This window comes from Physella acuta, unplaced genomic scaffold (assembly GCF_028476545.2).
Source record: "Physella acuta isolate Inbredline_101_S28 unplaced genomic scaffold, ASM2847654v3 ptg000648l, whole genome shotgun sequence".
NCBI lineage: Eukaryota > Metazoa > Mollusca > Gastropoda > Physidae > Physella > Physella acuta.
In genome coordinates, this window is record NW_026732167.1 from 458669 (window position 1) to 530757 (window position 72089).

The 72089-nt window shown below is 40.1% G+C and overlaps 3 protein-coding genes across 3 annotated transcripts; 2 read left to right on the forward strand and 1 right to left on the reverse strand.

Annotated features, from left to right (window-relative positions):
* Window positions 1-2253: 2253 nt before the first annotated feature.
* LOC131948571 (fibrinogen C domain-containing protein 1-like) lies at window positions 2254-3678 on the forward strand. The gene is made up of 2 exons (XM_059310163.1): window positions 2254-2342; window positions 2956-3678. Exons 1-2 carry the CDS (start codon window positions 2291-2293, stop codon window positions 3633-3635), a joined length of 732 nt encoding a protein of 243 aa, XP_059166146.1. The 5' UTR covers window positions 2254-2290; the 3' UTR covers window positions 3636-3678.
* A 20173-nt stretch (window positions 3679-23851) lies between these two features.
* LOC131948565 (ficolin-2) lies at window positions 23852-25485 on the reverse strand. The gene is made up of 2 exons (XM_059310158.1): window positions 25413-25485; window positions 23852-24573 (listed from the first exon to the last, which is right to left on the reverse strand). The coding sequence occupies exons 1-2, from the start codon at window positions 25462-25464 to the stop codon at window positions 23894-23896; spliced, it is 732 nt and encodes a 243-aa protein (XP_059166141.1). The 5' UTR covers window positions 25465-25485; the 3' UTR covers window positions 23852-23893.
* Window positions 25486-52179: 26694 nt separating this feature from the next.
* LOC131948524 (transcription factor ATOH8-like) lies at window positions 52180-54577 on the forward strand. Its single transcript, XM_059310085.1, has one exon. It carries the CDS (start codon window positions 52537-52539, stop codon window positions 53881-53883), a length of 1347 nt encoding a protein of 448 aa, XP_059166068.1. The 5' UTR covers window positions 52180-52536; the 3' UTR covers window positions 53884-54577.
* Window positions 54578-72089: the final 17512 nt, after the last annotated feature.

The following is a 72089-nucleotide window of genomic DNA, read 5'->3' on the forward strand; positions in this document are numbered from 1 at the left end:
ATATATCAATAAACTAATTAACGTCTTTAAAAGAATTTGTGATTCACAGTTTGGTAAAAAGGACCATTATTCTCTACCTAAATACGTATTTTACAGCTCTACACATAGAGCAGATTTTCTCATGTAACCAAACAGACAAACAAATAAATATAAAAACTAGTAAACAACTTGAGTTTTTAGTAGTGAAATGGACTACCCGACAACCTTTGGATAACTGTGGGTTTTGGGGGTCATCCGTCTGTCACTTATCGTCACAAAAGAACCAGACCCCACATTCAAAATAACGTCACACCTCAGAAGGTTTTGTCTTTTAAAAACACCTATTTCGGGTCTGACCACACTATCCCTTCATATGCTGAGGTAAAAAAAAAAAGGTCAACTCTACTTCACCTGCCCAGTTTCTCGCCAAGTCTCAGGCAACATGTTTTTATCGTTTTAAAACACTGATTTCGGCCGAGCATGGGTCTGACCACATTATCCCTTCATTTGTTTAGGACACAGAAACAAGTGAACTCTACTTCACCTGCCCTGTGTCCCGCGTGGTCCCGATAGGCAACTTTATCCTTCACGTATTCTTTTAAAAATGAAAAAAGAATTGTCATTTTTGTGTTGTATCTCGAAATCGTATCACCCGCATGGTAACTATTACACTATCATCTTAATACGATAATGTACTGCACAGTAAGAAACCAGTTACGCGAATAGGCCCTAGATTAGCCGATTACATAGCTAAACAAACAAAGATTTATTTAAAATAATTAAGGTCTGAAATAGTTAAGTATAGATTCAAGCTCTAGATAGAGCTAGATCTAGGTGTAGATTCTATTAGTCTCAACACAACGACCCTAATGTGACCACAAAAACGTCCTATTTCTCAACCAGCTGGATTATGTCCACATGTACAATATTATCCACCCTGATTCAACATCTGTTACACCACATATATTGTGATATAAATCCTATTATTAAGGTTAGATAGATGAGGGAGACAGTTAATCCAATGACACTAAACAAATATGCTTGGTGTAATGTTGCTTAATGCGTTAAACAAAATACAGCCCGTATCGTGCCGTGGTACACTTAAGCTATTTTGTGTTTGTTTATATGAAGATACTGGCGTCGCTAAGTCGTGTTTCACCCTATGCAGTTCACCACCCTACTGCTCTTCTATTGTGTCGCTATTGTATCAATATAACATGATTTAGTGATGATCTCATGCGATTTATGGATTAACAATATACTCGTCTATTACCAGGATACCCGTATCCACAGATCCAATACTCTCTATCTTAGAGAATAGCTTACAGCTAATACGGTCCCGTGAGGTGATTAGGCATAGGCTAAAGAAATGTCACAGGGGCGTAGTAATATTTCTGTTCCATGACCAAATGTCGGACAGTCTCCAAAGGTAGACTGTCATCAGATTTTAGCATTTACTTACTTGTTACGGTAACGGGGTATTTGAGAAATGCAGACTCAGATGTACTACAGTTTTAGACATTTAAAGCAAAACAAGGGTTGCTGTAGTGTAACCAGCGGCTCCCGAAAGTGGCCGGCGATGCCCCTGAGATCTGGGCGGTCACCGAGGGTAGCTGTACCTCAATATTATAAAATAGGATTAATGTACACTCAAGGCTTTCATGCAGCACGCTGTTGGCGTCTGGGAGGTTGCAAGTACAACTATACGCCACAACAACTAAAAATTCAAGAATAATATTTCCGGCTTTGTTTGCATTTAAATAACTCACTTTAAGAAAACAACGCCAGGCGTCTGAATTTACAAGATTTTTAACACGATGATATAACCTTTATCAAATGATTAGTTACTCCATCGTGTTGTACTAGATCGCAGCAACGCGCGCGACGAGCACGCCAGTAAATAAAAAAAAATGCCAAAAAGGTCTACTGTGCAGGCGACTGCGGTTACTAAGTTCTACTAGTCATGCACGCATCTATAAAGTTATGGTTAAATCTTACTGTTACGGAGTCAATGTATGATAATCTAAAGGGCGCAGTTAGATTGTGGTGATCTTGAAGGGAATCCAGATATGGGGAGAGAGAAGGCAAAGACACAGTGGTACAAATTGAAGGGACAGAGTCACGATATGGCTTTATATTATGAGGGGTTGGTAGGTAAGTAAAAATGTCATATAACACTATCTGTGTTTATCGCGCGACCATCTTCGCCCCTGGTTGTGAAATGCAGCTAGGTCTTATGTATAAATACAACGAGTTAGCCCCATCAACAATCTCCTAGCTTTGTCTCTGACCGACGCGAGTCAACTTTTAAATGATCCTGCAACTTTGTGTCCTGTGTTGCCTTGTCTCTGGTGTCAGTGCAGGTGAGTGCGACGTAAGGATTGAATGAGTAGTTTTCACTCTAGATGATAAGGCTGCACATAATGACATGTGTGTCCTTTTTCTAGTCCTTGTTTCTACTCAGGCTAATGGTATCTTCCCTGCCCAAGCCTGGGGTCCCTTCGCTATCCCGGCCAATGGTCACTTCACTACCCACGCCAGTGGTCATTTACCTACATAGAACAGTGATAACTTTCCTACCCAGGCTAGTGGTCACTACTACGTTCTTCTGTAACACGTTTTTGATTAAAAGATATTTTTGACGATATCTGAAAAGTCGATATTTTAAACACTAAATCTTTATACTTTTAATTATTATAATGCTTGTAAATTTTATTTCTTTTAATTTTTATATAAAGCCACACTTTCTTTTGTAGGCAATGACAGCACAGAATATTCCCTACCCTGGTCAGTGGTTACTTTTATGCCCAGCCCCATTAGTCAATTTCCTACTCAGGCCTGCTCAGTTGTCACCTAATCAAGATGACATATTCTTTACATCCTTACTTTAAAAAAAAAATTCTACAATTTTTGTAAGTAGACGCTGTATATTTGTTTCTCTAAGTATTATGTATTGAAGAAACTTTCTTTTTGCAGACAATGGCAAGACATACAATGACAACAGCACCAGATCAAAACGTAGCAGTGTGGAGGAATTTTTCACCCCCAACACTTGCTTGAATTGTGCCAGCTCCCAACCCCGACAAGTGGTCATCCTGTCAAACGGATTTCAAGTGATGTGTGACACGCTGACAGACGGGGGAGGATGGACGGTGATACAGAGAAGATTCAACGGACAAACAGATTTCTATCGGGGGTGGGAGGAGTACAAGTATGGGTTCGGAAATATGACTGACGGAGACTTTTGGCTAGGCAACGAAAAGATTCATCGTCTGACGACAGAAAGGCAATACGAGCTGAGGGTCGATTTTACATTTAATGGTCAAAACTTCTACGCAAGATATTCAAGCTTTTGCGTGTATGGACTTGCGGAGTTTTATAAGTTGAAGGTCAGCGGCTACTCAGGGAACGCTGGTGATTCTTTAACTCAGAAACACAACAACATGAGATTTAGCACATTCGACGTAGACAACGACCCGGTAAGCGATAACTGCGCCCTCGCTGGTCGCGGAGGCTGGTGGTACAATAACTGTCATACTGCAAACCTGAACGGAAAATGGGGGAGCACTGTATTTGGTGTGGGTGTGAACTGGTTCGACACAACAACGTACACTGCTTCGGCTACGTTCACTGAGATGAAAATAAGACCGGTTTAATGAGACAATGTAGCCTCTTTCTTCTTAAAGAAATAAAATTGCTTGAATCTACCTTTGTAATTGGTTTTTGATCTTACAATAATATCATTTAGCTATTTAAAGGCTTTGTGTGTGTGTGTGTGTTTGTGTGTGTGTGTGTGTGTGATATTAATTTAAAACACTTCCCTTTATCCAATTGAGCTGAAATTGGGCACAGTGGTAGATCTAGAATTGCAATGCAAGAACATCAAACTTTATAATGATTAGACAGGCAATTAGTAATTTAGATGGAATTTAAATTTATTTTAATCAATAATAAAACGGCGAGGTAACAAGATAAAATACTAGCGATCGCTTGATAAAGGGCCACCAATGGTTAACTCTTTTGGCCGATTTTGTGACTTGCGAGCTTAATATTATTTTATGGTTTAGGCGAAATAAGCATATTGTTAATTTTTTTCTAACCTACCAAAAATGCCTTAAATAGAAATAAAGAACGCCAATGTCACCATGTGATGGTATAGGCATTTCCAGAGAGAAAATCTCAAGAATGTAGACATATTTTCTGTCGAAATAATTCACCCGAATTCGAAAAAAGAAAATATCAATATTTTTTTATTTATTTTAAGTGCATTTATATATATAAAGCAAAGTGTTCGGGTGCCGGATAGGGCACATCCCGGCGATGATGGCCTCTATAGTTGAATAGGCCTTATGGAAAAACTGTTGGTCAGACTCAAAGCCCTCGACGAGTGAAATTCTTCTTATACGATATATATATATATATATATATATATATATATATATATATATATATATATATATATATATATATATATATATATATATATATATATATATATATATATATATATATATATCCATCCTGATGGCACACCGCCTTGAAGTGGTGGGATGGCTTGTGTGCCCCAGCGACCCCCAGAGCTATGCCGGCGGGAGCCTAGTGCTCCTGGCAGGTCTAACCAAGTCGGACAGATCTGCGTGGGTAGGGGCCAGACCAAACGTTGTGCCCTGGTCCTGTGGGTAGGGGCCAGACTTGTGTCCTGGTCCTGTGGGTAGGGGCCAGACCAAACGATGTGCCCTGGTCCTCCAGGTTGGGGGTTGTGCGATGGTCTAACTACTCGTCCACATAAAACAAAAGACAGTTACAGAAACCAAAGCCAAATCCGAAACAAATCCAGTCCTCGGGAGAATCAGGGCTCCACTTAGGAGAAGTATGACGCAATGCAGCCAAATCCGTAAGGAAGCTACAGAGCCGACCCCCCTTCTTCAACCGAGGAAAACTAAATCCACAGCCCCAAAACTACTGTCGCAAAAGAAACCTATCCTCATAGGAACATGGATCATCAGAACACTATGGGAAGCAGGGAAGTGTGCACAGGCAGTGAAAGAAATGCAACAGTATCATCTTACAGTGCTTGGCCTGTGCGAAACAAGATGGAACACCTTTGGAGAGACAAAATTCCAGACGGGAGAACCACTGTTATACTCGGGAAAAGAAAATGAGGACGACCCACGAGAGGCAGGCGTAGCCTTGCTATTGACAAAGGAGGCAACAAAAAGCTTGATGGAATGGGAACCTGTATCTGATCGAATAATTAAAGCTAGATTTGAATCCAGGTTTCAAAAGACCTCCATTATCATGTGCTACGCTCCTACGAACAACGCAGACGAGGAAGAAAAAGACCGTTTCTACGAAGAGCTTCAGTCGGTGGTTGATAAGGTACCCAAGCGCGACATGCTGATCCTCATGGGTGATTTAAATGCCAAAGTAGGCAAAGATAACAGAGGCAGGGAAATGGAGATGGGAACCAATGGCCTAGGGGAAATGAATGAAAATGGTGAACTCTTCGCAGACTTTTGTGCCTCAAATGAGCTTACTACCGGCGGTACACTTTTCACCCACCGAAGGTGTCATAAAGCCACCTGGATATCACCAGATCATCATACCGAAAACCAGATTGATCATGTCGCGGTAAGGCGTCGTTGGAGGGCCTCACTGCAGGATGTGAGAGCAAAGCGAGGAGCAGACATAGGATCCGACCACCACCTGGTTGTTGCTAAACTGAAGATGAAGCTAAAGGCAAAGAAGAGGCAACATGAAGTTAATCCACGAAGAAGATTTGATGTAAGTAAACTTAAGACGCAAGACAACAGGACAAATTTTCAGGTCACCCTAAAGAATCGGTTTGAAGCTCTACAGACAGAAGAGAAAGATCTTGATTCAGTTGAACACACCTGGGAAGTATTTAAGCAAGCCACTATTGAAGCTTGCGAAGAGGCTCTAGGAGGTAGAGCGCCCAACAGGAAGCCCTGGATCACAGATGATACATGGCAGAAGGTGGAAGAAAGAAAAAGCCTAAAGAGCGAACTAAAGCAAGCAAAAACACGGCAGCAAAAACAAGCAGCAGCCGCTCGATATAACGAAAAGGCTAAAGAGGTGAAAAGGAAACTAAGAAATGACAAGAGATTGTTTATAAATGAAATGGCAGAGCAGGCCGAAACAGCTGCCAGTAAGGGAGATCTCAAGACGCTCCATGCAACAACCAGAGCTCTGAGTGGGAGGAAAACCAATACCAACAGGCCAGTGAGGAGCAAAAATGGTAAACTTCTAACGTCAATTGAGGAACAATTGGCACGATGGAGAGAGCACTTCCAGGAAGTACTAAACGGTCCAGCACCTCAAGATCCACCAGACCTGGAGCCAGGGGAACCCCTTAACATCAATACCGAGGAAATCACCAGACAGGAAATTCTCAACGCCTTAAATAGTTTGAAGAGTGGCAAGGCAGCAGGACCAGATAATATCCCAGCAGAGGCATTAAAACAAGGTGGGGAAGAAGTAGTAAATCGACTTCATAAATTACTTAACTTAGTCTGGAACACAGGACAGATCCCAACCGATTGGAAAAGGGGCCTCCTTGTGAAGTTGCCTAAGAACGGTGACTTATCTCAGTGTGGAAAATGGAGGGGTATTACCTTGTTGTCCATACCAAGTAAAGTCCTTACCAGAGTTATTTTGGACAGAATGAAAGAGGCGGTTGACCTTAAGCTAAGAGAGGAACAAGCAGGATTCAGGAAGGAAAGGTCTTGTACAAATCAGATAGCCACTCTTAGAATTATTGTAGAACAGACGATAGAATGGCAAGCCCCGCTTTACATCTGCTTTGTTGACTTTGAGAAGGCCTTTGATAGTGTGGATAGGCAAACAATATGAAATCTGTTGAGACACTATGGTGTATCTGCTAAGTTAGTGGAAATAATCCAGCAACTTTACAATGGATTTTCATGCCAAGTTAGCCATGCAGGGAAACTGTCTAAAGAGTTCCAGGTCAACACAGGTGTGAGACAAGGATGTCTGCTGTCGCCCCTCCTCTTCTTGGTAGTTCTCGACTGGGTGACACGCACAGCCTATGCCAGTTCTGGAAAAGGTATTCAGTGGACACTCACGGGGAAACTAGAAGATCTGGAGTTTGCAGATGATCTTGCCTTACTCTCGCACAGGCTACAGGACATGCAAGAAAAAGTTGATGCATTAGGAGCCATCTCGCAGCGCGTAGGTCTGAAGATCAACAAAGAAAAGACGGAAATGATGAGAATTAACAATAAACAGGAGGCTCCAGTGTCAATAGACGGAAGACAGGTAAATGATGTGCAAGAATTTGTCTACCTTGGCAGCAAGATCAGCAAAACGGGAGGCACAGAGGAGGACATACGCGCTAGAGTTAATAAAGCCCGCTGCGCTTTCACAGTCCTGCGACCCATATGGAAAAGTTCGGCCATCTCCATTACCACAAAAATTAGGATATTTAACTCTAATGTCAAGGCAGTTCTGCTGTATGGAGCAGAGACATGGAGAGTCTCCAAGGCAAGCATAGCAAAGATACAGACCTTCATGAATAGATGCCTTAGACAGATACTGAAACTGAGATGGCAGGACAAAGTGCCGAACTTGGAACTATGGAGGAAAGCTAGGCAGGAGCCTATAGGTGTGCAAATAAGAAGGAGGAAGTGGCGCTGGGTGGGTCACACACTGCGAAAGGCTCACACAAATGTTACACGCCAAGCGCTTGAGTGGAACCCCCAGGGAAAGCGGAAGAGAGGGCGCCCAAGACAGACCTGGAGGCGGAGTCTTCTTGAAGAACTGAAGCCAATAGGGATGTCTTGGGAGATGTCAAAATTAATATCCGAGGATAGGAAGAAATGGAAGGAAATGGTGGAGGCCCTATGCTCCATAAGGAGCAAAGAGGACTAAGTGAAGTGATATATATATATATATATATATATATATATATATATATATATATATATATATATATATATATATATATATATATATATATATATATTAAAATTGACGAACCATCCTTCTAATATTTTGTGAAATAGTAGACCAGCCCTGAAGAGTAGCTAAAAGAACTTTAATCCCGTCGGAAAAAAACCTAAGGGTCGTTAGATTTGTCCAGATGCCGTGTTATCTTAAATTAACAATTGTTTGTGAAAAAAGTAAACAAAGACTACGTCATTTGGTCTATGTACAGTGGAAGTAACTTTTTAAAGTAATAATTTAAATAATTTTTATACTATTTTAAAGAAAAAACAAAAAACAAAAATCACAAAGTATAGCATTCGTTTAAATAGATATTTCGTTATAAGTTATGTATTGTACTGAAATTGTAAACATTAATTGCTAAAGTCACAAGGTTGACAAAACATTGTATACGGGTTTGATCAACGCGTTACCAATTGAATATTTTTAGAAGTTTGACATTTTTGTTCTAAAACTGGGATAGTTGCAATGTAAACGACACCGGTGCTATATTTCCCGGATATTTGATGCTGGGCGTGGGTTGGTCCACACTACAGTTTACACACCATAGGGCGTGCTGTATGAAAGCCTTGGGTGTATGTTATTAAGTAGAGTACCATAGGTAATCGTGTGCAATCCCTAGTTCGGATTATTCATCGAATTGTAGATGTCCGCCGTGCCCATGGTGTAGGGTGCTCTGGTCAGGAGCCACCCATTGAATCAAGTAGATGAATCAAGTAGTACCCCTTGCTCTGCAGGACGTCAAATCAACTTCTATCATATGCTCATGTAGCCACAATGTAACTCGAGGCACCGAGGACACACCTTATTCGATTTAGTAATCGATTTTAGTAGTTCTCCGTTTTCCTAGTGTATGGCGATCCGCTTTCATTCAAATTCATTAAAACGTATATATGCGCCGTAGTGCTCATGGGGGAGCCCTAGGTGCAGCGTGTCACACAACCCCCGGGGCGCCGGGTAATGCGCATGTGCAGTTCGACCTTTGAATCAAGTAGTAACACTGATCGCTGTGCAGGACGCCAAATCAACGGACCCCAGGACAAGCAGACAAACACACATTTTATAGTGTCAGTAGATCAGAACACAAAATGTCATAGGTTAAAACTAGCTGAAAAACGTAGACAAAATTTAGCTTGTTGTAAAAACACTGCCGTGGTTATTTAAAAAATGTCACAATTGTAATCATTGATGTAGTAGGATGAAATTTCGGAGAGAGCAGACAGAAGGAAGAGGCGGGTCTCTGGGTTCGGGGTAGGGAGTTTCCAAGTCCGTTGCGGTTTTTAACGATTCAAGTATTTCTTACGAGTGCCAAATGTCGTATCTCTAAAAACAGACAAAGTAGGTTTATTTATAAGCTAATTCTCTAAACGGCTTGCCCGTACTACCTGTACATTATAAAAGGGCTGGGGGTCTTTTTGAAATTACTAATTATTTGTACAATAGAAAAAAAAGAATTTCTATTTTCTTTCGTAAATTATTTAAATAAAAGATAGATTTTAAAAGATTTTAAGAGGAAAAATGGTCCCTCTTTGCCTCGGGTCCCTATGCCTTCCTTAAGCTAGCTTTACGGTAGCTACGCCACTAGTTCGGAGCCGCGTACTTCCCAATATCACCACCAGGTTTGGCAGTAATTCTTGTTCCCTGTGATTAGACCATTCAGGTTGAATCACTCGAGCTGCCTAGGGGAACCCTACAAATTCAAAATCAATTTAACTGTGAGTCCCGTAATGTGTTTTGTGTCAACCAATGTAGGCAATGCAACACTTTTTATATTGGGCAAGCGGGAATACGGTTGTCTGTCAAAGTCAACCAAAACCTACGATCGATAAAATAAAAAAAAAACGAAGACAGTCTTCATGGGATTTAACACTTTCATAGGAGTGATCATTACACAAAAACTGACTTTTGAGTGACCGCTGTTCGGTTTTGCCATAATTTTAAAGACCGCCTGAACACGGAAACGCGGCTCATACTTAGATTGGGTACATGGGCACCGGATGGTTTTAATAAACAGGTATCTTTCATCTAACCCATGAGTTCCCAAACTGTGGGAAGGGGAGGGATTTTCTGGGAATCGCCAACTGGTAGACTATACCCTAGCATTGAAAAAAAAAACAAATATTTAGAATAATATATGAAGTTCGGCTTTACTAACATAACTGGAAATTGAATAGAGAATAAACAAAGCGTACTGTGCAAAGTTGTTCTCATTCATTAGTCTATGTGTCACACCCCATTTTGTCTATACGTGTGACTTACTTGATAACTCAAGATTTCTGTTATACTTTTATTTACACAATATTCATATCGCCCCCCTCACACGGGGCATCATATTCACAAATATCCAACATCATGAAATAGAAATAAGAGTATCCATAAAATATTACATTAGTTATTGAAAAACTTCCAGACACAAAATTACGTCTTTTCTCACCAAGTCTCAGAATTACACTCTATCCAATATGGCTACCCGATCGCACTACTTTTTTCTTTCGCGCCTGCCCGTGCGTCCACAATATTTTGAGTTTTATCTTCATACATAGCCTTCCCACACCCCCACTCGTAACATTCATTCACCCCACACAAATACTCCTACATTTGACTGTTACACTATGAAACCTTCAGAACTAAAAAGTCATTTTGAGTAGAGTCAATCGGAACACATCTAAAAAGATAAGTAGTTATTTCGTCGGCATGAAGCTAGTTGCGAACGTTATAGACTTAGACGAACAGAAAGTTTTCACCAAGAAACACAACCTAAGTGCAATCATCATATGAAGTCGTATTAGAAATTACCAAGCAGAAAAAAAAACTCACACAATCTTCTCCTATAAAAACAAAACAAAGAAGTAAATTAACTGTTGAGAATGACATGATGTTGGCTTTAACAAAAACTCAACCGCGAATGTTGAGGCTTGTTAATAGCATGTAATTTCACTGATCGTATACAAAAAGTTATCGATAATAATTCATACTGAAAATCTACGAGAATATATTATTGTAGTGCTTTTCAATTTCCTTACAAATTATGAATTTTCAATTCAGATGTAACTAGCACTATGTGTTGTATTACTAAATAACAATGTATTTACAACTGGAGCTGGTCAAACTTGAAGCTGGAGTCTGTAGAAATGGATCTACAACTGGAGTAAGGTGAATATATCTGCAGCTAGAGAAATAAATCCAGGGCTGGTTAGTAAAATATTTCTTTAGCTGGATATATTAAAATATAGCTGGAGATGGTAACATATATCTACATCTCGTGTTGGTAAAAATATATCTACCGCTGTAGTTGTATCTAGGTTAATATGTTCTGCGAGTGAAGATGTTAATATGTTCAGCTGGTAAAAATGTTTATGAAGCTGATTTCAGGACAAAAAAAAGTTTACTGCTCCAAAAAGTCTTGCTGTGGTCAAAGGGAGATTAACGGATACAATTTCAATTTTGGGTGGATAGCTTCCCTTACATTATAGAATATTGTGTTGTATTACAGGTCGAGGATGAAGGGGGTCTCTTAAGGAAAGTTATATATGTGCATGCTCTGTTAAAAAAACAAAACAATTCTTCAAATTATCAGACACATTTTAGTTTTTTTTTGTCGTCAATGTATCATCTATCTCGTAACGATATACGTTGATGAATGAATTTGTCATAAAACTAGACACGGTTGAATTTATTTTCGTATCAGCCTTTCTTTCCTTCAAGCGTCTCTTCGGGGCAAGGGGGGAGGGAGGAGAAGGCCACCGTCTACCCCCTCCCCCCGTTCCTTCCCACCTCCCCACCTTCCCACCAATCCCCCACCCGGATAAAAATACATCTGAAAAACTGTTTGCTATTCGTAACTTAAAAAAAACAATTGTATAAACAAAAAGAATATAAACCTATTGAGTTTACTGTATTAGTAAATCTTGTGTTGGGGAGATAATCATTTTTATAAACAAATAACTTAGTTTGCTTTCTTTTAATTAATTCTAATCTCTTTTAAACAATTTTTACATTGCAAAATCAACAAGTTTGAAAAAAAAATGAATGTTTAATATAATCAATAATATTATAAAACTATAATTCGATTCTTTTAAACATTTGATGTACATTGTTGAACAGACTTTCAAAATATGCTTTCTGAAGGAATAATGTATGATTGTATGTATGATCCGTGTGACAATATTAAAATTTTTCTACATCTCCACAGTACATAAAATACTTAAAAAAAACTTTTTAAAAAACCACGTTTTTCTTGTGGACTAAAAAGTAGAAAATAACTATTTACATACATTTGATGACAAAAAACGTGGGTACGTTCACCATCAAATTTCCCGACCCATCTGCCCGACCCACGTTTTTTGTCATCAAATGTATGTAAATAGTTATTTTCTACTTTTTAGTCCACAAGAAAAACGTGGTTTTTTAAAAAGTTTTTTTTAAGTATTTTATTTTCTCCTTTTTAGTCCGTTGCTACACATGAAAAACGTGGTTTTTAAAAAGTTTTTTATATAGTTTATTTTCTACTTTATCTAATCACTTGATTAAGTATGACTTGACTAAGTGTTTTTAAATACACGGACTAAACAAATCTTGAGCGACCGATACGCTTTAAACAGAGAAAGGGTGTAATTTACGTTGCTGGCGTGGAGATCTACTCACGAATCACGTGATCAAATCTCCCATAAACAAACAAATAAACGCGAAGCTGAGTTAAGGAAAAACGTGTTTATGTGTATTTTAGCATGCCCAGCGTACCAACCGTGTCACCGTTAACAATGTGTTACCGTGTCCGTTCTCCTTTTTAGTCCGTTGCTACACATAAAAAACGTGTTTTTTTTTAAGTTTTTTTTAAGTATTTTATTTTCTCCTTTTTAGTCCGTTGCTACACATGAAAAACGTGGTTTTTAAAAAAGTGTTTATAAATACACGGACTAAAAATCTTGAGCGACCAGGATTCGGACCTGGGTTGTCGCGGCCACAACGCGAAGTACTAACCACTATACGATCACGGCCAGCGCGCTCACATCGATTGGGGCCGAAGTAACTGTGTCAATAGGCCTCCAGTCTTGTCGGTATCTTTAGAAATCATGTCCTCAATGTTATGGTCCTTGGGGCGTAATTAAATTAAGCTAATTACGGTCACTAATTGCTAGTTTTTATGATTGCATCTGAAATTGTTAGGCGAAAGTAGCATGCATGCCAAATTTCAGGTCTCTAGAGCAATCAGAAGTGGGCTAATTTTCGATGTCAATTTTAACAACAAACATCCAAACAACCAAACAAACAAACAAACGCGAAGCTGAGTTAAGAAAAACGTTTTAAAAAGCAAGCTTTAGTCGCATGTGTTTCTTAAGTCGGTAGAACGTGCCTGGGTCCACCTAGCTCTGATGGATACCTGACTCTCTTTAAGGAGAGTAAAGGCGATTTGGCATAGTGATGACAACACTACTACTTCATATGCCGATGTCATACTTCACCGAGAGGTTCGAAAGCGAACTTTTCTTTTTTAAACATAATGTCTAGAGAACTTTACTTTTTTAAACATAGTGGCTAGAGAACTTTACTTTTTAAAACATAGTGTCTAGAGAACTTTACTTTCTTAAACATAGTGTCTAGAGAACTTTACTTTTTTAAACATAGTGTCTAGAGAACTTTACTTTTTTAAACATAGTGTCTAGAGAACTTTACTTTCTTAAACATAGTGTCTAGAGAACTTTACTTTTTTAAACATAGTGTCTAGAGAACTTTGCATAACTATGTGGGGGTGGGGTGGGGGTGGTAGTGATAGTGATAGAGAGGAAGAGAGGGGACTGCAAAGGCGCGCTTGCAGCTTGTTTTTTAACTGATCCCAGAAGAGAATTATATATATAGATGGTGTCTCGTGTTGTTATTTTTATGTTTTTTTTTAAAGTTATATTATTTATTTTAAGTACATTTCCCTTTTAAACACTGTCATTCTTTAGTAAGTACTTTTTAATTAAAAAAATGAAAATTAATACATATTTTTTTTACGCAACAGCTTGTGTTAGCTGCTGTAGTAGTTCTGTTTATTATTTACAAAACGACTATCAAGGTGCCAGTGGCGAAACTATAAAATAGAAATAAAAAATATATAGGTCTATATAAAAGTCCATCCCTCCCTCCCCCTCTTCCTCCGGCGAAGGTCCCTAATGCAGCAAGACAGATGATTCTTCAAGAAGTACACCTATCCCCATGCGCAGGACACCCAATAAGCGGACCCCGAATGCTAAGACAGCCCCTGGGGATCTCGGGACGCTCAACTACACATTCCCATAGGAAACCGTCACTCCAATAAATTTTTGTTTTAAAATTAGCCCTTAAAACAAAGGGAAAAATAATATACAAGAGCGTGGGATGGTGTCTATAGAATAAAGATAATCCAACCGCAGCTTCAGTCATCTTTTTACAAAACAACCATACAGTCAAAATTGCGGGGTCTGGCGGCACTGTAGTTCCGCCCCTGAAGGTGAATATATCTCCCACTGGAACTGGTGAAAGAAATCTACAGGTGGTTGGTAAAATATTTCTATAGCTGGAGATATTGAAATATAGATAGAGAGGGTAAAATATAGCTGGAGATAGTAAAATATATGTACATCTCGTGTTAGTAAAAATATATCTGCAGCTAGAGAAATAAATCCAGGGCTGGTTAGTAAAATATTTCTATAGCTGGAGATGGTAAAATATGTCTACATCTCGTGTTAGTAAAAATATATCTACAGCTGCAGTTAGTAAAGTTGTATCTATGTAAATATGTTCAGCGAATAAAGATGCAGGTGGTAAAAATGTTCAGGAAGCTGAATTTAGGACAAAAAGTTTACTGCTCCAAAATGTCTCGTTGTGGTCGAGGAGAGATAATCGGATATAATTTCAATTTTGTTGGATTGCGTCCTTTATCATTACTATCAATAAAAGACCGTAACAACTAATCTAACAACAGCTATACTGTGCGAACCCGAGGGTCGTGTGGATGGGACATTAGGGTTGTGTGGATGGGATATTTTAGGGTTGTATGGATGGGATATTTTATGGTTGTATGGATGAGACATATTAAGGTCGTGTGCATGGGACATATTAGGGTCGTGTGGGTGGGACATACTAAGGTCGTGTATTTATATATACGTATATATATATATATATATATATATATATATATATATATATATATATATATATATATATATATATATATATATACATACATATATATATATATATACATATATATATATGCATATATATATATTTATATATATATGCATATATATATATACATATATATATATATATATATATATATATATATATATATATATATATATATATATATATATATATATATATATGCATATATATATACATATATATATATATACATATATATATATATATATATATATATATATATATATATATATATATGTATATATATATATACATATATATATATGCATATATATATATATGTATATATATATGCATATATATATACATATATATATATATATATATATATATATATATATATATATATATATATATATATATATATGCATATATATATACATATATATATATATATATATATATATATATATATATATATATATATATATATATATATATATATATATATATATATATATATATATATATATATATATATATATATATATATATATATATATATATATGGTCTAAACAATTCGATTTCGTTCGAGGAGCGAGGGATCGCGGTAGACGGTGCCCTCCCCCCCCCCCCCCCACAAAGAAATGCCTGAAAGAAACACTGATACCAACCAAAACAATTTCAACTGTATGTAGTTTTATGACAAATTCACTCATCAACGTACATCGTTACCAGATGGGTGCAAAGCGTTAGGGGGTGGCAAACGGGGCGGTCGCCCCAGGCCCCGCGCTTGAATTAAGGGGCCCCAAGCTTCAGCACCGCCACTGTTGTCTGAAATAGTTTGTAAACTTAAATAATCTTTGCTGAATTAAATTAGATAAAACTAAATAGTCGAATTACGACAATGATTGTTTTAACTGAGGCAACGGTTGATGTTAGTGACTTATCGCCTACATGAACTGGGACAGAACGTCATTTGATACTAAGACATTAGTGTCATACCTAGCTGTATGCAGGGTACTGTCGGTCGACTCACCTTTGACCTGAGGGATACGGCGGCCGCGAATTAGCCTGCGACCTGACATGGGAGGTAAAATCTGGAAAACACGTAATGAGATAGCCTATTGTTTTTAGTGAGCAGGCGGGGGTGCCTGTAGTAGACAGTAAGTAACCTGTAAACTTAAATAATCTTTGATGAATTAAATTAGTTAAAGCTAAATGGTCGAAATACGTAGTAGTGCCTGTAGTAGACAGTTAGTAACCTGATTGTGGCTTGCAGAGGAGGGGTAAGAGGATGAGGACATGCTAAGGGCATATAGAGTGTTTATCCCTATAATCTTAATTTATATATTGTAGGGGCATCTTTTATGTAATTATGCTTATTCACTACGACACGTTTGAAAGGCATCTATTCAGTAATTATGTTCATATTCATTTTATATATTGTCAGGTCATCTTTAAATACATTATACTTGTATACATTTTTAAATTTTTGAAGGGCATTTATACAGTAACTAGCCATCGGTACCCGTTAGACGGGCAATTCTGGTGTCTTTTAGCTCTTTGCTCTTTTAGATATTTATCTCTGGGGAGCGGCATTTAAAATTGTCCGGAGGAGGGTGTGGGGATCGTGCATGCGTGTGGGGGGGGGGGAGGGTCTATATTTTTGTATGAACTACTTTTTTTTTTACTTCGTTCGGAGATGAAAGGAGAAGAAACGGTAGAAATGCCTGAAGAAAATGTACATACCTACGGAAAGTGAGTAATGAATTGAATTGTAATTCAGCTTTTTTAAAAAAGTCATTATCGAAAACCTAGGTAAAGAAACATTTTATTAATCAAGAGCATTGGAATGAAACATTGTTAAGATTATGAAAAAGGGGGGTTTTGTTTTATGAACTGTCTATTTTTATACTTGTTTAAAATTAATTAGACTATCAATACCTATTAGAAAAATTAAAACCAAATTATATACAGTATTAGTCAACAGAATACTATATTCAATGCACTCGCTGATTACGAGACTTAAAATTAAGAGACTTAAAAGATTTCGTTAAAAACCCGGCTGTTTTATATATTAGGATTATGTCCATATTCATTTTGGTGATTAAGCATACGTCTCTTTTAATTAGTTGTTGGGATATCCACATAATAGTTAAGACCATAGTGATTTTGTGTGCTTTAAAATAGTCTAGGGGTACCAAACAAATTATACAGTCTATACTGTTTGATGTATCGGGCCGAGATCGTTTTATAGTAAACTTCTCCTAATTTCTCAAACGTCTAAATTACCGGCAGTCAGAGCATGCCATCGCGAAACTCATAAATAAGGTGAAGCTGACTGTCACATGGTTCACTTTCTAATTATAAACACGAACCTTCTCTTGTGAGACCGCGGTCTTCACCGGTAATGTCATACATGGACGCTCTATAAACGCGCACCTTTTCTTGAATGGCTGCGGTCAGAGATCCAGTAACTTAGTATTCAAACTGGGAGATTTTTTCTTAGGGTTTGGCATCCCATAGATTTAAATGTACAGTTATCCTTTACCTCACACCACCAACTGACAACCATCCCAGTGTTCTACCCTACTGAGCACCCGTGATTACATTTGAGAGTCATTTCATTTGGATATCCATAGCTGTAAACAGTGTTTTTTCACGATTCGAGCTTAGTCCTAAAATCTATCAGTTATTCTATTTATCCCCGGCATCCACACACTCTGCACGCCACTGTTAATACTCGATAAATTGAGAAAATATCGATACTATCCCCCGCCACTGTTAATACTCGATAAATTGAGAAAATATCGATACTATCACCCGCCACTGTGGACCGCATTAGCGTTGATTCAAAGTGATTTCCCCATTTTTCCTCGACACCATGTTTACAAGAGAGATATATTTCGCAAGTATGAATCCGGTGCATCAAAAGCGAGGAAACGCAATTTAATAGAAGAATTTGTTAAAGTACAAGCAGGCGCGATGGACAAGTAGCCTACATACACTATCCAAAGAAAGTCGTTAAACAACACAAACTTTATGATTTGGTTGTGGATTCCAATGTCTCAAATGTAGGACGTAACAAAAAGGACTACAATGAGTTTACTACAATTTGTGGTGATGACGGTAATAATGAATCCTTGAGTCATTTATTATCAGCTGCAAAACCCACGAACTTTTTAATATTTGTTTTATTTTTTATTTTTCAAGCAAAAAGCTATTAACAGAAACAAGCAACGTTTCAAAAACACTTCAAAATAAACAAATAATTTTCTATCAGTGTCTTTATGTTAAAACTAATATTAATAAGCAGCTTCAAAATACCATATATATCTTCATAAATATTAATTCGCGATGAGAAGAAGAAAAAATGGCTCACTGTACATGATTTAGACACCAAAGGAAAAATATAAGGCCCATCGCGGATGGTTGGCCCTAGACCCCGCGTATCCCTAACGCCGGCTCTGCCCTAATATGTCCCATGCAAACGAACCTAATATGTCCCATACAAAAATCCATTCGTCTACCGTCTGGATTTTGTCGACATTTACAGATAATCCTTCCTGATTCAACACCTGTTACAGCAGGCATATTATAATAAATCCTATTATTAAGGTAAGATAGACGAGCAAATCGGTTAATCCAACGACACTAAACAAATATTATTGGTGTAATGTCGCTTAATCCGATGAACAAAATACAGCCCGTATCGACCCGTGGTAAATTTAAGCTATTTTGGCGTCGTTAAGTCGTGTTTCATCCGATGCAGTTCACCATCTACTGCTCTTGTATTGTGTCGCTATTGTATCAATATAACAGGATTTAGTGATGATCTCATGCGATTTATGGATTAACAATATACTCGTCTGTTACCAGGATACCCGTATCCACAGATCCAATACACTCTATCTTAGAGAATAGCTTACAGCTAATACGGTCCCCTGAGGTGATTAGGCATAGGCTAAAGAAATGTCACAGGGGCGTAGTAATATTTCTGTTCCATGATCAAAATGTCGGACAGTCTCCAAAGGTAGACTAGACTGTCATATCAAATTTTAGCATTTACTTATTTGTTACGGAAACGGGGTATTTGAGAAATGCAGGCGCAGATGTACTACAGTTGTCAACATTTAAAGCAAAACAAAGGTTGCTGCAGTCTAACCAGCGACTACCGAAAGTGGCCGGCGATGCCCCTGAGATCTGGGCGGTTACCGAGGGTAGCTGTACCTCAATATTATAAAATATGATTAATGTACACTCAAGGCTTTCATGCAGCACGCTGTTGGCGTCTGGGAGGTTGCAAGTACAACTATACGCCACAACAACTAAAAATTCAAGAATAATAGTGCCCGCTTTGTATGCATTTAAATAACTCACTTGAAGAAAACAACGCCAGGCGTCTAAAATTACAATATTTTTAACACGATGATGAAACCTTTATCAAATGCTTAGTTACTCCATCGTGTTTTACTAGATCGCAGAACGCGCGCGACGAGTACGCCAGTAGAAAAATTAAATGTCAAAATGGTCTACTGTGCAGGCAAATGCAGTTACTACGTTCATCTAGTCCTGCACGTGTCTATATTTATGTGGTTAAATCTTACTGTTACGGAGTCACTATAAGATAATCTGAAGGGCGCAGTTAGATTGTGGTGATATGGGGAGAGAAAAGGCAAAGACACAGTGGAACAAATTGAAGAGACCTAGTCACGATATGGCTTTATATTATGAGAGGTAGGTAGGTCTGTAATTATGTCACATAACATTATCTGTGCTTTATCGCGCATTGGCTGACCATCTTCGCCCCTGGTTGTGAAATGCAGCTAGGTCTTATGTATAAATACAACGAGTTAGCCTAATCAACAATCTCCTAGCACTGTCTCTGACTGACGCAAGGCAACTTTCAAATGCTTCTACAACTTTGTGTCCTTGTGTGCCTTGTCTCTGGTGTCCGTGCAGGTGAGTACGACGTAAAGACTGGATGAGTATTTTGTCAGTCTACATGATAAGGCTGCACATAATGAAATATGTGTCCCTTGTCTTGTCTAGACCAAAGCAACAAGTTGAGCAGAGCCAGGTATTTTCCATGTATTAGGGCTATCTCTCTCTCTCTCTCTCTCTCTCTCTCTCTCTCTCTCTCTCCGTACAGAGCTCTTGGAGCTGCCTAAAGGAGGTCACATATTTCAGCTTACTTTACCTTCACGACATTTTCTATTGAGGCTAATCTCCCCGGGGTTCTAATTCGGGACTTTATTGTTTAGCTTTTATACAGTTTAGTTGCCCGATTACGCCGATCCACTAGTTCTTTTTCTAATTTCAGTTTTCTTACATCTGTAAGAGCTTTCAACTCGTGACTATTGGGGTTTGAAGCCATGTTCTTTCAGCCCTCCCACTACGACCATCAAGTGCAAAACAGAGCGTAAAACACAAATTTTCTTTGTATGCAGCTCAACTCAAGAAGCGGTAATTTATTCAACTTGTTTAGTGGTCATTCCCATATCAAGTTCAGTGTCAACATTCTTGCCTAAGCTAGTGGCCCCTTCGATATACAGACCAGTGGACACTACACTACCAAGGTCACCTGTCACTTCGCTACTCGGGCTAATGGTCACTTCCCTACCCAAGCCGGTGGTCACTTTGCTATCCCGGCCAATGGTCACTTCACTACCCACGCCAGTGGTCATTTACCTACACAGACCAGTGATCACTTTGCTACCTAGGCTAGTGGTCACCTACTACAACTTTCTTCTGTAATAAGTTTTTGCTTAAACGGTATTTTTGACAATATCTGAAATGACGATATTTTAAACACTAAACCTTTATACTTTTTATTATTATAATGCATGTAAATTTTATTTTTTAATTGTTATGTAAACCAAAACTTGCTTTTTGTAGACAGTGACAACACACAATATTCCCTACCCTGGTCAGTGGTTACTTTCATGCCCAGCCCCTTTAGTCAATTTGCTACTTAGGCCTGTTCAGTTGTCATCTAATCAAGTAGAAATATTTTTTACGCCCTTACGTTTTAATATATATATATATATATATATATATATATATATATATATATATATATATATATATATATATATATATATATATATATATATATATATATTCTACAATTTTTGTAACTAGAAGCCATATGAATATTTCCATAAGTATTATGTATTTAAGATACTTTCTTTTTACAGACAATGGCAACAAAGACAATGACAACAGCACTAGATCGAAACGTAGCAGTGTGGAGGAATTTTTCACCCCCAACACTTGCTTGAATTGTGCAAGCTCCCTTCCCCGACCAGTGGTCATCTTGTCAAACGGATTGGAAGTGATGTGTGACACGCTGACGGACGGGGGAGGATGGACGGTGATACAGAGAAGAACCAACGGACAAACAGATTTCTATCGGGGTTGGAATGAGTACAAGTATGGGTTCGGAAATATGCATGTCGGAGACTTTTGGCTGGGCAACGAAAAGATTCATCGTCTGACGACAGAAAGGCAATACGAACTATGGGTCGATATTTTTTTTAAGAATCTCAAATTCTACGCAAGATATTCAAGCTTTTGCGTGTATGGAGCTGAGGAGCGTTATATGTTGAAGGTCAGCGGCTACTCAGGCGACGCTGGTGATTCTTTAACTAAGAGACACAACAACATGACATTTAGCACATTCGACCGTGACAACGACATTGTAGGACAGAACTGCGCCATTGTTAATCACGGAGGCTGGTGGTACAGTGACTGTCACTCTGCAAATCTGAACGGAAAATGGGGGAGCACTGTATTTGGCGAGGGTGTGAACTGGTTCGACACAACAACGTACACTACTTCGGCTACGTACACTGAGATGAAAATAAGACCGGTTTAATGAGACAATTTAGCCTGTTTTTATCATCAAGAAATAAAATTGCTTGAATCTACTTCAATAATATATTTTTTTTTGAACTTGCAATAATATCATTTAGCTTTTTAAGGGCTGTGTGTGTGGAGGGGGGGGGGGGGGGGGTTGGTGTGTTATGTGTGTAATATTATTTTAACACACTTCCCATTATTCGATTGAGCTGAAATTTGGCACAGTGGTAGATCTAGGATGACAATGCAAGATTATCAAATTTTAAATAAGTTAGACAATTAGTAATTTAAATGGAATTAGAATTTACTTAAGTCAACAATAAAACGGCGGGATAACAAGATAAAATATTAAGAGGGTCACAAAGCTTTAACTCTTTTGGCCCATTTCGTGACGTACGAGCTAAATATTATTTTATGGTTTAGAAGAAAAAAGTGCGTTTTTAATTTCCTTTAACCTACCAAAAAAGTGATTTAATAGAAATAAAAAAGGCTAATACCACCATATGATGGTATAGGCATTTCGAGAGAGAAAATCTCGAGAATGTAGCCATTTTTTTGAGTCGGCCAACCGAAGATGTCAAGAATGCTAAGAAAGAGGGGGGGGGGGTGTAGACGGCACAGGGCGACACTGTTTGGGGGGGGGGGGGGCGACACCTTTGGAAAAATAACAATATTTATAGAAAAAATGATCATTCTAATCAAATAAATGATTAATTAGAGTCAAAATTTATTTTAAATAGGAGTACAATTGACAAATCCCGACAGTGGGAGGGTGGGGGGGGGGGTAAATCTGATAACTATAAAGAAAATAATACTATACTACATCCAGCTGTGCTTATAACCGACTATAGGTACACATCGTTAGTATTATATGTGCACAGTTTAAAGCTATCACGGGGATAGGGGGAATGGGGTGATACCAATTAACGTTGCAAAATTTGCATCAGGAAAACGGTTTTCTTAAGAATGGGAATAATTGACACGCCAATCCACTTATGGGGTATGGGCGACACCAAATTTATTAATTTACTAACAAATACAATAATTTTTTCCACTTGAATTAGAAACGTTTACCGTTAAGCCCCTAACAGCTTTTTTTAAGGTGTAGGCTTATACACAAATTGATGCCTTTGTGACAACAAATACAACGTCCACCAAAGTACATTGGGATGAAGTTTACAAATCAACATATGATTCGATCAAGCAAAATCTTCTACTACAGCCTACGTGTGTGGGTGTGTGTGTTTGTGAAAGCATGTGGAGGAGGGTGGGTGACACCAGTAGAACAATAGTTGTACATTTTATTGTGCTTAAGTAGTTGATTTGTTATCTCCGGTGTACGATAGTTTAATGGGTTATTTTTCTATTCTTATTAAAGGTTGTATGATATGTAACAGAAATCAGTGAATATTAATTAACGGAATTTTATCTTTGTAATAATTATTTTTCAATATATATAATACGTTAAATAAAAACATTTTTTTTCAATTACTAATTATTTCTACAATAGAAAAAAAAAGAATTTCTATTTTTTTCGTTAATTATTTAAATAAAAGATAGATTAAAATTCCCGTTTTAATTTTTTTTAAAGAGGGAAAAGGGTCCCTCTTTGCCTCTGTTCCCTATGCCTTCCTTAAGCTAGCTTTACGGTAGCTACGCCACTAGTTCGGAGCTGCGTACTACCCAATATCACCACCAGATTTGGCAGTACTCCTTGTTCTGACGGAGAATTTTGGCTGGGCAACGAAAAGGTCCATCGTCTGACTACAGAAAGACAATACGAGCTGAGGGTCGATTTTACATTTTACATTTTACAATTTACAAAGCCTTTAAATAGCTAAATGATATTATTGTAAGATCAAAAACCAATTACAAAGGTAGATTCAAGCAATTTTATTTCTTTAAGAAGAAAGAGGCTACATTGTCTCATTAAACCGGTCTTATTTTCATCTCAGTGTACGTAGCCGAAGCAGTGTACGTTGTTGTGTCTAACCAATTCACGCCCACGCCAAATACAGTGCTCCCCCATTTTCCGTTCAGATTTGCAGAGTGACAGTCACTGTACCACCAGCCTCCTTTGTATGCAATGGCGCAGTTCTGGACTACAATGTCGTTATCAAGGTCGAATGTGCTGAATCTCATGTTGTTGTGTCTCTGAGTTAAAGAATCACCAGCGTTCCCTGAGTAGCCGCTGACCTTCAACTTATAAAACTCCGCAAGTCCATACACGCAAAAGCTTGAATATTTTGCGTAGAAGTTGAGACCATTAAATGTAAAATCGACCCTCAGCTCGTATTGCCTTTCTGTCGTCAGACGATGAATCTTTTCGTTGCCTAGCCAAAAATCTCCGTCATTCATATTTCCGAACCCATACTTGTACTCCTCCCACCCCCGAGAGAAATCTGTTTGTCCGTTGGTTCTTCTCTGTATCACCGTCCATCCTCCTCCGTCTGTCAGCGTGTCACACATCACTTGAAATCCGTTTGACAAGATGACCACTGGTCGGGGTAGGGAGCTTGCACAATTCAAGCAAGTGTTGGGGGTGAAAAATTCCTCCACACTGCTACGTTTCGATCTAGTGCTGTTGTCATTGTCTGTTTTGCCATTGTCTGCAAAAAGAAAGTTTCTTCAATACATAATACTTAGAGAAACATTCATATAGCTTGGGAAGGGAAGTGACCATTTGCCTGCATATCGAATTTTAGTAGGTAAGTGACCACTAGTTTGGGTACCGAAATGACAGGTGACCGTCGTAGTGTTGTGTCCACTGGTCTGTATAGCAAAGCGAACACTAGACGAGGTAAGTAAGTTGCCACTGAACTTGAAAGGGAATAACCGCTGACCAAGGTGAAGAAATCACCGCTTCTTGAATTTAGTTGGGTACAATGAGTTTTGTGTTTGATACTCTGTTTGGCAATTGGAGATCGTAGCCGCCGGACTAGAAAAAACATAACGTCGTACCCCAATAGTCACGAGTTCAAAACCATTACAGATGTAAGAAAACTAAAATTATAAACAGAACGAGGGTGGTCGGCATAGTCAGGCCACTCAACCGTATGGCTGCTGAACAATGAAGACTCGAGTTCGAACCCCGGGCAGATGAGGCTCGATAGAAAAAAAAATGTGAAGAAAAAGTAAGCTGAAACCTGTGGCCTCCTTTTGGCATCTACGAGAGCTCTGTGTGGAGAAATAGAGAGAAAGACAAAGAGAGAGAGAGAGAGAGAGAGAGAGACCCATTACATGGGAAATTCCAGGCTCTCCTCAAACTTGCTTCTTTGTTCTTAGTCCATAAGATTACGGAATTATTTAGGTATATTTATGCACAAACTTTTATTTTGTGAATATACTTATGCATCTGCACATTCATATATATATATATATATATATATATATATATATATATATATATATATATATATATATATATATATATATATATCGTACTAACCTGCACGGGCACCAGAGACAAGGCACCACAGGACACAAAGTTGTAGAAACATTTGAAAATTCCCTTGCGTCAGTCAGATACAAAGCCAGGAGATTGTTGATTAGGCTAACTCGTTGTATTTATACATAAGACCTGGCTGCTTTTCAAAACCAGGGGCGAAGATGGTCAGCCAATGCGCGATAAAGCACAGGTAATGTAATTTGACATATTTACAGATCTAACTACCCCATCTACTAAAGCCATATCGTGAGTTTGTCCCTATTGTTACTCTACCCTCCAATTTGTACCTCTGTGTCTTTGCCCTCTCTCTCCATTTCAGGACTCCCCCACCACTATCCAACTGCGCCCTTCAGATTATCATACACTGCCTCAGTAACAGTAAGATTTAACCACAACTTTATAGTTTCGTGCATGACTGGTTGAACGTAGTAACCGCAGTCGCCTGCACAGTAGACCGTTTTCACATTTAATTTTTATACTGGCGTACTCGACGCGCGCGTTGCTGTGATCTAGAACAACACAATGAAGTGAAAAATAATTGTATAAAGGTTTCATCACCTCTCTACAAAATGTGTAATATTCGACGTGTGGCGTTGTTTTCTAAATGTGAGTTTCTTGGATTTTTAGTTGGCGTGGCGTAGATTTGTCCACGCAACCTTCACGCAACCTCATAAAATCCAACGGCTTGCTGCATGAATGCCAGGTGTGTACATTAATCATATTTTATAACATTGAAGGTAGAGCTACCCTTGGCGACATCACAGGGCGTCACGTGACACTATAGGGAGCCGCTGGTTACACTGCAGCAACCATTGTTTTGATTTAATTGTCGAAAGTAGTAGCCCACCTGCGTCTGCATTTTCCAAATCATGTAACCGTTACAAGTTATTTATTGTTTAAATCTGATATCACTATCTAATTTTAACGTCATTGTTATCATGAAACAAAGATTTAACAGAAATATTACTACGCCCCTGTGATATTTCTTAAGCCTAATCACCTAGCGGGACCGTATCAGCTGGAAGCTATTCTCTAAGACAGTGTGTATTGGATCCGTGATTACGGTTATTTTGGTGGCAGACGAGTATATTGTTAATCCATAAACCGCACGAGATTATCACTGAATCATGTTATATTAATACAATAGCGACACAATACAAGAGCAGCAGGGTGGTGAACTGCATAGGGTGAAACACGACCTAACGACGCCAGTATCTTTATATGGATAAACACAAAATTGCTTAAGTGTACCCTTGTCGATACGGGCTGTATTTTGTTCATCGGATTAAGCGACATTACACCAATAATATTTGTTTTGTGTCGTTGGATTAACCGATTTGCTCGTCTATCTTACCTTAATAATAGGATTTATTATAATATATGTGTTGTAACAGGTGTTGAATCAGGAAGGATTATCTGTAAATGTCGATAAAATCCGGGCGGTCGACGAATAGATGTATGGTGGGGATGTTGTGACAAGTGTGAGATGAGTCTGTATCATATTAGGGACAATTGGCTTGGATAATAAGTGTCGTAGGGCTTGGACATTTTAGGGTCGTGTGAATGGGACATAATAGGGTCGTGTGGATGGGACATATTAGCAGTGGCGGAACTAGAAAAAATGAGCCACCCCGCAAAAACAATATTTTTTGGGCCCCCCTCTTATATATATATATATATATATATATATATATATATATATATATATATATATATATATATATATATATATATATATATACAAACACAGAACGTATTAATTAGATACTCATTTCTGGCCTGATCGGGTTTTGAAAAAAAATTGTGTTTTTTTTTTCAATTTAAAAAAATTACAACATGTCATGTGTGTTCGTGCATTGGTCTGTTTTGAGTTTATTTATTTATTGTTTTAAATTTAGAACTAGTTTATTCAATATGTTTGCTGTAATTCAGCCGACCCTCTAGTAATTAGCCGGTCCAAAAAAAATATTTAAAACGTGAAAGCTTTGTATTGGTATGTGTAATGGTTTCTCGTGCTATTTTTATTTTTATGTTGTTTTTTTTGTATTTATATTATTTGTTTTAAATATATTTCCTTTTTACGCTATGTCAGTCTTTAACTTTTTAAAAAATAATAATTAAGAGAAGAAATTGCTTTTTAATTTGTTTAGTACAAATATATTAAAAGAAGCTTATGAGTACCCTTATTTAACTATTAAAAAAGGGAAATAAGTCATGGAAGGGTTTTGACCTTTGCCTATCTTTCACACGACAGATGAGACATATATTTTTTTTTTACGCAACAGCATCTGTTATCTACTGTATAACATAACAACTGTAGTAGATCTGTTTGTCATTTACAAAAGCTTTTACCGTCAAGACAAAAATGCAAAAAAAATATTTTGTAACAATAAATTTTTTATTATGGTCGGCTATGGGCCCCTAAAATGGCGTAGGGCCCCCCTCCGCATTGCGGGGTCTCGCGGCACTGTAGTTCCGCCCCTGCTTATTAGGGTCTTGTGGGTGGAACATATGCGGGGCCTAGGGCCAACCATCCCATCCGCGCGGGGTCTTATATTTTTCCATTGGTGTCTAAAACATGTACAGCGAGGCTGGTTTTTTTTTTCTTCTCAACGAGAATTAATATTTATAATGATATATATTGTATTTTTAAGCTGCTTATCAATTTTAGTTTTAACATAAAAACACTGATAAAAAATGAGTTGTTTACTTAGAAGTGCTTTTGAAACGTTGCTTGTTTCTGTTAAAAGCCTTTTGTTGGAAAAATAAAAAATAAAACAGATATAAATAAGTTCGTCGGCTTTGCAGCTGACAATAAATGACTCAAGGATTCATTATTACAGTCTACTTCACAAATGGTAGTTCTCTCATTGCAGTCCTTTGTGTTACCTTCTACATTTGAGACATTGGAATCCACAACCAAATCAAAACATTTTTGTTTTATTTAACGACTTTATTTGGATAGTGTATGTAGGCTACTTGACCATCGCGCCTGCTTGTGTTTGATCAAATTCTTCTCTTAAATTGCGTTTCCTCGCTTTTGATGCACCTGATTCATACTTGCGAAATCTATCTCTGTTTCGTGTAGACATGATGTCGAGGAAAAAATGGTGAAATCACTTTGAAGCAACGCTAACGCGGTACACAGTGGCGGGGGATAGTATCGATATTTTCTCAATTTATCGAGTATTAACAGTGGCGGGTGATAGTATCGATATGTTCTCAATTTATCGAGTGTTAACAATGAGTTGCAGAGTGTGTGGATGCCGGGGTAAATAGAAAAACATTGATAGATTTCGGACTAACTCGAATCGTGGGAAAAACACTGTTTACAACGATGAATATCCAAATGAAATGACTCTCAAATGTAATTACGAGCGCTCAGTAGAGTGGTACTGTGGAACACTGGGGTGGGTGACAGTTGGTGGGGTGAATTAAAGGATAACTGTACATTTAAATCTATGGGATGCCAAACCCTAAGAACAAAATCTTCCAGGTTGAGTACTGCGTTACTGGATCTCTGACCGCAGCTATTCAAGAGAATGTGCTTGTTTATAGAGCGTCCACGTATTAAGTTACCGGTCAAGACCGCGGTCTCACAAGAGAAGGTTCGTGTCTATGATTAGAAAGTGAACCATGTAACAGCCAGCGTCACCTTATTTATAAGTTTCGCGATGGCATGCTAGGACTGCCGGTAATTTAGACGTTTGAGAAATCAGGAGAACTTTATCGTAAAACATACTCGGTCCGATATATCAAACATTATAGACTATATAATTTTTTTTGTATCACTACACTATTTTAAAAGAAAAATCACTATGGTCTTAACTGTTATACTGGATATCCCTACAATTAATTAAAGGAAACGTGTGCTTAATCACCAAAATGAATATGCACCTAATTAGTGTATACATGCCATTCACAAATTTAAAAATATATACAAGAATAATGAATTTAAAGATGACCTGACAATATATAAAATTAATATGAACATAATTCCTGTATGGATACCTTTCAAACGTATCGTAGTGAATAAGCATAATTACATAAAAGATGTCCATACAGTTGATAAATTATGATTATAGGGATAAACACTCTGGATGTCCGGCGTATGTCCCCAACCTCCCCCCCCCCCCACCCTCCTCTGCAAACCATAATCAAGTTACTGTCTACTACGCTGAACGAAAAAAAAGTCACAGAGAAAAAAACAGAAAAAAGTCACAGTTTTTGCTAGGAAAACAAGTCACAGAAATAAAGACATAATGGAACAATTTTATTGGAAAAAAGTCACAGAAATAAAGTCACAAAAAAAAAGTCACAAAAATCGTTTTAGAAATATTTTGATTTATTTGTTAAGAATTGTAAATTTGTGTATGTTTACTCTAAGATAATTTACACAACAATCTCAACTTTTGTTGCGTATTTAGTTAAATACGAGTAGAAAAGTTAATTATAAAAGAAATTTAGGCACATCATTGTGTTTTGCATATGTTTTGCCGCAGGCTATTATTTTGTCGGCTTCTCCTCAGTAGGCATTGTCCGTACATATTTTGTGTTGTTGACGTTTTGTGTCAACGAAGGACTTTGAACCTTGTCGACTTTCTGTTTTGATCCTAAGTTTTTTTTTTAAGTAATGAGCGTGATAAATGTGGGCAGTAAAGGTGGTTGGATTAAGCATAACTATTTTTGCGATGCGTTGAGGGCAGCAAGTCAGATGAACTTACCATTTCACAGTAATTTAATGTTGGTACTTTAAAAAAAACACGATAAAAACCGTGGACTTTGGAGCATTAAATGCTATGAATATTATGTTTAACATAATTATAATCTATATACTTGTTACTAAATATTTTTAGATGAATTATAAAAATTACTATGCGTTTACAACCTACACACATTACATTACATTTAATTAATCATAAGTTAATTTGCCCTCTCTAAATATTTATACTTAAAATTATTAACAAATTTCATGCATATATATATATATATATATATATATATATATATATATATATATATATATATATATATATATATATATATATATATATATAATATATATATATATATATATATATATATATATATATATATATATATATATATATATATATATATATATATATATATATTTGTGACTTTTTTTCCTGTGACATTTTTCCTGTGAATTTTTTTCCTGTGACTTTTTTTCGGTGTTTTTTTTCCTGTGACTTTTTTCCTGTGACTTTTTCCTACAATAGTTTACTACAGGCATCCCCGCCTGCTAACTTAAAAAAACATCTACATTGGTCCGATTACAACAGGGTATCACATTACGTGTTTTCCCGATTTTACCTCCAAAATTAGGTCGGGGGCTATATTGCGGCCGCTAAATCCCTCAGGTCAAAGGCGAGTCGACCGTCCGTGCCCTGTGCGCAGCTAAGTGGGAAACTAATGTCTGTCTTCGTATAGAACATTGGGTCTCCAAACTACGGCCCGCGGGCCGGATGCGGCCCGCGAGGTCATCTCATGCGGCCCTAGGAGATCTTTTAGCCTACGGAAAAAAATGTTTGTTGTAGGTGGCTGAGAAAAAATGCCACCCCAATGAGATGCCTGGAAGAAACTCTGGCCCCCGAACTTATATTTGATAGTTAATGCGGCCCTCGGGCTGAAAAGATGTGAGACCCCTGGTATAGAATAACGGTCTGTCCCAGTTAATTTAGGCGATAAGTCACTAACATCAACCGTGGCCTCAAATATAACAATCATTGTCGGAATCCCACCATTTAGTTTTATCCAATTAAATTCAGCAAAGATTATTTAAGTTTACAAACTATTTCAGGCAACCCTGGCGATGCTGAAGCGCGGGGTCCTTTCATTCAAGCGCGGGTCCTGGGACGACCGCCGCGTTTGTCACCCCTTATTAGGATCGTGTGGATGGGACATTTGGGTAGTGTGAATGGAATATTTTAGGGTCGTGTGGATGGGACATATTAGGGTCGTGTGGATGTGACATATTAGGGTCGAAGTGGATGGGACATTTAGGGTCGTGTGGATGGGACATATTAGGCTCGTGTGGATGGGACATATTAGGGTCGTGTGGATGGGACATATTAGGGTTGTGTGGATGGGACATATTAGGGTCGTGTGGATGGGACATATTAAGGTCGTGTGACTTGAATAATACGAGTGTAGGGCTGTGACGGGTCTACGACAAAGTCCGGAAAGACATTTGCCCGAATGACTTTTTGCCCGAATTCGACTAATGCCCGAATTGACACTTGCCAGAATGGGACATATGCCCGAATTGACACTTGCCAGAATGGGACAAATGCCCGAATTACATTTGCCCGCATGCGAAAAATTCCCCGAAAGATCACACGGATCACACAGGCAACAAAATCTTGTATGGAAGCCGCCATTATTGTTATAAAAAGTTAATTAATCATGTAACGTCACTATAAAGTCATTGTTCTGAAATGTTATAATTAGTGTGGTTAATCTACCAATGAATATATCAATACATTAATTAACGTCTTTAAATTATTTTGTGATTAGTAGAAAATTGTTCTCTACCTAAATACTATTTTACAGGTCTACACATAGTGCAGATTTTCTCATGTAACCAAACAGAAAAACAAACAAACAAAAACAAACAAACAAACGAAAGTTTAATTACCTCTTAAAAGATTAGTTAAACATCCCACTAATTCAAATTTGATATCACATTGCATTGTCGTCAGGCCTAGACTAAGTTGAAGCAAAGTTGGTCGATTAGAAGTTGTCTAAATGTTGCTTTCCAGTTTCCATCTATGAGGGGCGACAGAAAGACATACAGAGGAAGCTAATGAAATAAATGCTTGTAAAAATAAGTGAAAATTTCATTTCGGAAACAAAACAGATCGGACCTAACTTTTCTTAACCAATAATATTTGGTTTTGGCAAAAAACATCATTATAAAAATTATTCTACTCTTAGATCAAACCCCCACTTAGGTCTTTTATTCCAACAGAATCCTTTGATTGTGTTTAGAAGGGAAAGCAATATTAGAGACCTTTTAGTCCGGAGCCGCCTGCCACCCAATATCACCACCATGTTTGGCAGTACTCCTTGTTCCCTGTGATTTCACCATTCAGGTTGAATCACTCAAGCTGCCTAGGGGAAACCTAAAAATTCAAAATAAAATTAACTGTGAGTCCCAGAATGTGGTTTGTGTCATCCAGTGTAGGCGATGCAACACTTTTTATATTGAACAAGCGGGAAAACAACTGTCTGTCAAAGTCAACTAAGACCTACGATCTATACAAAATGAAGACAGTCTTCCTTTGACTAACCACATTTATAAGAGTGAACGTAACATAAAAACTGACTTTTGTGTGACCGCTGTTTCCTTTTGCCGTAACTTTAAAAACCGCATGAACACCGCTCATATTTAGATTTGGTACACGGGCACCGAATGGTTTAAACCAGGGGTCTCCAAACTACGGCCAGCGGCCGGATGTGGCCCGCGAGGTCCTCTCATCCGGCCCTCGGAGATCTTTTTGTAAACGAAAAATAATGTTCGTTGTAGGTGACTGCGGAAAAATGCCAACCCAATACGATGCCTGGAAGAACTCCTGGCCCCCGAAATTATATTTGATAGTTAATGCGGCCCTCGGGCTGAAAAGTTTGGAGACCCCTGGTTTAAACGAACAGGTATCTTTCATCTAAATGGCAATGTATACAAACAACTGGAGCTGGTAAAACTTGAAACTGGAATCAGTAGAAATGGATCTACAACTGAAGTAAGGTGAATATATCTCCCACTGGAACTGATGAAATATATCTACAGCTGGTAGGTAAATATATTTACTGCTGGTTGGTAAATATATTTACACCTGGTTGGTAAATATATTTACAGCTGGTAGGTAAATATATTTACAGCTGGTTGGTAAATATATCTACAGCTGGTAGGTAAATATATTTACTGCTGGTTGGTAAATATATTTACACCTGGTTGGTAAATATATTTACAGCTGGTAGGTAAATATATTTACAGCTGGTAGGTAAATATATTTACAGCTGGTTGATAAATATATTTCTACAGCTGGTAGGTAAAGATATTTACAGCTGGTAGGTAAATATATTAACAGCTGGTTGGTAAAAATATTAACAGCTGGTAGGTAAATATATTTACAGCTGGTTGGTAAAATATATTTACAGCTGGTAGGTAAATATATTTACAGCTGGTTGGTAAATATATTTACAGCTGGTAGGTAAATATATTTACAGCTGGTTGGTAAATATATTTACAGCTGGTAGTTAAATATATTAACACCGAGTTGGTAGATATTTTAACAGCTGGTAGGTAAATATATTTACAGGTGGTTAGTAAATATATTTAAAGCTTGTATGTAAATATATTTACAGCTGGTTGGTAAATATATTAACAGCTGGTAGGTAAATATATTTACAGCTGGTTGCTAAAATATATTTAAACCTAGTTGCTATAAAACTATAGCTGGGGATAGTAAAATATATCTAGGCTACATCTCGTGTTGGTAAATATATATCTACAGCTGCAATTAATAAAGTTATATCTATGTAAACATGTTTAGTGAGTAAAGATGTAAATATGTTCAGATGGTAAAAATGTTCAGGAAGCTGAATTCAGGACAAAAAAAAAGTTTTGCTTCTCCAAAAATTCTTGTTGTTGTCAAGGGGAAATAACCGGATACAATTTCAATTTTGGTGGATTGCTTCCCTTACATTATATAATCGTGTGTTGGATTACAGGGCGGGGATGAAGGGGCTCTTAAGGAAAGTTATATAAAAGAATAGTTTGGTTTTAGTGTTCTAATCAAACGGAATAACTTTATTCGAAGAGGTCTTTTGTTTCGAGAAAACACAATACAAAGTTAAAAAATACAGCAGCTAAATACAAGAGAGCAGGTATAAATGTGTTCAACAAATCTGTACCAATTAATAAACTACAGTTAAATTTCATCAATCTAACACCTGCTACCCTCTGCGCATGCTCTGTAAAAAAAAAAAGCAATTCGTCAAATGAATGCAAGAATTTTAGTTTCATTTGTCGTCAATGTATCTGTACCATCTGGTAACGAAAATACGTTGATGAATGAATTTGTCATAAAACTACTCACCGTTGAAGTTATTTTGGTATCAGTGTTTCTTTCTTTCGGGCAACTCTTCGGGGCCAGTGTTTCTTCCAGGCACCACCCCCACAGCAGAGAGTCTGACCCCTCCCCACCCCGAACGAAATGGGATGTGTATAGAAAATATATATTTTAAACAGTGTCCGCCCTCGCTCCACCCCCACCCCCCATCCCCGGAAATTTTAGTCAGCCACCCCCCTCCACCCGAAAATTTCAAGTGCCCCCAATCTCCCTGAAAAAAGTCTGGAACACTGTTCGGGGCCGGGGGTGGTGGTGGTGGGGGGGGGGGGGCGCACCGTCTACCGCCTCCCCCACCTTCCCAACCCGGAGAAAAAAATTCTGATAGATACACTGTTTGCTATCCGTCACTTCAAAAAACGCGTGTGTAAAAAAGAATACAAATCCATTGAATTTTATAACTAACTGATTTAGTAAGTATTGTGTAAGGGAGATAATCATGTTTATAAAAAAAATAACGTTAGGTTGCTTCCCTTTAATTAATTCGAATCTTTATTAAAAGAAATTTTTAAATTGCAAAATCCACAAGTTTGAAAAAAAAAATTAAATGTTTAATATAATCAATTATTATATTATAAAAACATCATTCGAATATTTTTAAACATTGAGCTGTATTGCTGAACGGACTTTCAAAATATGCTGTCTTTTGCATGGTAAAAGTTTGGGGTGGGTCTTTTTTTTTTGGTGGCTACACGTGATGTGCCAGGGCAGACATTCTGGCAATGATTTGAAATGGTAAAAATAAACTGGTACGGGGTGGTCGATTGGTAGAGTTCGGCTGCTAACCCGTACGACTTGAGTTTGAATCCGGGTTAAGTCGGTAGAACGTGCCTGAGTCCACCCAGCTCTGATAGGTACCTGACTCTCTTTAAGTAGAGTACAGGCGAGTTGTCATAGTGCTGACAACACTATTCCTTCATAGGCCGAGATCACAGAAAAGGTTGACTCTACTTTCTCCGAGAGGTTGGAAAGAGAAATTTACCTTTTTACTTTCTCGTATATACGAAGTATAGAGAAAGTCTTGTAATCGTGCAAAAAAAATCGAGATTTTTACAAATCTCGACGTTTTACACCTCACTGATACGGAAAAACATAATTTTGCAATCTTGTCCGTATGTCTGTGTGTCTGTCTGTCTGTCTGTCTGTCTGTGTGTGTGTCCGTGTGTAAACACGATTACTTGAGTACCGTTACAGCTAGGTTGATGAAATTTCATATATAAGTATTTTATCAAAATCGTAGATCCGTATCAACTTTTGAGCGATTTCCGATAACCGGAAGTGTTACTTTTCCTACTTTGAATTTTTCAAAAGCCTATAACTTGAGTACTATTTCAGATAGATAAATGAAATTTCAAATGTAAGTAAAAGATCTAATTCTCTACCTTCTGTTAAATTTTGAGTAATTTCCGTTGACCGGCAGTAGTAATTTACGCTACTTCCGATTTCTCAAAAAACTAATGTAAATTTTAAAAGTACTAATAATATTGCGCACTATTATGCGCTTTTTTATTTGGCGTTCACTTGGTGTGCAATTAATTTGTCTACGAGATTTTATTCTATTTTTTAAACTTTAAGTATTTAAAATGGATTAAAAATCATGTCTATAGCACGAGTTCCCATCCCCTGTTATTTTATATAAGAATATTCGAGAAAGTTTAGGGGAGATCACTCCCGGTTTATTTAAACATAGTGTCTAGGGAACTTTACTTTTTTAAGCATAGTGTCTAGAGAACTTAACTTTTTCTTTTAAATAGTGTCTAGAGAACTTGACTTTTTTAAGCATAGTGTCTAGAGAACTTAACTTTTTTTTTTAAATAGTGTCTAGAGAACTTGACTTTTTTAAGCATAGTGTCTAGAGAACTTTACTTTTTTTTAAATAGTGTCTAGAGAACTTTACTTTTTTAAGCATAGTGTCTGGAGAACTTTACTTTTTAAACATAGTGTCTAGAGAACTTTAATTTTTGTAACATAGTGTCTAGAGAACTTTACTTTTTTAAACATAGTGTCTAGAGAACTTTACTTTTTAAACATAGTGTCTAGAGAACATTTTTAATTTGGCTTCCACGACTGGTCCGACCACCTTCCCGCACCCTCCCCTACCTACGCCGCTGACTGACAGCACCATACCTTTGACGTCACTGATCCAACCACAGGCACAGTCTAGCACCACGCACTCGTGGAAAATATTTTCCTCGAGATTAACTTTTTTTTAATAGTCACGTGTTCAAATCCCGCCCTATCTTTTGACAGACGAGCCCGGGGCGTTATCGTGTGGTCACGTGGTCAGCACATCTGGAGATAGGTGGGACGGTCGCAGCAGGTGGTTAGATTAGCTCTCACCTTAGCACGGAGAGAGCAGACTTGAACTTAGGCAGAACACGGAGAGAGCAGACTTGAACTTAGGCAGAGAGCAGAAAGAGCGAGCAGACTTAGAAGGCTTTGTCAAAGTGTAATATTTACTTAGTTATTATACCGCATATATATATATATATATATATATATATATATATATATATATATATATATATATATATATATATATATATATATATATACATATATATATGAGTGAAAGCAGAGGCGTAGCGAGGGGGTGGGGGTGGGGGTGCGGACCGCACCGGCTGACCATTTAGGGGGGTGACACCAAGGCAAAAAATAGCAAACTATATAGAGAAAAATTTTAGGGGGGGGGTGCAAATCGAAAGTTTGAGGGGGGTGCAAATCGAAAATTCAAAGTTTGACCCCGGGAAGGGTCGCTACGTCTCTGGTGGGGGGGGGGGGGGGTTGGGGTGACACCATTAAGTGCCGCACCGGGTGACACCCGACCTCGCTACGCCACTGAGTGAAAGTAATTTTACAGTATCTTATCGGATAAAAAGAAATGTTATGACATATTGAAAAGCAAGTACAATGAGTTGGGTCCGCAGTAAACATCTGCCTACTTCGTATCAAAAACTCGTACATGTAGCCTACCTGTTCGTATGCATTTTGTTGCGTTCGTCTTTTGGACATAATCAACTGAGCAGTTGAAGTAGAGTTCACCTGTTTCTATGACCTCAGCCTATGGAAGAATAGTATGGGTGTACTCTGTTGTTGTTGTGTTATTTGTCTCTCTTTTATTTTTATTCTGCGAAAAAAAAGAATGTCACTTCAAGAGCTTTTAAACTCTAGTTTATGGGACCTATGAAGAACTTATGACGTAAAATAAGCTAAGACTTGCCATGACATGCTTAATTTATTGTTACAACAGCATGTACTATATATGTGTATTTTATACAAACATATATGTGCTGTGGGTCAGGTTTTTAAATTATATGTGTAGTCCAACTTATATGTGTGATAAGTCATTTTTTTTCTCATCCACTATGCGTATTCTGTCTAGTTCAGAAGTGTCTAGTTTACCCCAAGCCTTGACGTCCGACTACACAAGCACCTGACGTCAGACATCAAGTTTACCCCAAACCCTGACATAAATGTCAAGTTTACCCCAAGGCGTGTCATTAAAATCAAGTTTACCGCAAACCCTGACATAAATGTCAAGTTTACCCAAGCCCTGACATAAATATCAAGTTTACCCCTAGCCATGTCATTAGAATCAAGTTTACCCCAAGCCCTGACATAAATGTCAAGTTTACCCCAAACCCTGACATAAATGTCAAGTTTACCCCAGCCCTGACATAAATATCAAGTTTACCCCAAGCCATGTCATTAGAATCAAGTTTACCCCAAGCCCTGACATAAATGTCAAGTTTACCCCAACCCTGACATAAATGACAAGTTTACCCCAAGCCCTGACATAAATGTCAAGTTTACCCCAACCCTGACATAAATGACAAGTTTACCCCAAGCCCTGACATAAATGTCAAGTTTACCCCAAGCCCTGACATAAATGACAAGTTTACCCCAAAGCCCTAACATTAGAATCAAGTTTACCCCAAGCCATGTCATTAGAAGTACGGTTACCCCAAACCCTGACATAAATGTCAAGTTTACCCCAAACCCTAACATCTGACTTACATTTACCCCCAAGCCCCTAAACATCGCACTCAAGTTTTACAACTTATCAAACTTTCCAGACACATGCCCTCCATCTCCACATTCCCCGCTATATTTTTTTTTCTTCTTCACACCCAGCCTCAAAAACTGAACCTCACACATCCCCCCTCCCACTTTTCATACCTCCCACCACAAACCCTCCCTCCTAACCTTATCTCCCCTCGTCTCTTCTTTCCCCCCTCCCCCAAAGCATAGCCAGGAAAAGTTAAGAGATTAGCTCTCCTTCACACAGCGCTTGCTTGTTGTCGAGTTGGCACACCGAGGGGGAGGTAAATAGCCCCACAACCCGCCAGACAATGTAAACGCCACTGCGCGACACAAATTATCCCCCCTCGCCGAGAAAGCATGCGGTAAGTTCCCCACAAGTACCGGCCCTATTGAAACCGTCGCAGACAGGTCGGCGCCAGGCGGTCGCGAGTAAACACCTGCCCGCGGGGTTACACAATACACCTACCTGGCGAGGCGAAGCCACACCTGGTAGCGCGGTGATTACACACCAGACAGCCCGGCACGACCCGTGGGGGGGCGGGGAGGAGGGGGGGGGGGAAGGAGAGGATGGGCGGCCTGTCGTTTAGGCGGACTTGTCTATTACGCGGTGGAAAAATTGGAAAATATCTCTACAGGATTTTTTTTTTTTTTTTTTTGCTTTTTTTTTTTTTTAAATTTATATTTTGTTATAGTTGACTATACGCTACATGTTAGGCATGTTAGTTGTAACACATTGTCGAGATTAAAGTAGTTTTTTAACAAGATGTTTAGGGTTATGTTGGATGGTGTTGAACTTAACAATTTGTTGCGTTGTAGGTTTAGTATTTTAATATAGTGTTTAAAAGTTTATGATCTCAAGTTTGTATGTTAATGAATGAATTCATATAATCCTGTATAAATTACGTAAAACAGGTCTATACAATAATTCATTGGAAAAAAAATAGTAAAGGCGAACTATTGAACCTGACGACCAAATGGGCAGGTAAAGTAGACTTCACCTGTTTTCCGCAATATCTGCAAATGGAAAATGGTGTAACCAACATTCTGTCCAGCCGCCTTTACTTTCCCCAACTTGTGCCAGGTACCCATTAGTGCTAGCTGAACTCAGTGAAGACCTACGGACTCGAGTCAGTTGTACAAATTCATGATTTTCGGGTCAGCAGTCGTACATTTTATACAAGTCTGTTTAGAAGGAAGGGATTACTTTGATGTTACGGTTTTTGTTTTGTTTTGTGTGTGTGTAAGATTAGGTGGGTCCAGCATGTCAGGACGGATTGTAGGAAAAAAAGTCACAGGAAAAAAAAACACAGGAAAAAAAACACAGAAAAAAAGTCACAGGAAAAAAAGTCACAGGAAAAAAAGTCACAAATATATATTTGCATGATATTTGTTAATACTTTTATGTATTAAATATTTAGAGAGTGCAAATTAACTTAGGATTAATTAAATGTAATGTAATGTGTGTAGGCTGTATACGCATAGGAATTTTTATAATTCATCTAAAAATATTTATCATGAAGTATGTAGAATCTAGATTGTAATTATTTTAAACTTAAGATTAGTAGCATCGTGTTTTTTTTTAAAATACCAATATTAAATTACCGTGAAATGGTAAGTTCATCTGACTTGCTGCCCTCAACTCATGGCAACAATAGTTATGTTTAGTTCAACCACCTTTACTGCCCACATTTATCACGCTCATTACATAACAAAACTTAGGATCAAAACAGAAAGCCGACAAGGTTCAAAGGCTGTCATTGACGCGTAACGTCAACAACACAAAATATGTTCGGACAATGCCCACTGAGGAGAGGTCGACCAGAGAATAGCCTACGGCAAAATTTGCCTAAATTTCTTTTATAATTAACTTTTCTACCGCGTATTTAACTAAATACGTAACAAGTTGAGATTGTTGTGTAAATTATCTTAGAGTATTTTTACTTACAATTGTTATAAATCATAATGCTTTTAACGTCTATAAATAATTTATGCTATCAAAAATACAACCCACAACAATAAACATACAAAATTTTACAATTCTTAACAAATTAATAAAAATATTTCTAAAAAGATTTTTGTGACTTTTTTTCTGTGACTTTATTTCTGTGACTTTTTTTCCGATAAAATTTTTCCACTGTGACTTTTTTTCTGTGACTTTTTTTCCTAGCAAAAACTGTGACTTTTTTTCTGTGTTTTTTTTTTCCTGTGACTTTTTTTCCGTTTACCGTCAGGACGATGGGGAGGGGAAATGAAAAAATAAAAAAAAACGTGACATAGTTCGTGGAAGTCCCATTGGAGTCATTTTATAAGCGATACCGAATGATTTAAATAAGAGCGATAATGTGTAAGTAGCCTATAAACGTGTGATTATATGAAGTTTACATTACAAACTCAAGTGAAAATTAAAAAAAATAAAAACACGCAGTTTCTTTTTAAATTTGAAATTATTTAGTTTTGTCAGACTTGGTAAAATTGTGATCATTTTTCTCCGAGTACAAGTGATGAAGGATTTTGTACCTGAAGCATTGGTTACACTTTAAAATAACTTTATTACAACTCTACCACGGTTAAAGGTGCCACCATTTCTTCACTGTTGGCATGACGGGTTTGTTGGTGTTTCCAACACGGTTCAGTCCCTGCGTCATGCATGACAGGCTACGGCATGCCATTGTTACGGTGTCATTTGATGTTTGATTTAGGGTATTGCGTCATTAGTGTCTATCGCAGTTTCATATCTTCTCAGAAAAAAACATGGTCTTGAGCGGCATTAGTCTATTCCCTAGAGTACGTCATGTCTATTCCCTTTAGTACGTCACTCGTCTAGTCCCTCTATTACGTCATTGGTCTATTCCAGGGGTCGGCAACCTTTTGAAGCTGAAGAGCCAAAAGTTACAATTTTCAAAATGTCCCTGGTTTTAAAGAGCCACTAACATTTTTTTTATTTCAAATATTTTTTTTTTTTATTAAGATTATTATTATTTGTTCAAGGAGCTGGAGAGCCGTATCTTGATATCAAAAGAGCCGCATACGGCTCGCGAGCCGCAGGTTGCCGCCCCCGGGGTATTCCCTCCAGTACGTCATTGACATTCTCTCCAGTACTTCATTGGTCTATTCCCTATGATACGTCATTGGTCTATTCCCTATGATACGTCATTGGTCTATTCCCTATGATACGTCATTGGTCTATTCCCTATGATACGTCATTGGTCTATTCCCTATGATTCGTCATTAGCCTATTTCTTTAAGTACGTCATTGACAAATTCCCTCTAGAACGTCATTGGTCTATTCCGTCCAGTACGTCATTGGTCTATTTCCTATGGTACGTCATTGTCATTTCTAGTCCATCACGCGCCAAGACTCAAGCACATCATAGCCAAATCTTGTCTAATCACGTGCTGCTGACTGCGAGATCTACTCGGACCTCCTAGAGGACCGTAGCAGGTGTCTGTGATTAAAACCAAACCCCAACACATTTGCGAGCTATGAAACACAACCTTAACGCACACGCCGGTGGTGAAACACCGACACTAAAACTACAGTTCTATTAAAAGATGAAACAGATCACGCATCGCTCTGGTCGTGTAGTCGGACGCCTTATCTGCGGCTCGTCTAATGAAAGCCCATCTGGTCAACGGTGGCGCGGTCATTGCTCGATGAACGAGAGAAAAAAAGGCAGTTTTTTCTTGGAAAAAAAAGTCACAGAAAAAAAGTCGCTGGAAAAAAAAATACAAAAAAAGAAGAAAGTCAGTTTTTCATAGAATACAAGTCACAGAAAAGTCATCAAGGTTTTTTTTTCTTGCGACTTTTTTTCCTGTGACTTTTTTATTTTGAAACCCATTCTGATGAATGAAGTTAATCATGGCATGTTTTTTTTTTTTTTTTTTTTTTTTTTTTTTTTTTTTTTTTTTTTTTTTTTTTTTTTTTGCAGCTAGCTACTCACTACTCAGGGCTTGTGTAATAGGCCTACCCAACACCAACTCTTCACTCAGCGCTAATGAAGTATCCTGCACCAAAATTCACTCGTCACTAATAAAATAACCTGGCACAAACTCTTCTCTCAGCCCTAATGTAGTACCCAGCACCTGTTGGCGTTCATGACCTAAACTTCCCGTTGATATGTTAATGCTCAAGATTTAAGCCTCCAGTTCATCCGATCATATATATTAAGATGTAAGCCTTCAGTTCATCTGATCCTGCTCATGAAGTATTTCTCTATAGTGTTTTATCCACCTGTTGAGGCGCATGTTTCCTAAGCCAAAGTTGTAAACGAACAAAACCAATATAAGCACGTCTTAGGCCACTCTCACACAACCTTGCATAATATTGTAAAAAGAAAAGTCACAGAAAGTAAGTCATAAGAAAATAAGGCACATAATATCTTTACTTGCTTAAAAAATGCATAGGTATTATATATATATATATATATATATAATATATATATATATATATATATATATATATATATATATATGAGTATTTATATATATAGTGAACTGGTTCTTGTATTACCATTATTTCTACCTAACATTACGAATACACCTTACCCGAAAAACGAGGGGAAGTCATGAAAAAAAAAAAAGGTGGACAGGTTTGCCCCGAGAGGCAGGGAATACATTATTATTAGATACAGATGATCTGCTGACTAGCGGCATTCCACCTGATCCCACGGCAGATGCTTCATGCAATCAAACGAGTACTCAACTTCTACCTCGGAGAGCCCGGGCGTCGTACGCCAGGTAAGGTGGGTTTTTTTTTTTTAAATTTCTGCTCATGGGGTCTAACGTTACTCTAGACCTGGGGGTGGGGGAGGAGGGCGTTGTCTTGTGTGGGTTTGGGGTGGAAGAGTTGTATTGTGTAGGGGCGTTGCCTTATGTGTGTCTGTGTGTCTGTGTGTGTGTGTGTGTGTAAGACTTGGGATGGATTGTAAAAGGGCGTTGTCGTATCTTTATGAGTGTGGAAGGGAAAAGTTGTTTTGTTAGTTGTGGGGATTTTTGTGTGGGGGAAGGGAAGCGCTACTTAAAAGGTTTAGCCTGCTCTGTGTGTGTGGGGGGGGGGGAGGGGTTACACGTGAAGCGGTGTTGTTCTGTGAGTGTTGTGGTTGTGTGAGGAGACTGACTGAAGGGGCGTTGTCTTGTGTAGGGTATTGGTGTTTTCTTGCGTGTGAAAGGGGGGGGGGGGCGGGGTTTTAAAAAAAATAACGACGCCTCCTCATTTGCCGGAAGAGTGTGAATTGGGCGTCGCCTGGTATGTATGTGGGTGGGTGGGGTGTGTCTAGAGGGGTGTGGCCTGCTGTGTGTGGGTCGGGTCTGTGGTGGGGCGTTTCCCGGGGTCGTCCCAATGTACTGATAAGGTGAGCAGATGTTCCGCTTGCAAATAATCAAAGACGTTTCTCTTCCATAGAGATGGGGCAGGGCAGGGGGGGGGGGGGGGGGGGGGGGGAGCGGATAGAGCGCGTGAAGTTCGGATGAGGGGGGGGGAGGTCAGATAAAAGTGAGCAGATGAGGAAACTTGAAAACGTTTGGTGTAAAGCAGATTGTTTTTCTTTTCTTCTTACATTACGGCAAGGTGCGAGAAAAAATACAGAGAGCTGAGATATGCCGTGACGCCATCTTGGGAACACACAAAGAATTGTTAAGTGGCAGAACACTATAGCATTGTTTATTATTTCGCTGGGGGGTGGAGTGGGGTGGTGGGTTGCTGGGTAAACCGATTTGGTCAGGTCGAGAATGTAGGCACCTGGCCAGTTTATAGGTGTGTGTGGGTGAGGGTGGAAGGGGGGATCTTGTGTGTGAGGAGGGGAGGGGGTTGTCGTGTGGTGTGGATTAGGGTAGTGGTAGGGTGTCAGGTTCCGGATAGATATGGGGTGGTTTGTGTTAGTAGTGGGGGAGAGGAGGGGTTAGTGCAGTTGTGAAGCGGGTTTGGTTAGGATAGTGGTAATGTGGGGTAGATAATTTGTGGGGTAGCTGTGTGTGCGGAAGGTTTTTTTTTTTTCGTGTAGTGTGGGTTAGGATATTCGTGGGGTACTGGGTTTTGGATAGACAGGTGGGGAACATTAGTTGTGGGGTGGTTTATGGTAAGGGGTGGGTTAGTGCAGTTGTGTGGTGTGGTGGATTAGGGTAGCGATGATGTGGGGAAGATTAGTCGAGATGTTGTTGAGGGGAAGGGCTAAAGTAATGATCGGAAAATTTAGCACTACCACCTCCCACCTCACAACACTACCACCACCCACCATCAACATCACAACACTACCACCACCCACCACCCACCTCACAACACTACCACCACCCACCACCACCCACCATCAACATCACAACACTACCACCACCTCCCACCACCCACCTCACAACACCATCACCACCCACCACACAACATCATCACCACCCACCACACAACACTATCACCACCCACCACACAACACCATCACCACCCATCTCACAACACTGCCACCACCCACCTCACGACACTACCAACATCCATCTCACAACACTACCACCACCCCAACACAACAATACCACAACCATTTCTCCCCCCCCCCCCCACACATGATACCACCTCCACCTCCCCCACCCCTCCCCCAACAAATGTTTCTAATGAGAATATTATGTTGTAGATTTTGGCACCATCTCAGACCCAACACACAGACCTGTTGGCGCCTCTCATCTCCAACAAGAAAAAAAAATAGAGGCAAATCGTTCTCGTGTTTTAAACAGTTGCTGATATGTTGGGCTGACACTAACTCGCCTCGATACTTGTTGAGTATGTTGTAGGTTTGTTGTAAGTCATCTCCCACTTGAAGTCATAGATTGGACATCTTTGCATAACTTATGTTTTATAATTCGTAATTTATAATTTAGGTTTTATAAGTTGTATCTTATGTTTCACAATTCATGTTTTATAATTCAAGTTTCATAATTCTTGTTTCAAAATTCATTTCTCTTAATTCAGGTTACAAAATTTAAAAAATACCGAAATCAAATAACGATTCAGCTCCCGTTGAATGCACAATTCTTTGATTGCTGTTTGAAATTTCAGTAATTCAGATTAATTATTTTTCTTGACTTAATTTAAAAATATGTTATTCGAAAAATCATTTTTTTTCTAAACATAATGAAACTACATCAATACGGATTTAATGTTTGGATATTAATGTGTATGGGGGGAGGGGGGATGCGCGACTTCTACCGTGATTATTACGAAGAAGTGTACTCAGTGAACCCTGTGTGTGTCCAACCCCAGTCAACACCCTATCCCATGTACACCAGATTGTGTGCACTCACTTCATGCTCACGAACGGGCTGGCAAACGACAAATTTGTTCCTGACACCCATCACACCTTTCCTCGCCCGCCGCCTCTGTCATCCTCCCACCCCCACCCCTTTCTAGTCTATTTTCCGGGCTCCACCCTCACCCCCCCCCCCAGCACTAACAACACGGATGCTGCCAGATGGCTGAGAGAACTCTGGCATTTTATCAGAACCTCTCGGTGGTTGGTGCCCCCCGCGCGGAGCCAGACGGCAGAGGTAGAAACATTTGAGTTGACGCCGCGGTGAGTAAATGGGTGAGCCAGACGGCAGAGGTAGAAACATTCGAGTTGACGCCGCGGTGAGTAAATGGGGTGAGCCAGACGGCAGAGGTAGAAACATTCGAGTTGATGCCGCGGTGAGTAAATGGGTAAGCCAGACGGCAGAGGTAGAAACATTTGAGTTGATTCATCGGTGTGAAAATGGGTGAGTGAACGAATGCTGACCAGTATTCTGCTAAGCGCCCGCTACAAATCCTCTAACTCTAAAAACAACATAAAGCAATATAAACAAGATGTTCCACTGCTTATTTGAATACATGTTTTGTTGTTATTATCTTATTATCCCAACCTTTTCATATATCTTTAATGATTTTAAATAATTTATCAAACCTACTTTATATTTTGTTCATACTATTTTTTTTATCACAAAATATCTTGTTATGTATGCACCTTCTAAACACCTTTTAAAGTTTCAAGCTACCCTTGCTAATAAAAAAAATACAAATCTTTAGGGGTGTGCTTGTCACCCCCCCCCCCCCCCCCCGGTAAACGGAAAAAAAGTCACAGGAAAAAAAAAAACACAGAAAAAAAGTCACAGTTTTTGCTAGGAAAAAAAGTCACAGAAAAAAAGTCACAGTGGAAAAATTTTATCGGAAAAAAAGTCACAGAAATAAAGTCACAGAAAAAAAGTCACAAAAATCTTTTTAGAAATATTATTATTAATTTGTTAAGAATTGTAAAATTTTGCATGTTTATTGTTGTGGGTTGTATTTTTTTATAGCATAAATTGTTTATAGACGTTAAAAGCATTATAATTTATAACAATTGTAAGTAAGAATACTCTAAGATAATTAACTCAACAATCTCAACTTTTGTTACGTATTTAGTTAAATAGGCGGCAGAAAAGTTAATTATAAAAGAAATTTAGGCACATTTTGCCGTAGGCTATTCTCTGGTCGACCTCTCCTCAGTAGGCATTGTCCGAACATATTTTGTGTTGTTGACGTTATGCGTCAATGACAGCCTTTGAACCTTGTCGGCTTTCTGTTTTGATCCTAAGTTTTGTTATGTAATGAGCGTGATAAATGTGGGCAGTAAAGGTGGTTGAACTAAACATAACTATTGTTGCTATGAGTTGAGGGCAGCAAGTCAGATGAACTTACCATTTCACGGTAATTTAATATAAGTATTTAAAAAAAAACACGATGAAAAACGTGGACTTGGAGTATTCTATTAAATGCTACTAATCTTAAGTTTAAAATAATCACAATCTACATACTTCATAATAAATATTTTTAGATGAATTATAAAAATTCCTATGCGTACACAGCCTACACACATTACATTATATTTAATTAATCCTAAGTTAATTTGCACTCTCTAAATATTTAATACATAAAAATATTAACAAATATCATGCAAATATATATTTGTGACTTTTTTTCCTGTGACTTTTTTTCCTGTGACTTTTTTTCTGTGTTTTTTTTTCCTGTGTTTTTTTTTCCTGTGACTTTTTTTCCTACAATCCCCCCCCCCCCCCCCCACCCTCCCCCTTCTCCACCCCCTCCAAGAACAGCTGGTTAAAAAATATTTGAAACCCCATAGTCTCATTTAAAGACACATATTTTAAAACCAGTTTTACGCAGTCATCGAAAATCGTAAAGCTAAAATAAATACCTATTAAGTGTACATAACATACAGAAATGTAAATGTCGCTTGCGTTATAATTAAACATGTATTGAGTTGCTTGCGTTATAATTAAAGCTGTAGTAGGTTGCTTGCGTTATAATTAAAGCTGCAGTAGGTTGCTGGCGTTATAATTAAACCCGCAGTAGGTTGCTTGTGTTATAATTAAACCTGCAGTAGGTTGCTTGTGTTATAATTAAACCTACAGTAGGTTGCATGTGTTGTAATTAAACCTCCAGTAGGTTGTTTGTGTTATAATTAACGCTACAGTAGGTTGCATGTGTTATAATTAAACCTACAGTAGGTTGCATGTGTTGTAATTAAACCTACAGTAGGTTGCTTGTGTTATAATTAAACCTACAGTAGGTTGCATGTGTTATAATTAAATCTCCAGTAGGTTGTATGAGCAACAACCCAACCTGCATCAGATTGCATGTGTTGTAATTAAACCTACAGTAGGTTGCATGTGTTGTAATTAAACCTGCAGTAGGTTGCATGTGTTATAATTGAACTTGAATTTGCGTGTGTTATAACTAAACCTGCAGTAGGTTGCTTGCGTTTTAATTAAACCTGTAGTAGGTTGTATGAGCATCAACCCAACCTGCATCAGATTGCATGTGTTGTAATTAAACCCTCCTCTAGTTCAGGCTCACCAACTGACGTGACCGTAAGGGCCGAAACAAATCCTAAGCCCTCACGTGCACATCTGTTCTGCGTGAGTACTGTTGGAGGCCTGCCACAACTCACACGATGGTGACCCCCCCCCCCCCCACCACCACCACCACCAACAGCGCCATCTGTGCGCGCGTTATACTCCCCAATATTCCATCTGGTACAAAGACACTTATCTATTTAAAACAACTAACACATTCCTATATTACATTTACATTTATTGTTGTTTTTTTCGCCAATCGTGAAATAGCTTTATTTCATATCGTGAATTAAAATATATTGCCAATTTTATTTTATTTTTAAAAGATAAAACCGCGTGACTCATCACGTGATCATATTCACGTGACTAAAATACATGTCCTTTCAGTGTTTCTTTCAGGCGTTTCGGGAATGGGGAGGGGTGGTTGGCACTTGAAACTTTCGAGTAGGGTTTCTTCCAGACTTTTTTCTCCGGGGGTGCACATGATATTTTCTGGGGGGGGGGGGGGGTAGACTATCTTCGAGGGGGGGGGGGGTCGGATTTAAATTTCAGAGTGGGGTGGAGGCTACACTCAAAATGTATATATTTTCTTTATAAATTCCTTTTCTGTGGGTGGGGGAGAGGGGGGGGGGGGCTTTGGAAGGGGGATGGGAGGGGCAGTTCCAACAGTTCCAACGCTTATGCCTGTCACGATGTTGATGAAAATGCCAGCAGACAGTACAGCAGACGAGGCTAGTTGAGAACCGCGCGTCGGGTTTATTGCTGCTAATTGCTGCTTGTTGCCTGGCTGGACCGCGGGGGTGACGTCAACGATCGATGACGCCTGGTTATCGGCGTGACGTCATTTGACCCCCTGACCTGTTAATTGTGTTATAGCATGCTGTTGAGGGGGGGGGGGGCAAAAGGGTGTTTGAAATGGGTGTGGGGGGTGTGGTGGGGTCGTATGATGGCAGTTGTGAAGAGGGGGGGTGGGGCGGGTGTGCATTGAGCACATATAAAATACTGTAATGGAATGTCATCGTAATTTGTTGATGGGTTAGGGATAGGGCTGGGGTTAGGGAGGTTGGGGTTAAGGATAGGGATGGGGTTAAGCTTAGGGTCAGGGTCAGGGTTTAGGGCTAGGGCTAGGGTTTAGGGCAAGGGTAAGGGCAAGGGTAAGGCTAAGTGTTAGGGTTAAGTGTTAAGGTTACAGTTAGGGTTATAATCAGGAACACGCATACCTGTTAAAAACAGCCAATCAAGTTGAAAGTGGCATGTCCTGTAGTACATTCCCACTAGTCTACCTTTATTTAAATTAAATAGGCCTACTTCTTTTATTAAAATTAAATTCCTGTTACAAAAGAATTCCCTTAATAAAGCATAATTATTTTTATATTATTTATTTTTGTTAAAGTTTTGTTATGAAATGTAATTTTGTTGATACAACTTAAGTTCTGTTTACAATATTTTTGTTATAAAATATAATTCTGCTAATATAGTATACTTTTCCTTATAAAAAAATAACGCTTCGCTAACTGTTACCCGCAAATTATTGCCCAACTCTACTTGACCTATTATTCAACATTCCAAGATAGCATTCACCAAGCTTGATATTCTTTCTCATTAATTAGTACATCTGCACCCACAGCGAACACCCGCCTCTTTAAATAATTAATGTCGTGTATGTACAAACTTTTTACCCTCATATCGATCTATCAGCCAATCAGCCGTCAGTAGTATCACCCTTAAGGCACACCTTAAATCTAAATCCAAACCTTAAGTTAAACTTAAACTCAAATCTTAAACCTTAAACTCAAACCTTAAATTAAACCTAAACCCTAACCTTAAATCAGTGGCGTAGCCAGAATCGTCTCAAGGGGGGGGGGGGGGGTTCCAATTTTTTTCCCGGGGACAAACTTTCGATTTGCACCCTCCCCCCTCAAACTTTCAATTTGCACCCCCCCCCCCTCAAACTTTTGATTTGCACCCCCCACTCAAACTTTCGATTTGCACCCCCCTTCATACTTTTTATATACCGAGGGGTCTATGGGGGGGGGGGGGGGTTATGACCCCCCTAACCCCCCCCCTGCCTACGCCACTGCCTTAAATTAAACCTAAACTCAAATTTGAACTCAAATTTGAACTCAACCCTAAATTCAAACCTAATTTAAACCTAAACTCAAACTGCATCGATCACTCCTACCTACCGTTAGCCAAAACCCTAACCATAATTATGATCAAACAGTGTGGCTCTTAATACGATATAACACTAACCGCTAACACTAGCTCGGACACCTCTTATGAGCATGAGTGATCACCCCATCCAACCTCCCCTCCCCCCCCCCCCCCCCCGTGCCGCCCGCTGCTATTTGATCCGATCAGCGCGGCAGGTAGATAAGGGGGAAGCCACTGACTCCCTCCCCCCCTGCCCCCCCTCCCCCTCCTGGTAAAAGATAGGGCGTTGGAAAAGACTAAAGTCAATAAATAGCTCACAGCCGAAAGGGATTTACCCCTCTCTTTCCACCCACCACCACCACCACACACCTCTCCCCTTCCCGTGTGTGGCTTGTACCATCTGGCAGCCCAAGGGGGGGGGGGGGGGAGTGAACGTCGCAGGGTAAACAAGAGTGGCAGACGATCGCAGTTCTGCTTGGCGAAAAAGACTTTTTCCGCTCGTCATAAGCAGTGCGAACTGGCGGTGGGCAGGCCGACAGTGGGATCACTCTTGCCTTATCGTAGACCCGGGCCTTGCCGTGCGTGTGTTTATAGTCTCTGTAACGACGAAATCAGTTTTCTATAAACTCTCTCTTCCCTCTCTCTCGCTCCCTCTCTCTCTTCGCGCCGTCTCTCTCTTCCGTTATTCATAGCTCGCTAGTTACGATTACAAACAGGGACGGCAACTCTTGTTGTGTGATTGATTGGATAGTGTTCCCTTCTGCCAGGTGGTGACCTCAATACCAGTGTGGAGTTTATTAATCTCTTTGATTACTGTTCACTGCGACGCGTCTGTGCATCAAGCGACCTGTGTTGAAGTGCAGCTCTTTACAAAAGAAACACATTTCTTCTAGATCTACCAGGATTGTTTTTATCACTTTGATGGATGTAACAAACTTCAATTGTTTTATTCAATGTGGAGATATATTTTTCCAAACTGACATTCTTTCAAGAATTTATACTTTTGGAAATTAGATCGTATAAGTAAAGTAAGTGGACTATACATGATTTAAGAACGAGTACACTTAATTACTTCAAATCTGAATTTTCGTTATAAAACGTAAAATATTGACGTTGGATTTATAATATGTGGATTTACATGATTTCGAATATAACAGGATGGATTTATTTATATTGTGGTACAGAAGAACGTAACATGTTATTGAGCCAAGTTTAGTGTTGAGATTTGTAAAAAGGAAGGTGGTTGAATTTTTTCTAAAGCGGTGGTTGTTTTCTTACAACCCATGTGCTAAGGTAGCTGGTGTGACGTCATTAGATATCATCTTTTGACCACCTGCCTTGAAGAAACACACCCCCCGCTACCCACCCCTCTATACCATACACCTCGTGACTCGTGACGTCCACCCCCCCCCCCCCCCCCACCATCAACCTCATCAAGTGTGACAACAAGGTGAAAGAATAGACGTCTGTTGGACAGGTGCGTATGTCACGTGACACGTAAGTCAGTTTTTCCCCTTTATCACGTGATTGATAGCCCCTCCCCCCTCCCCCCCCCCCCCCCTGGAGGGACCTGACCTGCTGATATCACTGCAGTGAATCATCTCTCAATGTCATGTCAGGCCTTGGTCCTGGATGTCAGGATACGCGTCAAACTGCTGACATTTTGTATGTGTGTGTATCTTGAGTCACCTCCTGCTCAAATGGTGACCACTGCGAACATGCGGATTTGGTGACACTTTTTTTTCAAACGCAATGAGTCACCTCCTGACCAAATGGTGACCAATATAAACAAACTGGTGACATTTTCTTCTATCGTCTTGAATCACCTCCTGCTCAATTAGTGAGCACTATGAACAAGCGGAACTGGTGACCATTTTCATCCTCACACACTCGAGTCACCTCCTGCCCAAATGGTGACCACCATGAGCAGTGTCAAATTGGTCAACAGTCACCTGCCTCACCACCTAGTCACCACCCACCTGCCTCACCTGCACTACCACCCGTCTCACCACTTCCCCGTTCTCCGGCCGGAGCAGACGATGACCTTGGACTACAGCCTCCCGCAGCGCCACTCCGACGCCGACAGCGACTCGCCGGCCTCCCCGACGGAGTCGGAGGACCGGCACCCGCTCAACCTGTCGGAAACCCCGACGAAAAAAAACAAACGGAAGCTCAGCGAGCCCAAGAAACGGGCCGACGCCGTCGTGAAGAAACTGTGCGCTAAAACTTTGAACACCGACGAAAAAGTTAGTGTCGGTAACGAGGCGCAGAAACCTCAAAAAGGGAAAAAACTCGTCAACGGGAATTCTAAACGGGTTTCCCCGAACTCTAAATCAAAGTCGAAACTTCCGCGAAGAAGCTCATCGTCCACGTCTTCTTCGGGGAGCAGCAGCGACGTCGACGGTGCCAAAGACGCTTCAGCATCCTCTTCGACATCCACCTCAACGCCCACCATCCCATCCGCCGTCCCCAGCAGTATACCGCCGCATTTCATGCATCCCTTATTCCCGGGATTACCCCCTTCAGCTTTAGGATACGTGCCTGGACTGTATTTCGGCGCTCCTCCATTCCACCCGGGACTCCACGCCTCCTTCCCCGCCCTGCCCCTCCCTCTCCAGCACAGCTACCTCGCGGCAGCAGCAGCGGCCGCCGCGGCCCAGACCTCCTCCTCTACCTCCTCCCTCACAGCAACCACCTCATCCTCCTCCCCGTCCAACCCAGACTCGGGAGACAACCCTAAAAGCTCAACCCCACAACGATCTCAACCCCGGTCAACCCAACCAACCACCGTTCGCCCGACCGCGGCGTCAACCTCCACCCACCAGCCGTCCATCCACAACGCCAGCGGTTCCCGATCAGACGACGACGACGATGACGCGTCTTCCTCCCGGGCCCAGTCACCAGAAGACCTCACCCTCGGGCAGAAAATGTCGCGAAAACACCGGAAAAACTACAAAAACATGACCAGGGAACGGCGGGTCGAGGCCAACGCCCGGGAGAGAACCCGGGTCCACACCATCAGTGCCGCCTTCGACGCCCTGCGGCGGGCGGTCCCGTCCTACTCACATAATCAAAAACTCTCCAAACTAGCCATCCTGCGTATAGCCTGCAGCTACATCATGTCATTAGCACGTCTGGCCGACCTGGACTACACGTCTGCGTCTGAGCACATCGGGACGCCGCTGACCTTCGCGGAGTGTGTGGACATGTGCACCAGCACCATACAGACCGAGGGGCGGGCCAGACGACGGCACTGACCACAGTGACGTAGTATTGACTTTCATGGATGAGTTAGTGATGTTGTTTGTGTCAGGTATTATAAAAAAGAATACTTAAAAACTCGTACCACGAAGTTATGTGCATACATAGTCAAAGTGATATATTCTGTGGAATATTGATTCGCACAATCATTTTTAACAAAAACAAAATCTTTGAAGGCCGGATTTGGAGGAGATAAATAAGTCACTGCCGACTTTGACGGCCAATTTGCAAAAGAAAAACAACATTTTGGGCTGTAAAAAATGTGTTTTTTAAATGCAACCTAAATACATATGTTATGTATGTATGTGAGTTTGTGGAATATAATAGTATGTGTGTGAGTGATAAAAATTGATAGAGATGTGTTGTAAGTATGAGTACTTATGCATGTTCGTGAGTATTTCTGCATGGTATGAAACCAGTACTAGACTATTTAAGCCAGGCTTTGGACTGTCCAGTTCTGAAATAACAAAGTTCTAAAATAATGATTCATAGAGCCGGATGCATACTTTCCTACTTTCCCAATCTAATGTATTTTTATTGTCTTTTTGTAACAAATTTTTACACGCTTTATTCGTGTTATACACCCTCACAGTCAAAATTGTTTTACCAAAACTTTTGAATGCCAAAATATTTTAAAATTAAATGTTACTTAAAATGTATTGTACCGTTTCTGAATCAGCTGCTCCTGTTTTTTTTTTTTTTTTGTATTTTGTTTTTTGTTCTAGTTTAAACAATCTTTGTAAGTCTTTACACATGCCTCTAGTGACAAAACAATACTAAACTCATCCATTTAATTACATGACATGTAATTTGTGTACGACAAATTGTTCAGATAAGTTAGCCAGACAAAATATCAAATGTCTAATGAAGACCTATGGTAAACCACAAAGCAACAGTCGGTTGACACAAATGGGGATTGACGAGAAAGTCCTGAGAAAGGAGGAGGACAACATAGCAAGGCAAGCGTTAGACTGGAATCCCCAAAGAAAAAGTAGTTCGGCCAAAGCAATCCTAAAGAAGGACAGTAGAAAGAGAAGCAAGGGCTGCTGGAATTACGTGGGCTCATTTAAAGAGAGCTGCCAGAAATCGAGTCCGGTGAAGGAGTTGCATCCCTTTACACACCTGGGGTTCTTCAAAGGCATAAAAGAAGCGAATTTTTATAAGCCATTTATGAGGCTTTTTAGTTTGAGTTATTTATTTTTAGTTAAATTGTTAGCACATTTGATCAAATGTTACCACATGTATCTAGTTGAATATGTCTTGACTTCTCAGCAACCAACTCAAAACTGCAATCATCTTGTCTTAAAACCACTTTTGTCTTACGAGCTAGACCCGATTGTTAAAGATTTTACTTTAAGACGCAGCTTTAATTAAACGAGCACAAAGACAGTCTTGATTAGTGTCATGATGATTTGAAGCAATGATTGACAGCCATCGACCACTGTGGCACTAGCCCAGAGGTCAGTGGATGGTCAGGGTTATTAAAAACATTGGATAATGCGTTAAACATTAGCACAGTATCCGTTAACCATTAGCACTTTAACAACTGGACCATTAACACACCAACAGATTGACCATTTCATTACCAGTACAATAGCTTGGTAACGACTTGGCCGTTAGCCTTAACATTACAGATGCACCAGACACATTAACTACGTATCAATACACATTATATTTCAGAGACTATGAGCACAATGGCTACTAGAGGCTGGTCTGTCTATTCACATTTTAGCAATCACACACAAGCACTCTGACTAAACGTTAAGATGACGCCAAACACCAACATAACACCACCCACCTAAAGTAACACAATACATAAGACCTACCCCGAACATATCACCAAACACAACACCAACCTCTAACATAACACAACCACCAACATAACACCAGCCACCAAAATAACACCAACCTCTAACATAACACAACCACCAAAATAACACAACCACCAACATAACACCAACCACCAACATAACACCAACCTCTAACATAACACAACCACCAACTTAACACCAACCACCAAACACAACACCAACCACCAACATAACACAACCACCAACATAACACCAACCACCAACATAAAACCAACCACTAACATAACACCAACCACCAACATAACACAACCACCAACATAACACCAACCACCAACATAAAACCAACCACTAACATAACACCAACCACCAACATAATACCTAGCACTTAACATAACACCTACTATGCCATCAAGAACCAAACATGACACCAAACACCATCCAACCTAACATCCCAACAACAATATGTTGCTGATTTTAAAAATACATATAACTTTCCCATCCTTGCTACTGCACATCTGAAGTATTTACTTGTCGACAACCACATTACATCATAACCCAATCCCTAACCCAACCCCTAACCCTAATCGATCATTCACCGGAAGTCAGATTATCCATAATCCACCAGTTTAACTGACGCGATCATTAGTTAGGTACCCAAGGAAAATCGTAGTAAAACATTGTCTAATTTCCTTTGAAAATTAACTTCGTTTTCCCGGGCAGGTATGTTGGTAAACAGTCCCACGGTGATTGAAACCACATTGCGAAACTCCCTTAAAACTTCAGTGTCAAGAAATTTTTTGTCACGTTTTATTTTTTTCTTGTTTCCCCCCCCCCCCCCTTTTAAAACTACAGGTGTGAATTGTCTTGAGAATTTCCTTAACAAAAGGTGAGCTGTTTTTTTTAAAAAAAAAGGTGGTTGATGGCTCACTGCAGTGCACACGCCAACATTAATTAACGTTTAACGCCCGACCCCCTCCCCCTCCCCAATCGTCGTTACCGTAACGTAGTCTTAGGAACTCGTGTAAGGGAGCGCTTATATCACGCAAAGTTCGCAATATTGAAAAATTATGACGTACTAAAAAAAAACTAACATGTAGGTACTTAGTATGTTGTCTATGCTACATCATCATTGACAACAACACACCCAACAACTACAACTACAAAGCAGTGTGCTAATTAAGAGAAATTTAATTACATAAATAGATATTAAATCTTAAACTAAGGTTTAAAAGCAACGGTTAGGATGGAGTTTAGACCAAGGACATATTTGTGCTATATTTTACTGATTGTCTTGTCTATCGTTTGTCTTATGTTTGTATTGTGTTTGTCTTCAGAGTTTCTTCCAGGCATCTCTTCGAACGAAATGGAATTTATATAGAAAACATACTTTTACCATTGTCCCCGCCCCCCCCCCCCCCGAAAATATCAAGTGCCCCCCTCCATCCCCCCGAAGAAAAAAGTCTGGAAGAAACACTGTTTGTCTTATGTTTGTGCTCAATCAGTTCCCCTAAGGTGGTCTTTTTTTATTTTTACACCACACAACTAATCAAAAAACCACTGACAGATGTAGTCCTATCACCCCCACCCTGGACATTTCTAACACCCCCACCTAGGACATTTCTAACACCCCCACACAGGACATTTCTAACACCCCCAACCAGGACGTCCCCAAACTCCCATTCTAAGACTGGCACCATCAAACTATTCCTCACAACAAAGACCCAAAATGTATTAGGAAGTTTTTTCCCTCACTAACCACAAAACGTTTGGCATACTTATACGAAGACAATCAAGCGCTTTGATTGAGTTCTATATGATTTATGCAAAGTATGGTTTGATTTGTTTTGCTTTAAATGTGAATGATTGTGTATTCTCATGGATTATTACATTTTTGAAAGAAAGTGTGATTTATTTTGTTGGTTTTGATTGAAGTGAATGAATATTCAACTTGGATTGCTTTGAATGTGTGATATGTGATTTAATTAAAGTTTGGTTCGTTTTTTTAAATGAATGTGTGATTTATTAAGTTAGTTCTGATTGAAGTTAATGAATATTGAAAGTTAATGATAATTTGATTAAACTTGGGATTGCTTTGAATATATAATGTGTGATACAATTCAAGTTTGATTCGTTTATGGAATGAATTTGTAATATAATATATTTAGTTAGTTGTGATTGAAATGAATGAAATATTTGATTTAACTTGGATTATTTTGAATGAGTGATACAATTCCAGTTTGTTTCGGGTTTTTTTTTTGGAATGAATGTGTGTTTTGATACCATTTTGTTTTAACTTCATGTGGCCGAATATGGTTTTGAACCTGCTATTTTGTTACTACTGATTTTAAATCTGTGATTCAAATAAAATAAAAAATACGAAATTTATTTTTTACTTTGTATTTTGATGAATGTGGATTGTGTGTACTCTTTCGTCGTTTGGTTTGTGGTTTGGTGTCAGAGTTTCTTTCAGGCATCTCTTCTGGGAGCGAAGGTGGGGGGAGGAATGGGGAAGGATAGTTCCGGAGAAAAAATGCCTGAAAGAAACAATGTTTAGAGTTTGTTTTGGTTACGTCGTTAAAGTGTGTTGTTGTAACCTTCAAACCAAACAATATACCACACATTGTGTTACATCACTACACGTCTTTTTACAACTTTTCCAGTCTTTTTAACACCAACACCGTCTTGATTAGTGTCATGATTTAAAACGATAATTGACACTGACCGACCACTGTGGCATTAGCCCAGAGGTCGGTAACACTGCTGACGACATACCTTTATTTGAGGTTAATGCACTGTTATATGCATAGATGACGTCATCAGAGTTTCTTCCAGGCATTTCCAGGCGCCCCCCCCCCCCCCCCCGAAGAAAATCCACCGCCCCCCCCCCTCCCCAAAACGAAATGGAATTTATATAGAAAATATATACTTGAGACAGTGTCCGCCCCCCCCCCCCCGAATATTTCAAATGCCTCCCGCCCCTCTGGAGAAAAACTGGACGTCATACTCTCTCTATGATGACGTTATTCTATTCATAAAGTTATGGGCAGAGAGACCAGGCTATAAACAAAATTGAAGGGTTTCTTTCGAATGTTTTGACTGGATCTTTTCTTCATACAAGACTAGGTCATTCATATACACCAGCTACATCAGCAAATGACTTAATGAACCATACACTGATATAAAGGCATACACACACGCTCCCCCCACACACACACCCTCCCGCCTCCCCACACATACACCACCTCACACCTCATCCATACACACACTTAACTCCTCCCCCCCCCACACACACTCCCCTCTCTCACCCCGTCCCCACACACGCAAATCCCCGCACATATTTCACATCCGCTCACAACACACGTAGTTCTAGATTAGTCTTGGAACTACCAGTAATTAATTCCCTATTGTCGCACCCAACCCCACCCCCACCCCGCCACACGCCCTCTTACCCCCCCCCCCCCCCCCCAGTGCCGCCAGATGTTTGAATCTACAGCTCACAACAAAGACGGATTGACGCAGCTGGGCACCCCTCGTCAATATCCACAGCACGTGCCAGCCCCCCCCCCCCCCCCCACACACACCATCTCATCACACATGTCGTCAATCTCTAGTTGGCATTAACACTATAGTAGCTGTTATATTGTGACACCCCCCCCCCCCCCGCATTGTTGTTAGACTACAACAACCCACCCCTCACTACACACACTGTTGTTATACTGTAATATTCCTCACTGGTTGGTGTAATATGGTAACCCCCCCTCCCTCTCCACTGTTCACATACACTATAACACCCCACCCCTACACTGTTGTTATACTGTAACATCATAACATACCTTAATGCACTTACCCGTAGTCTACCACATCAGCATCACTTACACAAAAAAACTAATTACCAACACTTACATAATTACGATTTACCACCACTTAGATAATTACAATTTAGGACCAGATACTCAGGGTTTCTTTCAGAAATCTTTCCCGGGGAGGCATTTGAAACTTCCGGGGGAGGCGGAAACTCTTCAAAGTATATTTAAATATTTTTTTTATATTTCGCCCGGGATAAAGAGAAGTGTACCCCCGACCCCTACCACCGTACTCCCACTGTCTAAATTTATCAAATATAAACCATATTTTAAAAACATTGAACTTGAATATTGATACAATCATAAAACACATATATTACATATAGATGTTTTCTTATTACACATACATTACATATTGTTTACATATATTACATATATTGATGTTTTCATTTTACAAATGAATTACATATTGTTTACATAGAGTATATTACAGATGTATCCATACAACACGTGTACTACCTATTGTTAATTATACATTGCACATGGATTACCATCAAATCCAAACAATCTGTGACATACCTGCCGGTTTGGCGTGGTTTTACTGACCGAAGTTAAAATAATAAGTACCAGCTACATCGAGGACCAGGTTTCGTTAACAATTGTCAACCAAAACTCATCTTAATAAACACTGACTGTTGTTTTTAAGTAGTACTACAAACAAATATAACTGTCCACTTTCGAAATTGTTTGTTAATTTATAAGTCTTAGTGGATTTTATTAAATTAGAGCTACACACCACAAGCCAACTGGCAACTTACCACTGATATCATAAACCCACTTGGTCAACACCACTGTAATCATAAACCATCTGACAACACCACTGTAATCATAAACCATCTGACAACACCACTGTAATCATAAACCATCTGACAACACCACTGTAATCATAAACCATCTGACAACACCACTGTAATCATAAACCATCTGACAACACCACTGTAATCATAAACCCACCTGACCAAACTGTAATCATAAACCCACCTGACACCACAGTAATCATAAACCCACCTGACCAAACTGTAATCATAAACCCACCTGACACCACCGTAATCATAAACCCACCTGACACCACAGTAATCATAAACCCACCTGACAACACCACTGTAATCATAAACCCACCTAAAAACACCACTGTAATCATAAACCCACCTGGCTACACCACTGTAATCATAAACCCACCTAAAAACACCACTGTAATCATAAACCCACCTGACACCACTGTAATCATAAACCCACCTGGCTACACCACTGTAATCATAAACCCACCTGGCTACACCACTGTAATCATAAACCCACCTGGGCAACACCACTATAATCATAAACCCACCTGGCTACACCACTGTAATCATAAACCCACCTGGGCAACACCACTATAATCATAAACCCACCTGGCTACACCACTGTAATCATAAACCCACCTGGCTACACCACTGTAATCATAAACCCACCTGGCTACACCACTGTAATCATAAACCCACCTGGCTACACCACTGTAATCATAAACCCACCTGGCTACACAATTGTAATCATAAACCCACCTGGCTACACCACTGTAATCATAAACCCACCTGGCTACACAACTGTAATCATCAACCCACCTGGCAACACCACTGTAATCAAAAAACCACATGACAACACCACTGTAATCATAAACCCACCTGGCTACACCACTGTAATCATAAACCCACCTGGCTACACCACTGTAATCATAAACCCACCTGGCAACACCACTGTAATCATAAACCCACCTGGCTACACCACTGTAATCATAAACCCACCTGGGCAAAACTACTGTAATCATAAACCCACCTGGCTACACCACTGTAATCATAAACCCACCTAACAAAACTGTAATAATAAACCCACCTGGCTACACCACTGTAATCATAAACCCACCTGACACCACTGTAATAATAAACCCACCTGGGCAAAACTACTGTAATCATAAACCCACCTGGCTACACCACTGTAACCATAAACCCACCTAGCTACACCTCTGTAATCATAAACCCACCTTACAACACCACTGTAATCATAAACCCACCTGGCTACACCACTGTAATCATAAACCCACCTGGCTACACCACTGTAATCAGAAACCCACCTGGCAACACCACTGTAATCATAAACCCACCTGGCTACACCACTGTAATCATAAACCCACCTGGGCAAAACTACTGTAATCATAAACCCACCTGGCTACACCACTGTAATCATAAACCCACCTAACAAAACTGTAATAATAAACCCACCTGGCTACACCACTGTAATCATAAGCCCACCTGGGCAAAACTACTGTAATCATAAACCCACCTGGCTACACCACTGTAACCATAAACCCACCTAGCTACACCTCTGTAATCATAAACCCACCTTACAACACCACTGTAATCATAAACCCACCTGGCTACACCTCTGTAATCATAAACCCACCTGGGCTACACCACTGTCATCATAAACCCACCTGACACCACCACTGTAATCATAAACCCACCTGGGCTACACCACTGTAATCATAAACCCACCTGACACCACTGTAATCATAAACCCACCTGGCTACACCACTGTAATCATAAACCCACCTGACACCACTGTAATAATAAACCCACCTGGCTACACCACTGTAATCATAAACCCACCTGACAACACCAATGTAATCATAAAACCACCTGGCTACACAACTGTAATCATCAACCCACCTGGCAACACCACTGTAACCATAAACCCACCTGGCTACACCTCTGTAATCATAAACCCACCTGGCTACGCCACTGCCCAATATTTCAACCAACCGACACACGAGAAGCGTGTGCCGCAGAATTTCCTCATTCTATTTATAAACATGCATTTTACAACAATAGATTCCAACAACCCCCCCCCCCCCAACTTTCTCCTACCCCCCCCCTACCCTACCGCTACGCAGCTGGCGTTTCTGGCACCCGGGGTCCACCTCCCAATTCATCCTACCCTCCCCTCTCCCCCACCCACCCAAGTCGTGACTACCGAATCCCCCCCACCCCCCCCCCCACCCCACCCCTTAATGTCGTAACATTGTCAAACCTAACAATTGTCCCCGAGTCGTGATAAACGCTATGTGAAAACAGAATTATTCATACCCCACCCACCCTTTAATTAAAACGTATTCCGTTCTATTATTATTATGATTTTTTTTTCAATGTAATAAAACGAAACAAATAAACGACGCTACAACTGTCGGGGGGGGGGGGGGGGGTGGGGTGTTTAAGAAAGTAGAGTATAAGGGTGCAGTAGGTACAAAAAAAAAAAAAAAAAAAAAAAAAACCCTCGCGAACACAAAAAAAAAAAAAGTTCAGCACCATTGATTGTTGCGGACCAGATGAGCGGCTCTTAGCGTCTGCCAGCCGCGGCCTCGCTCGCGGCATGCTCGTGCCGGCACGTGCGCTAGTTGTTGTGTGAGTCCTCGACTCACAGCATTCAATGGTGCCCTATTTCTCCTCTGCCCCATTTAGACACACCCCGCCCTCCCCAGCGCGCGCATACAATAGCCCGGAGAATCCGTCCTACGGTTGTGTGTGATTTGTGTTAATGGCCTCTATTAAATATTCGCGAATTTAAAAGATTCTTTAACTGTGTGAAAGATTCTCTTTCAGCTGCGCAAAAGATTGAAAGATAGCTTTACAGTACAGTACTTTACTGTACTATCGGCGTGGTCCGAAAAATCGACGTCTAACCCGTATGTCTCGAGTTCGAATCCCGAGTTCAAGTCAGCAAAATATCATTAAGTCCATCAAACTCTAATGGGTACCAGACGCTCGCTCTAGAAACAGCTCATCAACCCACCCACCAACCAACTTGCATCAAACAACCACGTGCATCAACCAGCTGTAACACCAAGCAACCACCAAACACCAACCCTTCATCTAGCACTAACCACCTCGCACCAACCCATCCAACAACCCACACCAACAAGTTGTAACACCAAAACTTTAGCTAGCACCAACCCTCCAGCTAGCACCAACCCTTCATCTAGCGCTAACCATCTCGCACCAACCCATCCAACAACCCACACCAACCGTTCATCTCGAGCCAACCCTTCAACTCGAACTAACCATTTAGCTGCCAACAACCCGCTAGCACCAACCTTTTAGCTGCCGAGAACCACCTCGCGCCAACCCATCCAAAAATCTCGCACAAACCACCTAGCACCAACCCTTCAACCCGTACTAACCCACTAGCACCAACCCTTCAACCCGTACTAACCCACTAGCACTAACCCCTTCAACCCGTACTAACCCACTAGCACCAACCCCTTCAACCCGTACTAACCCACTAGCACCAACCCCTTCAACCCGTACTAACCCCCTAGCACCAACCCTTCAACCCGTACTAACCCACTAGCACCAACCCTTCAACCCCTTCTAACCCACTAGTACCAACCCCTTCAACCCGTACTAACCCACTAGCACCAACCCTTTAACCCGTACTAACCCACTAGCACCAACCCTTCAACCCGTACTAACCCACTAGCACCAACCCTTCAACCCGTACTCACCCACTAGCACCAACCCTTCAACCCGTACTAACCCACTAGCACCAACCCTTCAACCCGTACTAACCCACTAGCACCAACCCTTCAACCCGTACTAACCCACTAGCACCAACCCCTTCAACCCGTACTAACCCACTAGCACCAACCCCTTCAACCCGTACTAACCCCCTAGCACCAACCCTTCAACCCGTACTAACCCACTAGCACCAACCCTTCAACCCCTTCTAACCCACTAGTACCAACCCCTTCAACCCGTACTAACCCACTAGCACCAACCCTTTAACCCGTACTAACCCACTAGCACCAACCCTTCAACCCGTACTAACCCACTAGCACCAACCCTTCAACCCGTACTCACCCACTAGCACCAACCCTTCAACCCGTACTAACCCACTAGCACCAACCCTTCAACCCGTACTAACCCACTAGCACCAACCCTTCAACCCGTACTAACCCACTAGCACCAACCCTTCAACCCGTACTCACCCACTAGCACCAACCCTTCAACCCGTACTAACCCACTAGCACCAACCCTTCAACCCGTACTAACCCACTAGCACCAACCCTTCAACCCGTACTCACCCACTAGCACCAACCCTTCAACCCGTACTAACCCACTAGCACCAACCCTTCAACCCGTACTAACCCACTAGCACCAACCCTTCAACCCGTACTAACCCACTAGCACCAACCCTTCAACCCGTACTAACCCACTAGCACCAACCTTTTAGTTGCCAACAACCCGTCAGCTGCCAACAACCATCTTGCACCAACCCGCAGGCTCCTATTGATGTCTGATAATTACACTTCTATTCATCTCACCTAGGTGAATGTCACGTGATCGTGGTACCTGCCCGCAGGTGTGCTACCAGCCAGCAGGTGTGGTGCCAGACTTGGATCAATTCCTGGCCATTTAACGGTCCACAGGTTTTTCACCGTCCTGAATCACAATGACACGACCAACCCAGAGGCAGAAATAGACCTGCATGTGACCAAATTTTTTTTTTTTTAAAGTCGTTTGATAAAAATATATTAAAAAAAAAAGACAAAAAACATTTTTTTTTAAAATTTACCCTGATAATGTTATAACGATTAAAAAAACTAAACAAATAGTTCTAATGGAAAAAAAATCGAATTACATTTTTTAGGTATAAATTAATGTGGCTAAACTTTAGATAAGAGATCGAGATCTGGTATTTTGAAAAAAAAAACCGTCGCTAGACTTAACATTATTACAATATTGTAGTGAGACTGGATCTGCTTACAATAGAATAGAAGACAGGTCATTTTTTTTCACTTCCATAATGAGAGTTCATAAAAAAAAAAGATGGAGGCGGAGCATTTTTACATTAGAATAGAGAAACCAGACATTTTAAAATCGTACAGGGAGAAATGGCCTTTTAAAGTAAAATAGTGAAACATGACGATTTTACAATAACATAGTGAGACATGACATTGCTACAATTTAAAAAGTGAGAACGGACATTCTTACAATATAATTAAATACTGGTCATTTTTTTCCCCCACTAGAATAGATAAGCTGTACATTCTTACAAATGAAAACAGTGAAACATTCTTATAATAGCAAGTATGACTGGATATTCTTTCAAATTAAAAAGTGAAAAGGGATCAGTGTGGTCAGCCATAGAAAGTCTACCGCCCCCTTAACGAAATGGAATTTATACAGAAAATGTATACTTCTAACAGTGTCCGCCTCCCGGAAATTTTAGTCCGCCTCCCCCCACCCACGAAAATTTCAAGTGCCCCCCAGATAAAAAAGTCTGGAAGAAACACTGAGTGTGGTCGATTCGGTAAAGCTCATGGTTGCCAAACCGAAAGCCTCGAGTTCGAATCCTCGGACAGATGAGGCTCGATAAATTGGGACAGCAACTTTAGGACAAAGGCTTTGGAAGCAAATCCACAGTGATACTGTACTTTGTTAAATACAAAAGTAAGAGGACACGGCATAAAAGTAAGCGACGTTTAAATGTCTCGAGAATGAAGGTGCCTTTGTTAAAATCTTTCGATTTGAACCCCCCCCCCCCTACCTCCCCCACTAGTGACCCTTAATCCTATTACTATTACCCTACACAACTTAACGTCCCGTTAACTAATCAACATGCAGGTAATCTAACTCAAACGTCTTAACGTGCCCGCATGGATTCGATCCTGCACTTTTTATTGTCCTCGAGTCTCCTAGCACCAGACCCTCATTCTCCTCCCACTTACGGCTTTTCATAACAGCCCATCGAACACAACGCAACAAACTCTCACCCACTTCCTTATTTTCTTAGTGCGCTTCAAGTCCCCACCCCCATACCCCCCACCCCCTCCCACATACCACCCCTCTCCCTCACCTTCCCATTAGCTAATAATTGTATCTCCATATTCCAGCAACGATTGTTGCTGTGTTCTTGTTTCTCGACAAGGCGACAAAGACGAGCATAGTGTGAGGGAGGGGGGGGGGGGACAGGCTGAGTACTCACTGTTCACACTTGCACGCACTCAGTACCTGTATTCAATACTAACTCATCTTAGGAATACATGCAGTTAAGACCAGCTATCACTTCATCTTACTGTGAGTACCGTTTCTTAGTACTCGCTAGTACTTCACAGAATCGAATCCGGTAACCTATACTAGCTAGTGCCTCAACAAGCATTGTATTCATTACTAGTAAGTACTTCATTGAACTAAGAGTATTTGTTTACAGTACAACCTAGTACTTCATCACTGAATAGCTTTATTAAGTACATGTAGCAGCTATTCATCATCATCTTCTTTACCCGTTAGTGCTCAAGACAAAATGGGGCAGCTATTACTTAATCATATTATCCGTACCAGTACTCAGTACTAGCTAGTACTTCTCCCACTAACAGGACGCAGGTGCCGAAGAAAATATAAAAAAATCAATTGCTTAGAAAAGGTGCTTATGGGCTTTTTGTTTACAGACAATGAAAAATTGCTTTGTTTGTGAAGGGACACACGGTTGGATTTTGTTGTAGATGATGCAGTGTCGCCAAGCAAAACCACATGATCACAATGATATCTAATTTACCTTATTTACACATCAGTAGGTTGCACAGGTGGTTAACCCTGATATACACGGTAGACTTATTTACACATCAGTATGTTGCACTGAAAGTATTTACATGTTATTGCATACAAAAAGTCGCCATAAAATACAAAAGTCCCTTTTGCGAACCTGACGATCCTTAGAGCAAGCGAACTAGAGTTCACCTGTTTCTGTGACCTCGGCATATGAAGAAATAATGTGGTCAGCACTATGCCCAGTAGCCTTTACTTTCATTAACTTGAGTAAGTAGATACCCCATGGACTTGAACCAGAGATTCGAACCCCGTTATACAACTTTTTTTTGTTGTTACATGACTTTAAAGTAGCCAGGTAACTGGTGTAAGAAGAACCCCAAGTTAACATTCACACAAAAAAAAGTTTAATCAAGAAGGTACTTTTTTAAAAAGCAAAACCAATTGTACCAAAAAGATTTTACACGGGGCCCTATAAAACACACGGGGCCCTATAGAACCCACTTCAAAATACGTTTCTAGATCACCCCCCCCCCCCCCACCCCCAACGAATGCCAAGATCTACGTTCTACGTTTGCCTACGACTGACTTTTTTAGCGCAATTTCCTTCTGGAGAATTGCGTTTATTAACCCGTCATTTCTGGATGTATGAGTGAATGTATGAATGTGTGTCCGCAGCTTTAAGTCGTATCTCCTCCTCAACGAAGCAATATCGAGGACTAGTTCCAAAAGAGCAATTATGTTAAGCAAGTTACCAGGATGATAGTGGGCCAAAAAAATTCCGGGTTTCTTTCATGGATTTCCCGGAAAAGCCAAAAAACCTCGAAAAAAATGCAGTTTTTTGGCCCATATCTCGGCAACCAGACCACTTAGCGACTTGAAACATTTACCAATCGATTCCTGCCATAATTTAGAACAATATTGCCGAAGAAAGTTTTCAAAAATATCCTTTCGTTCGGTCACAATTTTTTTTTTGAATTAATTAAAATTTGGACCGAATTAGTAGGCATGTTTATCCAACCACACCACACGCGTCATCACGTTCAATAGCTGCGCCATCACGTTCAATGGCTGCGTCACCACGTTCAGTAGCTAGGCGCGCAATGGTTTTTAGTCATGTAACTCTATTGTAAATAAAACATGTAAAATACTGAAAAAAATTTAATTAAAAACGTTTTAATAACTAACCAATGGTTTTACTAACCCTGCTCTTGATTTACGCTACGACAGAGCTATTTTTAGATAACATAAGGAAATTGCGCTAAAATTGTCACTAGACTTTTTAATTACCTTGTTTCATCATCATCAGTATCATCATCGCATCATCCCCAATCAAATCCACATCGTTTTCAATATCATCATCATCATCCCCCCTGGACACCTTGTGGAGCATTGGGACACAACCACATAACTCTTTTCGTATTCAGTTTTGGGCGATTCCTCCAAGTTGGGTCCACGACATTATGGCTGCTTAACTACGAAAGACTCTCTACTAATAAAAAAAACAAACAATAACAGAATCCTAGCTTGAAATACCTTGTTTAACAATAAAAGAAAACATTCATAAAAGAAACAAAGGTCATATACAATGACAATGGCCAGGCAGTTCGCGCATTGGCCAATATCACCTCACATTGACTTGTTAATGTCCGAATTATTTTTGGATATTGGCCAGCCAGTCCTCGAACTGGCCAGGGTTTTATAACACATACATAACCATTACCAACATTTAACCATATGTCGATTCCTCCACGATGCCAACTTATCGAACCTTTTTTATTTCCAAACCAACGGCCCACAGTAATGCATAATTAAAACAGGTTTAGATAACCGAGGCTCAACCTGGCTTAAGTCCCCTTGTCAATCATGCGCAACACCGCTGGACTCCCTTTATCATCGGGAGGAAAATCAATATCACATCGCTGCCAGATGTTGCAGACGACGGGTCGGTTTCCAGCCGCTGGGGAGGGGGAGAGAGAAGGGAGGTGGAGGGGGGGGGTCGGGTGGAGGAGTGGCCGTTACCACGGCGGTAGCGGAAGTCTACAGGTCGCCTTTGTTGAGAACGTTAGCCCGTTCGATCGGGACATCAAATATGCAGCCAATCAAAGTCGGTCGGCAGTCGGGTGAGACCGGACCGGCACTCGGGTGAGACCGGGCCGGCATTAGGGTGTGACCGACCGGCAACTGAGACCGTCCGGCAATCGTGTGCGACCGACCGGCAACTGAGACCGTCCGGCAACCGTGTGCGACCGACCGGCATCTGAGACCGTCCGGCAAATTGTGTGCTACCGGACGGCACTCGGGTGAGATCTGACCGGCACTCGGGTGAGACCGGTCGTCACGTGATGATTCAGTTTTGACACATGGGTGGGGGGGGGGGGGGGGGGAAGTAAAGGCTGTGTAGTGTAGACCAGCTGGGAGTGTCGCCAGCGTCGGGAGATCGAAACCTTTATGTACCAGACATTCATCATTCTCGTATCTAATTCATCACTCAACCCAGCGTTAATACAGGGGTTTATTTCATTCACGTATAATACGTCACTTCTAATGTCTATAAATAAGCTATCTTTCATAAGTCAAGTTACTTGAAAACAGAGTTTCTTTCAGCCCCCCCCCCCCCTCGAAGAAAGTCTACCCCCCCCCGAACATTTCAAGTGTGTCGTCCTCCCCCACCCCCCGGAGAAAAGAGTCTTTAACAAACACTGCGTGAAAACCGTCACATCTAATCACAAATCTCTAGTCGTTCTTCGTCTTTGCAAATCTCGCACTGAGCCAATTTCGGCGTCTGTTGTAGATTCTGTTTTTATGAAACCACCACGACATCCCATTATTATTTTTAAACACTTGTTATTGTTTCCCCCCGTGCTTAAAGTCGTTACAACAAAGATAGGACACACGCAGTGTTTCTTCCAGCTCTTTTTTCTCCGGGGAGGGGGGGGGGGGGCGAGACTAGTAGTAAAAGTATATGTTCACTATATAAATTCCGTCTCGTTGGGGGGGGGGGGGGGGGGGCGGTAGACTTTCTTCGGGGGGGGGGGAGCTCTTTCCTACTGCACAAACCTTAACAAAATAAAAAGATGTAAACATTTGGTAGAAATATATATAGTTCAAAATTCGTGTTTTTACTTGGAAATTTTTTTTTCGGTGAAGCGTGAAGTGGGCAAATGTAACCATCGTCTAGGAAGATAAAAAAATTTGGTAGATGTTAAAATGAAATAAGACAACATTTATTTTACTTCTTTTACACGAAACAAAAAAAAATTAGATTAAATTAAAATATGTCATTAAAGTTTAAATTTTGAATTCACATCAAGACTATACGATAAGAACGACATGCCATGTTCCATTCACAGTATTTATTTTACTTTTAAATTATATTCCTTTTATTTTTCCACATCAAATTTGATTTTTCTTCTTCTGATAATGCCAAGACAAAGCGGAGCGGCGATTTCCTCACTGATTGGTCGCGGTGCTCATTAGTGCTCTAATGGATCGATCACCCCCCCCCCCCCTCCCCCACCCCCCACGTTACTCCAACATGCTGGGCACATGGTCAAATCAATGTTTGTAATTCAAGTTAATCTTTTCTCCCCGGCACGTCATCTGGAAACGTAAGGCCGACAGTAGACATTGTCCACCCCCACCCCCACCCCCCACCCTTTTAGCCTCGGTTCACTTCTGTGCAGTGGGTTCAGCGTTGCGGAGATCCCCGATCGATGCGCACCCGCAGATGTTATAGTCTTCAGAGCGCCTGGTGCCGGGCGGGAGAAATAAAAAAAAAAAAGGTTCCGGCAAGTGGAGGGGTTACCATGGGTACCAAAAGATGCTGTAAACAGCCGGTCATTGTCACACGGGGGGTGGGGAAGAAGGAGGGGGTGGGGGTGTAAAAAAAAGTGCACTTTACTATAGATAAACGCTGGTCTACCCTGAACGCCGGTCGAAGCCCGGCTATTGTCACCGTCGGGCCATTCAAAACGCTGCCCCCCATTGTTGCTCGCCCGGGATCGATGTTCATTATTGATGTTTTACATTGTAACTGTTGATTGATGTTTCATATCGATGTTTTGTATTGATGCGTCCTCCTACCCCCCCCCCCCCCCCCACGTCTCCTTAGCACCGATAGCGTCCCTTTCTCTCTCTCTCTCTTGAGATATTAAATTACAGCCAGACGACCAACCTGCTCATGACGTCACGAGCATACAACCATGTCCTCTCAACCGTGAACCGGTTACTTTCTACCTAACCAGTGATCTCACCTACAGTCCGTTTTAAAAAAAAAATCAGTTGCTTTCAATGTAACCAACAGGCTCTATTAAACCTAACCATTTAGCCTAAACTTAACCAATTATCATAATCTAAATAATTGTCCGTCTAGGACTTCACCAATACACCTAAAATAGTCTTATTAGGACCTTACCAATACATATAAAATAGTCCTACTAGCACCTTACCAATACACCTAAAATAGTCTTATTAGGACCTTACTAATACACCTAAAATAGTCCTATTAGGACCTTACTAATGCACTTAAAATAGTCCTACCAGGACCTTACCAAGCGTTCTACCATAAAACCTTCATAACTTCTCCAATAACATCCATCTTTTATTGCAGACTTTTCTCTCAACACACCAAAAAAACACTTCTTACTCCTAATACACCACTCCTCTCCAATCACTAGCGCCACCTCTAACGATATTTAGTTAACGCTCTCGTAGTATTTTATTTATCTCTATATTTAGATCGCCTCTATGCCTTATTTCCGGTTGAGAAAATATATTTAAAAAGGGAGGGAAAAAAAAGACAACAAAAAGACCACGTGACCAGACAACCATCTGAGTAGAACTCACCAGTTAACGTGTGGCCAGATTTTTTAACGCTGTGACAAATGACTGCAATGGAGCACGCACGTATAGCGCAAGAAGACATCCCCCCCCTACTCCCTCCTCTCTCTAC

Excerpts from the sequence above, each read along its gene's own strand:
- LOC131948571 (XM_059310163.1), top strand. The coding sequence starts at position 2,291 with ATGATCCTGCAACTTTGTGTCCTGTGTTGCCTTGTCTCTGGTGTCAGT. Across the intron at positions 2,343-2,955 it reads TGTCTCTGGTGTCAGTGCAG|ACAATGGCAAGACATACAAT; the intron begins GTGAGTGCGACG and ends TTCTTTTTGCAG.
- LOC131948565 (XM_059310158.1), bottom strand. The coding sequence starts at position 25,464 with ATGTTTCTACAACTTTGTGTCCTGTGGTGCCTTGTCTCTGGTGCCCGT. Across the intron at positions 24,574-25,412 it reads TGTCTCTGGTGCCCGTGCAG|ACAATGGCAAAACAGACAAT; the intron begins GTTAGTACGATA and ends TTCTTTTTGCAG.
- LOC131948524 (XM_059310085.1), top strand. The coding sequence starts at position 52,537 with ATGGTGACCACCATGAGCAGTGTCAAATTGGTCAACAGTCACCTGCCT.